Raw genomic sequence first — 60,948 nt, forward strand, 5'->3', positions numbered from 1 at the left:
TAACGTGGCTATATATAAGGAGTAGAACATAACGTGGCTATATACAGGGAGTAGAACATAACATGGCTATATATAGGGAGTAGAACATAACGTGGCTATATACAGGGAGTAGAAAATAACATGGCTATTTACAGGGAGTAGAAAATAGCATGGCTTTATACAGGGAGTAGAAAATAACATGGCTGTATACAGGGAGTAGAAAATAACATGGCTATATACAGGGAGTAGAAAATAACATGGCTATATACAGGGAGTAGAAAATAACATGGCTATTTACAGGGAGTAGAAAATAGCATGGCTTTATACAGGGAGTAGAAAATAACATGGCTGTATACAGGGAGTAGAAAATAACATGGCTATATACAGGGAGTAGAAAATAACATGGCTATATACAGGGAGTAGAAAATAACATGGCTATTTACAGGGAGTAGAAAATAACATGGCTATATACAGGAGTAGAAAATAACATGGCTATATACAGGGAGTAGAAAATAACATGGCTATTTACAGGAGTAGAAAATAGCATGGCTTTATACAGGAGTAGAAAATAACATGGCTGTATACAGGGAGTAGAAAATAACATGGCTATATACAGGAGTAGAAAATAACATGGCTATATACAGGAGTAGAAAATAACATGGCTATTTACAGGGAGTAGAAAATAACATGGCTATATACAGGGAGTATAAAATAACATGGCTATTTACAGGAGTAGAAAATAACAAGGTTATTTACAGGAGTATAAAATAACATGGCTGTATACAGGGAGTATAAAATAACATGGCTTTATACAGGGAGTATAAAATAACATGGCTTTATACAGGGAGTAGAAAATAACATGGCTATTTACAGGGAGTGGAAAATAACAAGGTTATTTACAGGGAGTAGAAAACAACATGGCTTTATACAGAGAGTAGAAAATAACATGGCTATATACAGGGAGTAGAAAACAACATGGCTTTATACAGGGAGTAGAAAATAACATGGCTATATATAAGGAGTAGAACATAACATGGCTATATACAGGGAGTAGAACATAACATGGCTATATACAGGGAGTGGAACATAACATGGCTATATATAAGGAGTAGAACATAACATGGCTATATACAGGAGTAGAACATAACATGGCTATATATAAGAGTAGAACATAACATGGCTATATACAGGGAGTAGAAAATAACATGGTTATATACAGGAGTAGAAAACAACATGGCTTTATACAGGGAGTAGAACATAACATGGCTATATACAGGGAGTAGAAAATAACATGGTTATATACAGGGAGTAGAAAACAACATGGCTTTATACAGGGAGTAGAAAATAACATGGCTATATACAGGAGTAGAAAATAGCATGGCTTTATACAGGAGTAGAAAATAACATGGTTATATACAGGAGTAGAAAACAACATGGCTTTATACAGGGAGTAGAAAATAACATGGCTATATACAGGAGTAGAAAATAACATGGCTATATACAGGAGTAGAAAATAACATGGCTATTTACAGGGAGTAGAAAATAGCATGGCTTTATACAGGAGTAGAAAATAACATGGCTGTATACAGGGAGTAGAAAATAACATGGCTATATACAGGAGTAGAAAATAACATGGCTATATACAGGGAGTAGAAAATAACATGGCTATTTACAGGGAGTAGAAAATAACATGGCTATATACAGGGAGTATAAAATAACATGGCTATTTACAGGAGTAGAAAATAACAAGGTTATTTACAGGGAGTATAAAATAACATGGCTGTATACAGGAGTATAAAATAACATGGCTTTATACAGGAGTATAAAATAACATGGCTTTATACAGGGAGTAGAAAATAACATGGCTATTTACAGGGAGTGGAAAATAACAAGGTTATTTACAGGGAGTAGAAAACAACATGGCTTTATACAGAGAGTAGAAAATAACATGGCTATATACAGGGAGTAGAAAACAACATGGCTTTATACAGGGAGTAGAAAATAACATGGCTATATATAAGGAGTAGAACATAACATGGCTATATACGGGGAGTAGAACATAACATGGCTATATACAGGGAGTGGAACATAACATGGCTATATATAAGGAGTAGAACATAACATGGCTATATACAGGGAGTAGAACATAACATGGCTATATATAAGGAGTAGAACATAACATGGCTATATACAGGAGTAGAACATAACATGGCTATATACAGGAGTGGAACATAACATGGCTATATATAAGGAGTAGAACATAACATGGCTATATACAGGGAGTAGAACATAACATGGCTATATATAAGGAGTAGAACATAACATGGCTATATATAAGGAGTAGAACATAACATGGCTATATACAGGGAGTAGAACATAACATGGCTATATATATGAGTAGAACATAACATGGCTATATATAGGAGTAGAACATAACATGGCTATTTACAGGAGTAGAACATAACATGGCTATATACAGGGAGTAGAAAATAACATGGCTTTATACAGGGAGTAGAAAATAACATGGCTGTATACAAGGAGTAGAAAATAACAAGGCTATATACATGGAGTAGAAAATAACATGGCTATATACAGGGAGTATAAAATAACATGGCTATATACAGGAGTAGAAAATAACATGGCTTTATACAGGAGTATAAAATAACATGGCTTTATACAGGGAGTAGAAAATAACATGGCTTTATACAGGGAGTAGAAAATAACATGGCTATTTACAGGGAGTGGAAAATAACAAGGTTATTTACAGGGAGTATAAAATAACATGGCTGTATACAGGGAGTATAAAATAACATGGCTTTATACAGGGAGTATAAAATAACATGGCTTTATACAGGGAGTAGAAAATAACATGGCTATTTACAGGGAGTGGAAAATAACAAGGTTATTTACAGGGAGTAGAAAACAACATGGCTTTATACAGGGAGTAGAAAATAACATGGCTATATACAGGGAGTAGAAAACAACATGGCTTTATACAGGGAGTAGAAAATAACATGGCTTTATACAGGGAGTAGAACATAACATGGCTATATACAGGGAGTAGAAAATAACATGGCTTTATACAGGGAGTAGAACATAACATGGCTATATATAAGGAGTATAACATAACGTGGCTATATATAAGGAGTAGAACATAACATGGCTATATACAGGGAGTGGAACATAACATGGCTATATATAAGGAGTAGAACATAACATGGCTATATATAGGGAGTAGAACATAACATGGCTATATATAAGGAGTAGAACATAACATGGCTATATATAGGGAGTAGAACATAACATGGCTATATACAGGGAGTGGAACATAACATGGCTATATATAAGGAGTAGAACATAACATGGCTATATACAGGGAGTAGAACATAACATGGCTATATATAAGGAGTAGAACATAACATGGCTATATACAGGAGTAGAACATAACATGGCTATATACAGGGAGTGGAACATAACATGGCTATATATAAGGAGTAGAACATAACATGGCTATATACAGGGAGTAGAACATAACATGGCTATATATAAGGAGTAGAACATAACATGGCTATATACAGGGAGTAGAACATAACATGGCTATATATAAGGAGTAGAACATAACATGGCTATATACAGGGAGTAGAACATAACATGGCTATATACAGGGAGTGGAACATAACATGGCTATATATAAGGAGTAGAACATAACATGGCTATATACAGGGAGTAGAACATAACATGGCTATATATAAGGAGTAGAACATAACGTGGCTATATATAGGGAGTAGAACATAACATGGCTATATACAGGGAGTAGAACATAACGTGGCTATATACAGGGAGTAGAACATAACATGGCTATATACAGGGAGTAGAACATAACATGGCTATATATAAGGAGTAGAACATAACATGGCTATATATAGGGAGTAGAACATAACGTGGCTATATATAGAGAGTAGAACATAACATGGCTATATACAGGGAGTAGAACATAACATGGCTATTTACAGGGAGTAGAACATAACATGGCTATATACAGGGAGTAGAACATAACATGGCTATATATAGAGAGTAGAACATAACATGGCTATTTACAGGAGTATAAAATAACATGGCTGTATACAGGGAGTAGAACATAACGTGGCTATATACAGGAGTAGAACATAACATGGCTATATATATGAGTAGAACATAACATGGCTATATACAGGGAGTAGAACATAACATGTCTATATACAGGGAGTAGAACATAACATGGCTATATATAAGGAGTAGAACATAACATGGCTATATATAGGGAGTAGAACATAACGTGGCTATATATAGGGAGTAGAACATAACATGGCTATATACAGGGAGTAGAACATAACGTGGCTATATACAGGAGTAGAACATAACATGGCTATATATAGGGAGTAGAACATAACGTGGCTATATATAGGGAGTAGAACATAACATGGCTATATACAGGAGTAGAACATAACGTGGCTATATATAAGGAGTAGAACATAACGTGGCTATATACAGGAGTAGAACATAACATGGCTATATATAGGCATAACGTGGCTATATACAGGGAGAGAACATAACATGGCTATATACAGGGAGTAAACATAACGTGGCTATATATAGGGAGTAGAACATAACGTGGCTATATACAGGAGTAGAACATAACATGGCTATATATAGGAGTAGAACATAACGTGGCTATATATAGGGAGTAGAACATAACATGGCTATATACAGGAGTAGAACATAACGTGGCTATATATAAGGAGTAGAACATAACATGGCTATATATAAGGAGTAGAACATAACATGGCTATATACAGGGAGTAGAACATAACGTGGCTATATATATGGGAGTAGAACATAACATGGCTATATACAGGGAGTAGAACATAACATGGCTATATACAGGAGTAGAACATAACATGGCTATATACAGGAGTAGAACATAACATGGCTATATACAGGGAGTGGAACATAACATGGCTATATATAAGAGTAGAACATAACATGGCTATATACAGGAGTAGAACATAACATGGCTATATATATGAGTAGAACATAACGTGGCTATATATAGGAGTAGAACATAACATGGCTATATACAGGGAGTAGAACATAACGTGGCTATATACAGGAGTAGAACATAACGTGGCTATATATAGGAGTAGAACATAACGTGGCTATATACAGGAGTAGAACATAACATGGCTATATATAGGGAGTAGAACATAACGTATATATAGGGAGTAGAACATAACATGGCTATATACAGGAGTAGAACATAACGTGGCTATATATAAGGAGTAGAACATAACATGGCTATATATAAGGAGTAGAACATAACATGGCTATATACAGGAGTAGAACATAACGTGGCTATATATAAGGAGTAGAACATAACATGGCTATATACAGGGAGTAGAACATAACATGGCTATATACAGGGAGTAGAACATAACATGGCTATATACAGGGAGTAGAACATAACATGGCTATATACAGGGAGTGGAACATAACATGGCTATATATAAGAGTAGAACATAACATGGCTATATACAGGGAGTAGAACATAACATGGCTATATATAGGAGTAGAACATAACGTGGCTATATATAGGGAGTAGAACATAACATGGCTATATACAGGGAGTAGAACATAACGTGGCTATATACAGGGAGTAGAACATAACATGGCTATATACAGGGAGTAGAACATAACATGGCTATATATAAGGAGTAGAACATAACATGGCTATATATAGGGAGTAGAACATAACGTGGCTATATATAGAGAGTAGAACATAACATGGCTATATACAGGAGTAGAACATAACATGGCTATTTACAGGAGTAGAACATAACATGGCTATATACAGGGAGTAGAACATAACATGGCTATATATAGAGAGTAGAACATAACATGGCTATTTACAGGAGTATAAAATAACATGGCTGTATACAGGGAGTAGAACATAACGTGGCTATATACAGGAGTAGAACATAACATGGCTATATATAAGGAGTAGAACATAACATGGCTATATACAGGGAGTAGAACATAACATGTCTATATACAGGGAGTAGAACATAACATGGCTATATATAAGGAGTAGAACATAACATGGCTATATATAGGGAGTAGAACATAACGTGGCTATATATAGGAGTAGAACATAACATGGCTATATACAGGAGTAGAACATAACGTGGCTATATACAGGGAGTAGAACATAACATGGCTATATATAGGGAGTAGAACATAACGTGGCTATATATAGGGAGTAGAACATAACATGGCTATATACAGGGAGTAGAACATAACGTGGCTATATATAAGGAGTAGAACATAACGTGGCTATATACAGGGAGTAGAACATAACATGGCTATATATAGGGAGTAGAACATAACGTGGCTATATACAGGGAGTAGAACATAACATGGCTATATACAGGGAGTAGAACATAACGTGGCTATATATAGGGAGTAGAACATAACGTGGCTATATACAGGGAGTAGAACATAACATGGCTATATATAGGGAGTAGAACATAACGTGGCTATATATAGGGAGTAGAACATAACATGGCTATATACAGGGAGTAGAACATAACGTGGCTATATATAAGGAGTAGAACATAACATGGCTATATATAAGGAGTAGAACATAACATGGCTATATACAGGGAGTAGAACATAACGTGGCTATATATAAGGAGTAGAACATAACATGGCTATATACAGGGAGTAGAACATAACATGGCTATATACAGGGAGTAGAACATAACATGGCTATATATAAGGAGTAGAACATAACATGGCTATATATAGGGAGTAGAACATAACATGGCTATATATAAGGAGTAGAACATAACATGGCTATATACAGGGAGTAGAACATAACATGGCTATATATAAGGAGTAGAACATAACATGGCTATATATAGGGAGTAGAACATAACATGGCTATATATAAGGAGTAGAACATAACATGGCTATATATAGGGAGTAGAACATAACATGGCTATATATAAGAGTAGAACATAACATGGCTATATACAGGAGTAGAACATAACGTGGCTATATATAAGGAGTAGAACATAACATGGCTATATACAGGGAGTAGAACATAACATGGCTATATATAAGGAGTAGAACATAACATGGCTATATATAAGGAGTAGAACATAACGTGGCTATATATAAGGAGTAGAACATAACGTGGCTATATACAGGGAGTAGAACATAACGTGGCTATATATAGGAGTAGAACATAACGTGGCTATATATAAGGAGTAGAACATAACGTGGCTATATACAGGGAGTAGAACATAACATGGCTATATATAAGCATAACATGGCTATATATAAGGAGTAGAACATAACATGGCTATATACAGGAGTAGAAAATAACGTGGCTATATATAAGGAGTAGAACATAACATGGCTATATACAGGGAGTGAACATAACATGGCTATATATAGGAGTAGAACATAACATGGCTATATATAGGGAGTAGAACATAACATGGCTATATATAGGGAGTAGAACATAACATGGCTATATATAGGCATAACATGGCTATATATAGGGAGAACAGAACATGGCTATATATAAAAGTAGAACATAACATGGCTATATATAGGGAGTAGAACATAACATGGCTATATACAGGGAGTAGAACATAACGTGGCTATATATAGGAGTAGAACATAACATGGCTATATATAGGAGTAGAACATAACATGGCTATATATAGGGAGTAGAACATAACATGGCTATATATAGAACATAACATGGCTATATATAAGAGAACATAACATGGCTATATACAGGGAGTAGAACATAACGTGGCTATATATAGGGAGTAGAACATAACATGGCTATATATAAGGAGTAGAACATAACATGGCTATATATAAGGAGTAGAACATAACATGGCTATATACAGGGAGTAGAACATAACGTGGCTATATATAAGGAGTAGAACATAACGTGGCTATATATAAGGAGTAGAACATAACGTGGCTATATACAGGGAGTAGAACATAACATGGCTATATACAGGGAGTACCTGTACAGTGTCGAGGTGCAGGGGTACAAAGGTTATTGAGGTAGCTATGTAATGCATATACAGGTAGGCGTAAAGTGACTAGGCAACAGGATAGATAGTAGCATCAGCATATGTGGTGAGTGTGAAAGTGTATGTGTGTGTGTGTGTGTATGTGGTGTCAGTATGCATGTATGTGCATGTTATGTGTGTGTGGGAGTATGTAGTGAGTGTGTGTGTGTGTGTCTGTATGTGTATGTAATATTATTTTTGAGAGGTTAACTGGCAACCTGCCATCATAGAGTTCAACATCAGAAAACTATTTTTCCACTGAACCATAGAACCGCAGGGATCACCCCAAATCTGACGGGGTCACAAATGACCAGTAACAATCCCCAACCTCTGGAGGCACCCTTTTCCTTCTCTTTTACACCAAACAGTGACTGTATGTCCTGCCCTGGCCTTAGTATTCTGTGTTTTCTTTATTATTTTGGTTAGGCCAGGGTGTGACATGGGTGATTTATTGTGTTTCGTCTTGTCTAGGGGTTTATTCGAATTATGGGGTTGTGTTCAGTGTAGTTGTCTAGGTAAGTCTATGGTTGCCTAGAGTGGTTCTCAATCAGAGGCAGGTGTTTATCGTTGTCTCTGATTAGGAACCATATTTAGGCAGCCATATTCTTTGGGTGTTTTGTGGGTGGTTGTTTCTGTCTCTGTGTTTTGCACCAGTTAGGACTGGGTTTTTTTCCCCCACGTTTTCTTATTTTGTATAGTGTTTACGTTTTCATCTTTCATTAAAGATGTTTATAAATAACAACGCTGCATTTTGGTCCTCCTCTCCTTCCCAGGAAGAAAACCGTTACACTGTAGTGGGTCCTAAAACAACAATGTTCTGGGCTATGTGTGATTAAAGCACCCCACCCAGTACAGTATGTTATGGGAACACAGGAAATGCACTGGATTATGTAACTGGCCTGTTATAATGGTTTCTGTCAGCCTCTGAGGCAGAATCAAATCTATTGATCATACCTGGGCTCTATTGTCTAAACCTCTAATGTGTGTAGAATAAAAGCACAGTTGTGAAAAAGCTTTCTGCTTTTTGGAACTCTCCTGTTGTTGAACAGCTGCTGTGTGGCGTATGTGTTCGAAACAGTGGAGTTAGCAGCCAGCTAGCTGCCCATTGAGACCGAGGAGAGCTTCACGTGTAGCCGACATTACACTACACTGACACATGCAAGTGCACACCAGGAGAGAAAGATGTAGACCTGGACACTCTGGCTGCTGCTGTCTCTTCTTTGTGAATAGAACTGTCATGACAGCGGCAGCTGATCATGACGTGCAAACATGCCTTTAATTAGTTAAGGTTATTGTAGAATTCTGGAATCATGGGAGCCAATCACAACAGCTTCATGACTCAACAACAAGGGTATATTATGAATGAAAATATGACTCAGTTTGTTTGTACAGTATTGCATTTGTAAAACACCTTGGATTTATTTTATCCCAACGCCATGTCTTTGTGCTGTGTATATGTGCATGTATCTTTGCAAGTGCATGTGTGTGTTACGTGTGTGTGACGTGTGCATATGTGTGTTACGTGTGTGTGTGACGTGTGCCTGTGTGTGTAAGTGTTAAGAAATACAGCATGTCTCCGACAAACCGACACAGCTGCGCTCATGGCTATTCCCACGACGTGCCGTTCCAATCCTCTGACCGGCGCTCTGGTGCACAGCTCACCACACAGAATATTAACACTGTCTTATTATCAAGGAACTGCAGCACCAGACACCTCCCCTCCCTGTGGAAAGGGGGATTATGGATGCTCGAGCCAGCCAGGGGTAGGAACTAAAGAGGGAGAGAGACTGGTGGTGGTGATGATGGTGGTGATACACTGCACAGTCCAGCTATTCCCAATTCATTCCACTCAATAGAGGCTGATGTGTATCAGCCACAGGCTGACCTCCTGTGGCTGCAGAGCCAGGGAGAGGAGAAAGACAATAGGTTTTTAATTATCTCAGTGGAAACCAGCCTTGAACGTTGGGTTTTCTCTCTTGCTGTTTGGAGAAACGTGTATTGTATTCTGAATGGTTCTCTTTCAGCCGACACGTACATCGATGATGCACATCAAAGACACAAGGCAAATGACACTGGCTGTCTTGACAGAAGTTTGGCAGTAACATTTTCTCAGCTAAAGTACTCTCTAAATAATCAGTTGCAAATGTTCAGCAAGTGTGAAATTCAAGTCTGTCTCTGCAGGCTGCTGCTGCCAGAGTACAAAAGATCATGAAATCCTGCATCTCCAAATCTAACCAAGAAGATTTCAAATAAACATGACACATAAAGAGCTCTCAGCTCATCTCCAGCAGAGCAACTGAACAACTCAGTGAGTCAGAAAGACACCTCAATGAACCAGATTTCAGAATATATAATAGACAGGTTCACCTAAGGATTGCACTGACTATGACGCATCTGCAACCAAATATAAACCAGAATTTGAATGCTTTTTGACATGATGACGCACATACATGGATAGTGTGGTATCCAAAACATGGCCTCCATTTAATCAAAGTAGAGGTTTGTGTATTTGAAGTGATGTTCTGCAGTGTGCACAGTGTCCTTCATACAGTATGTTCTAACCACACCACACACTGCCTTGGTGAAGCAGTGTGCAAGTAGCTCCCTACACAGACAACACTACTCCTAATGCAGGAGACCAGATGGGATGAGCCACTCTCTAGTCACAGTAAAAGTCCAAGTTGTTCAGTCTCATCCCTTTAGCAGTGAGGTTCCCCAACCCTCTGACCGTCCTCACCCTCGGGGCAGCTGGCTGAGGTCTTCGTGTTCCCTAGCCTTCAGCCATGCTCTCTGTCCTCACCTCCACTCGCAGGCCAGCACGCCATGCCGCCCTGCTTCCACTCTCTGCCGCCTGACGAATCAAAGCGACAGGATTAAAAGCTGCCTCCTGTCCTTTCTCTTCAAGCTCTTATTTATTTATATCCACAGAGGGAATGCAGCAAATGAAATGTCACTTTGAACTGACTTCAGAGGGCGGTTTTCAAAGTGATCTTCGTTACGCCACAGCCCCATGATTAGATCCTATATCAATCTGAGAATGAGAGCTGAGTCCATTAGACTGAGCTGTTCTCTGTGACTCTTCACTGCTGAAGGGTTAGCTACAGTGCATCTCCTCATTTGAGGAAATTGATAAAAGATTGTGATTTAATGCAGTTATAGTTTTGAAATCCCATTAAATGATCAGATGATGTCATCCATATGAAACGTCTATGTACATTGTCCATATTTGCATTGTGTAATCATAACGGGACTGGTATTTGCAAATGTGGCATTTTCCTTTGTCTATAAATAACTGAAAATACACAGTGCCAAGTTGTTCTCAGTGATCAGACAGCATATTTGCTGTTGGATAGTACCACAGGAGTAATCTGAGGATTGGAAAAGGAACAAATAGATTTCCACCAGTCTCATAGGCCCTACAGGGATTAAATCTGACTGTTATTTGTATTTTATTTTATTTATTTAACCCCACAGTAGATCCTCACCTTTTGATTCAGTGGGATATAGCCCCTGGTGGCCTCGGATGTGAGAGTGCTACCCTCTTGCATTGTGTATCTTTATGCCAGCCTGTGTGTGACTGAACTGAAGAGGACATGAGCAGCACGTCACCTCTCCATCACACTCTTCCCAATCCTCCTCTCTCTCTGATCTTCTTTTTTTGCTCTGCCAAGTCCCACTGTGAAGCTACAATAGTTGAAGTATACAACACATTAAGAACACCTGCTCTTTTCATGACATAGACTGACCAGGGGAATCCAGGTGAAAGCTATGATCCCTTATTGATGTCATTTGTTGAATCCTCTTCAATCAGTGTAGATGACGGGGAGGAGACAGGTTAAAGAAGGATTTTTAAGCCTTGAGACATGGATTGTGTATGTGTGCCATTCAGAGGATGAATGGGAAAGACCAAAGGTTTCAGTCCCTTTTAACTGGGTATGGTAGTAGGTGCCAGGCACGCCGGTTTGTGTCAAGAACTGCAACGCTGCTGGATTTTTCACCCTAAACAGTTTCCTGTGTGTATCAAGAACGGTCCACCACCCAAACGTCATCCTGCCAACTTGACACAACTGTGGGAAGCAATGGAGTCAACATGGGCCAGCATCCCTCCTTGTAGAGTCTATGCCCTTATTAACTCAGGCTGTTCTGAGGGCACAAGTGGGAATATAAGGAAGATGTATTTAATGTTTGATATACTCAGTGTACAACAACAAACCAGTCACCAGCCACCACCAGGACACAGCCAGTCACCAGCCACCACCAGGACACAGCCAGTCACCAGCCACCACCAGGACACAGCCAGTCACCAGCCATCACCAGGACACAGCCAGTCACCAGCCACCACCAGGACACAGCCAGTCACCAGCCATCACCAGGACACAGCCAGTCACCAGCCATCACCAGGACACAGCCAGTCACCAGCCACCACCAGGACACAGCCAGTCACCAGCAACCATCAGGACACAGCCAGTCACCAGCAACCACCAGGACACAGCCAGTCACCAGCCATCACCAGGACACAGCCAGTCACCAGCCACCACCAGGACACAGCCAGTCACCAGCCATCACCAGGACACAGCCAGTCACCAGCCATCACCAGGACACAGCCAGTCACCAGCCATCACCAGGACACAGCCAGTCACCAGCAACCATCAGGACACAGCCAGTCACCAGAGACTGACTGAACTCAGAAACACAGTACGGCATCATAATGCATCACAGGACAAGATATACAGCAATTAGTCTCACTGTCAAAAGAAGCACTTCCCTTTTGTCTGGAGTTTGTTGTGCACTGCACTGCAGGCTAGAATTGACGTACAAAAACAATGCTCTTGAACAATATCGCAGACACTCATTGCACATTTATACTGCATGAGGATCATATTTGCATTAATTACATACAATACATAATGGACCAAGGATAGTCTAGCAGGGGCATTAGTCTAGACAGTCTTTAGTCAGGCGCATTTTGGAATGAAAGATTAGTCATAATCCTGGATAGCAATGGCTTGTGGGAGGCTGCCTGTGCTTATTCTCCAGTCTCATAGACACTCTGTGTAATATTCTCCTTCTAAAGCTGTGTTACATCAACTTCAATGATGCCTCCCTGAAAATAGGCATTGGATATATCCCTTTGATTTCTACTGCTGTTGGCCCCACAGTTGGTGATGAATTGATTTATGGTTTGTGGCTTAGTCAGGGCTCCTGAACATGCTGTGCTCAAGAGAGTTTTGGCTGACTATATTTTTGACTGATGTTCAAAAGCAATGACCTGCTGAGGTTCACTGTTCTCAGCGAGGCACTGGGTGTTATTGGCAAGTGAATTGGCACTGCCCTGCTGCTCACTAATCAAAATGGCTTTGTGTCAAAATCAAAATGACAGCTATGGTTGAGTGGTTATTACAGACAATAAATGTCATTATAAATTAACCAAAACAACCAAAACTGAACTAAAAGTTAGACTAAGATGATGACCTGGAAACATTGAGGAGAAACCCAGACAGAGATGAGCAGATGCTCCGTCATCCAAGTCTGGTGATAAGGTGCCCACCGCCAGCTGGGATGAGGAGGTGGAGGAATGAGAAGTTGCCTGTCAACCAGCTGGGAAGAGGAGATGGAGGAATGAGAAGTTACCTGCCAACCAGCTGGGATGAGGAGGTGGAGGAATGAGAAGTTGCCTGTCAACCAGCTGGGAAGAGGAGATGGAGGAATGAGAAGTTACCTGCCAACCAGCTGGGATGAGGAGGTGGAGGAATGAGAAGTTGCCTGTCAACCAACTGGGCAGAGGAGATGGAGGAATGAGAAGTTACCTGCCAACCAGCTGGGATGAGGAGGTGGAGGAATGAGAAGTTGCCTGTCAACCAGCTGGGAAGAGGAGATGGAGGAATGAGAAGTTACCTGCCAACCAGCTGGGATGAGGAGGTGGAGGAATGAGAAGTTGCCTGCCAACCAGCTGGGATGAGGAGGTGGAGGAATGAGAAGTTGCCTGCCAACCAGCTGGGAAGAGGAGATGGAGGAATGAGAAGTTACCCGCCAGGCTGCTCTTCAGTCCAGCCACGCAGCGGTAGGCAGTGCTAGGGCATCACAGGGCAGTGCAGTGTACAGGAACACCCACTGAGCTCATGCTGGCCTGGAAGTAACGCTACACTGAGGATCCCAACAGAACAGAGACAGAGTGTAGGGGTGGAATACCAACTAGTTCCACAGTGGTGGCGAGTATTGAACTTTACGTAACAAAACAAACACGGTCTAGTACTTTGGTCTGTTCTGTTTCCACAGTTTCCTCTGCCAAATAGATTATTCCCAAATAACCTTTTAGAGGTTGAAGAGTTTCAGGCTGAAGTCAGGTGGATAAGAGAGCTCAACACAGATTGGTGGCACCTTAATTTGGGATGACAAACTTGTGGTTATGGATGGAGCGGAATTAGTGGAATGGTATTAGTGGAATGGTAATACATTAAACATGTGGTTTCCATGTGTATAATGCCATTCCATTTGCTCCGTTCCAGCCATTATTATGAGTCGTCCTCCCCTCAGCAACTTCCTGTGGAGCTCAATGTATGTATGGTATCACATCTGTTGGCCCCTATTGGATGTTTCTCTCACTTCAGTCTAGTTGGCAGACTCAGCCCATCCTTAGATTGCTTTTTCTTCAGTCCCACTGCCACAGTGTCTCAGATGCAGCCTACCTTCAGTGTCTACAATGTCCTGCAGCCTGCCTTCAGTGTCTACAATGTCCTGCAGCCTGCCTTCAGTGTCTACAATGTCCTGCAGCCTGCCTTCAGTGTCTACAATGTCCTGCAGCCTGCCTTCAGTGTCTACAATGTCCTGCAGCCTGCCTTCAGTGTCTACAATGTCCTGCAGCCTGCCTTCAGTGTCTACAATGTCCTGCAGCCTGCGTACAAAAGAATACACCCGTGCCATTAATAGAGAAGCGTGTTTCTTAAATCCCTTCACATGGAACCAGAGGCAGAGCTGCTGCTATGCTTGAGCCCTCCACCGCTACAGCTGACAGTACCTTAGCTCAGAATGGACATTGATGCAAGGGAGTAATCTGACAGTGTGTCTCGTCTCATGTTCCTGACATGCAGGGATCTGTGAACTTCTCCTGTCACCAAGAATGACAAAATCCCTAAGATCCTATTTATGTCAGCTGGATGCCTTTAACAGGAGCCAGTCATTCTGTGATGACATAAAACAGAGAATACATGGTCTCTTAAAACAGCCCTGTGGATAAAGAACAGGGTATCACAGTTTAGGATCATTATAATGTAACTAGCAGTTGATGAAAATGCTGACATCTAGTGGTAAAGAGATGAATAAACGATATGAACAAGATTGAATGTTCATTATTATTTGACTAATCTTAATAACACTGGCTTCAAATCAAATATGTTTCACTAACGTTCATAACAAGTCAACAAATAAATTATAGCACAAGTATACTATAGGCAGCCATGAAAAATGTATGAACTATATACTCGTGAATCTACTATCACCTAATATCACTTACACAGACTCCGACTCCTTTTTGGCTTTGTGCAGAAACCTTTTAATGGTCATGCTTGTCACCTCCCTTGGCAACGCGTCAACATGGTGCCTTAGGATAATGCATGAAGAAATTATGCCGAAAAAACATGAGGCCTCCAAAACGTAAAAATAAGTAAGTAGCTTGTGACTTTTGTTATAAGAACAACTTTGAAAACACCTGTTATATTTCTCGGGCAACGGCACAACCGCCAGCCTAAAATAATTAATGGAGCTGCATTGAAAATATGGTGGAATATTCGAAGTTCAACACTTCAGAAAAAAAAATGTTTTTATGCATTGTCAACAATGCTAAACCAATGGATACATTTAATTTCACAAGACAACCTTGTAACAATACACCTTGACAGTGAAATCACAGTAGGCCTACTTTACTTCCAACAGGGGGCGTTGTAACACAATATGTTGCTATACACTGAGTATTCAAAACAGAACAGCTGATCTTTCCATGACATAGACTGACCAGGTGAAAGCTATGATCCCTTACTGATGTCACTTGTTAAATTCACTTCAATCAGTGTAGATGAGGGGGAGGAGACAGGTTAAAGAATCATTTTTAAGCCTTGACACAATTGAGACATGGATTGTGTATGTGTGCCATTCAGTGTGAATAGGCAAGACAAAAGATTTAAGTGTCTTTGAACGGGTATGGTAGTAGGTGCCAGATGCATCAGTTTGTGTCAAGAACTGCAACGCTGCTGTTTTTTTTGCACTTAACAGTTTCCTGTGTGTATCAAGAATGGTCCACCGCCCAAAGGACATCCAGCCAACTTGACACAACTGTGTCAAGCATTGGAGTCAAGAAGCATTGGAGCCAAGAAGCATTGGAGTCAAGATGGGCCAGCATCCCTGTGAAATGCTTTCGACACCTTGTAGAGTCCATGCCCCGACAAATTGAGGCTGTTCTTAGGGCAAAAGGGGGTATTCGAGGGGCCTCTCAAATAATGGAAATGCTTGTCCTCAACGATGGTAGGCAGGCGAGATCAGGTGGGAACATTCTAGCCAATGAGAGGGCAAATACACGTGTGAAGAATTTCCCTATGATTGTGTGCTTGAGTTTATATATTTTTTTTCATTTTAAATTTAAACCAGATACACTTGAGGGTATACTGGTATATCAGTCTGGGTAATAAAATATGTGTTATGTAATTCACTACTGATGCTGTGTGTTGGTGCCCTGACATTTTGTCTTCATACCAGAATGACTGAGACAAGGCTTTTTCATGGTGGCCTAAGTGGTTTCATTTGTTGATTCTCTTGTGTTGATGTTTCTCTTTTATCAGTAATCAGATCAGGTCATGTTTTTCTTCCTCTAAACCAGATTAAGTAAATGTAGGGGGGGGGGGGGTAGTCATCAAGCCAGAGAGAAACTCCAGGGAGGGGTAATCCTTTGGCTCCACTGTGAAACGAACACAAAGAATATGTTTCCGTTTTCTCAGACGACAGGTGTTTGTTTGAAAGGGGAAACATGTCAATAATTGGATACTTTGATGATCTCAGACTATCTTTTTATCATGACATAATATTAGACAGTATGCTTTATATATTATAAATTGTCATACATTGGGGTAAAAAGTTCCATAGGTTATGAGGCAATGTTTTTATGGAGGACTGGTAAAAATGTTAGGTCCTGACCATTCAGTATGTAGTATAAGAAGCAATCTTTTAGTCTATGAACATCTGTATGGCTGTTGGCATCCACTGGTGCTTTACTTTTGATCAGTTTCCAGACTGGACACTGCAATGCAGGGCTAACTCATGTAGTTCAAAGTTATTAGTCTTCTACCTGCTGTTGCTCACCACCACCACCCCCACTCCATGCACCCCTCATACCCCCCACAGTCTGTGGGACTCATAGGTGCCCTCTGCACTCCGGCCCGGTATGGATATCTGCTGGGAGGGTTAGGTCTACAGTGAGCTGCACCCCAGTCCCAGAGCTGACGTGTCCCCCTGAGGAGCTCTACACCAGGCTCCCCAGTCTCCAGATGGAATTTCCTGTGTCGAGGGGGGGGGGGGGCATAGCTCTTTTCTCAGGGAAAGGACTGAAAGGAAACCTGGGAGAGCAGTAACCAGCACACTCTGGCGCTTGGTGTTTAACTAGTCACCACTATGTTGTTTCCTGCCCTCATTGTTATAGATAGGGAGGAAGGATGAGACATCGCAAACCCTGGTTTGCCCTTTGTCAGTGTTCACTTCCCATTACGTCAGTCTTCATTTGCCATTCTATTTTGGTCAATGTCGAGTCTGTATCTAAATGAAAAGGTTTGTTGAATCACAACTCAAACATTGTACTATTAAAAGGAAATGGAAAAATAAACATATTTTGGAACCACCATAACTCATTTCTCTTTGTCTTCAGAGCCCAGAGTGAGACACTGAAGACCAGCACTGAGGCCATCACAGATCCAAACATAGACCCCAGTACTGTCTCATACCCTGGAACACCTATCAACCAGGACATAGTGAAGGAGAAGAAAAGGAAGAGGGCTATTATACTGACCAAAGATGAGAAGAACATGTTATGGTGCAACACATAATACTCAAATTTACACTACCCGTCAAAAGTTTTAGAACACCTACTCATTCAAGGGTTTTTCATTATTTTTACTATTTTCTACATAGTAGAATAACAGTGAAGACATCAAAACTATGAAATAACACTAATGGAATCATGTAGTAACCAAAAAAGTGTTAAACAAATCAAAATATATTTTATATTTGAGATTCTTCAAATATCCGCCCTTTGCCTTGATGACAGCTTTGCACACTCTTGGCATTCTCTCAACCAGCTTCACCTGAGATGCTTTTCCAACAGTCTTGAATAAGTTCCCACATATGCTGAGCACATATGCTGCTTTTCCTTTACTCTGCGGTCAAACTCATCCCAAACCATCTCAATTTGGTTGAGGTCGGGGGAATGTGGAGGCCAGGTGATCTGATGCAGCACTCCATCAATCTCCTTAGCCCTTACAGGGCCTGGAGGTATGTTGGGTCATTGTCCTGTTGAAAAACAAATGATGGTCCAACTAAGCCCAAACCAGATGGGATGGCGTATCGCTGCAGAATGCTGTGGTAGCCATGCTGGTTAAGTGTGCCTTGAATTCTAAATAAATCACTGACAATATCACCAGCAAAGCACCCCCACACCATAACACCTCCTCCTCCATGCTTTAGGGTGGGAGATACACATGTGGAGATCATCCGTTCACCCACACAGCGTCTCACAAAGACACGGCGGCTGGAACCAAAAATCTGTAATTTGGACTCCAGACCAAAGGACAAATTTCCACCGGTCTAATATCCATTGCTCGTGTTTCTTGGCCCAAGCAAGTCTCTTTGAGGTTGAGATGTGTCTATTACTTGAACTCTGTGAAGCATTTATTTAGGCTGCAATTTCTGAGGCTGGTAACTCACATGAACTTGTCCTCTGCAGCTCTGGGTCTTCCAATCCTGTGGCGGTCCTCATGAGAGCCAGTTTCATCATAGCGCTTGATGGTTTTTGTGACTGCACATGAAGAAACTTTCAAAGTTCTTGAAATGTTCCATGTTGACTGATCTTCATGTCTTAAAGTAAAGATGGACTGTCGTTTCTCATTGCTTATTTGAGCTGTTCTTGCCATAATATGGACTTGGTCTTTTACCAAATAGGGCTATCTTCTGTATACCACCCCTACTTTGTCACAACACAACTGATTGGCTCAAACACATTAAGAAGGAAAAAAAATCCACAAGTTAACTTTTAAGAAGGCACACCTGTTAATTGAAATGCATTCCAGGTGACTAACTGACTAGGTATCCCCCTTTCCCTTTTACCGTATGAAGATGGTTGAGAGAATGCCAAGAGTGTGCAAAGCTGTCATCAAGGCAAAGGGTGGATACTTTGAAGAATATCAAATATCAAATATATTTTGATTTGTTTAACACTTTTTTGGTTACTACATGATTCCATGTTCTAAAACGTTTGACCAGAAGTGTACATCAGGAGCCTTATACGTAGTGCGTAGTAGCAATGTGAGGACTCTCAAATGCACCTTGTGAGAACCTAGCCTGAAAGTGATTTATGCAACAGGGCACTGTGAGAATGGTTGTGTTTCATCCCGTAAGGCCGCCTTAGAGAAAACCTGCCAGGCCTTTAGGTCCGACCAGACGGAGTATGAGCGGTTTCTGGATCACATGACTCTCTGGCTCCAGGAGCACCAGGAACAGGCAGTGGAGCTGTTCAGCCTGTGTGATACAGACAGCACTGGTGCCCCGAGGACTTTGAGCAGGGTAATCCATCCCTCTTCTGGTCTGTTACACCCTCATTCCCAGCCAAATGACCCAATATCTGCTGGAAATTCTATCTCAACGCTTTCATCTGGGGCTCATGGCTGCAATTAAGGTATGTCAAAGGATTACCTCATAATGAGTCCAAATACTATTTTCAATGCTAGTAGTTCACTCTAGCATGTTTCAGTGAGTTCCATTTGGAAATGTTGTGATGATTCTTTCCACTGTAGACCCCTTGAAAAGTAAGGTCAAATGTAACTGGCTGTTCTCAGCTCCTTTAAATGTAACATAAAGAAAACCACTGTGGCAAGCGATTACAAACCGTTTTATGAGACTCCTGAGTCAGTCCTATTTGAATGCCACTGACTGTGTGGGCTTTTATTGAAGATATATAAGTGCTTATGGTCAGTGTTCTGATTCAGACTGCTTAGAATGCAAGCACTTGTTCATTTCTTGGAGAGCTTGTAAGTGGCCCTCTCACCCCCCACAGATAACAGCTCATCCTGGGAAACAAAAACAGAACAATGTTCCTTTTGTCCTTCAGGCCCCAGACATTGAGTTTACTGTAAGTTTCTTCAGAAGAAAACATTAATCCTTCAGAAAGTTGGAGCCAAGGAGAACCAAGGAGCACAGTCAGCCTTATATTCAACATATTCAACACTCTTTTATTTATTTATTTACATTTTATTGAACCTTTATTTAACTCTTGGCTAATGCCTCTGTGGATAGAGCCATTCAATGGCTGATTCACCAGAGAGATAGCATCATCATTGATATAAGAATCACTATCTAGGGGATTAGCACTTTATAATTGACATATAAAAGCCACAATGTCTGTAGATTGTCTCTGGTATAAAAAGCAAAAGGTTCAAATTGTAAATCCCTTACATCCTTAGGTATGACAGATTTGGGGATTCCATGTCTGCAATTTCAGCTGGATCTGCTGCCTCAGCTACTGAGGAGAGGCAACGACGGGGAGATTGATTACAGGGACATGAGCAACCAATTACAGAGAGTAATGTAAAGCAAAATCAGCATTTTATACTATTCAAATCAAATCAAATTGTATTTGTCACATGCACCAAATACAACAGGGGTAGACATTACAGTGAAATGCGTACTTACAAGACCTAACCAACAATGCAGTTAAATAAAAGTAACAAATAATTAAAGAGCAGCAGTAAAATAACAATAGCGAGGCTATGTACAGGGGTGCCGGTACAGAGTGTGGGGGCACCGTTTAGTCAGTGTAATTGAGGTAATATGTACATGTAGGTAGAGTTATTAATGTGACTATACATAGATACGTAATAACAGAGAGTAGCAGCAGTGTAAAAGGGGGGCAATGCAAATAGTCTGGGTAGCCATTTGATTAGATGTTCAGGAGTCTTATGGCTTGGAGGTAGAAGCTGTTTAGAAGCTTTTTGGACCTAGACTTGGCAGTCCAGTACAGCTTGCCATGCGGTAGCAGAGAGAACAGTGTATGACTAGGGTGGCTGGAGTCTTTGACCATTTTTAGGGCCTTCCTCTGACATCGCCTGGTATGGAGGTCCTGGATGGCAGGAAGCTTGGCCCCAGTGATGTACTGGGCCGTACACACTACCCTCTGTAGTGCCTTGCGGTTGGAGTCTGAGCAGTTGCCATACCAGGCAGTGATGCGACCCGTCAGGAAGTCCAGGATCCAGTTGCAGAGGGAGGTGTTCAGTCCCAGGGTCCTTGGCTTAGTGATAAGCTTCGAGGGAACTATGGTGTTGAACTCTGAGCTGTAGTCAATGAATAGCATTCTCACATAGGTGTTCCTTTTGTCCAGGTGGGAAAGGGCAGTGTGGAGTGCATCACCTGCATTGTTTGCTGTTTGATTTTAGCTGGGTTTCTGTTTGAGATATCAGCTGATGGATTTGATTTGATTTGGGATCGGGATTTGCAAATTGCAAATTGGAGTGGGGTCTGAAGTGTCTGGTATAATGGTGTTGATGTGAGCCATGACCAGCCTTTCAAAGCACTTCATGGCTACAGATGTGAGTGCTACGGGTCGGTAGTCATTTAGGCAGGTTACCTTAGTGTTCTTTGGCACAGGGACTATGGTGGTCTGGTTAACACATGTTGGTATTACAGACTCAGACAGGGAGAGGTTGAAAATGCCAGTTGGTCAGCACATGCTCGGTGTAAACGTCCTGGTAATCAGTCTGGCCCTGCGGCCTTGTGAATGTTGACCTGCTTAAAGGTCTTATTCACATCGGCTGCGGAGAGTGTGATCCGGTATAGCTGATGCTCTCATGCGTGTTTCAGTGCTAGCAAACAAGTCCTGTAGCTTAGCATCTGCTTCATCCGACCACTTTTTTATTGACTGAGTCACTGGTGCATCCTGCTTTATTTTTTGCTTGTAAGCAGGAATCAGGAGGATAGAATTATGGTCAGATTTGCCAAATGAAGGGCGAGGGAGTGCTTTGTACACGTGTGTGGAGTACAGGTGGTCTAGAGATTTTTCTCCCCCCTTTTCCCCCCTGCACATTTAACATGCTGGTGGAAATTTGGTAAAACAGATTTAAGTTTCCCTGCATTAAAGTCTCCGGCCACTAGGAGCGCCGCCTCTGGATGAGCATTTTCCTGTTTGCTTATGGCAGTATACAGCTCATTGTGTGTGGTCTTAGTGCCGGTATCAGTCTGTGGTGGTATGTAGACAGCTATGAAAAATACAAATGAAAACTCTCTCCGTAGATAGTGTGGTCTACAGCCCATCATGAGATACTCTACCTCAGGCAAACAAAACCTCGAGACTTCCTTAGATATCGTGCACCAGCTGTTGTTTACAAATATACATAGACCACCACCCCTTATCTTACCAGAGGCTGCTGTTCTATTCTGTTCCCTGCTGTTCTAATGCTGTTCCCTGCTGTTTAGAGATCACTAGAGAGAAGCTACAGCCCAGTCCTAACTGTCAGCTGGGATTGTGGAGCCCGCCACCTCCTGAGACAAACAGGCAAGACATTCACATACACTACATACTGCACAAACAAGCACTCAGACATACAGTATCTATACACACAGAAATAATCATGCTACAGTACATCACCCAGACAGGTCCACTTAAAATGAACTCCCATTGAAAATACACGTCAGCCATTTATGTTTACGCGGAGGTTCGAAGTCGCCTGTGTAAAATGAGGCAAAGCTAAAGGCCAACAATTTTTTGTTTCACAAATTGAAATTGAATGAATTGTTTCACAAATGCTTGTGGTTCAATTGGAACAAACAAGCAGCACTGATGAACAGTAAATATGTAGGATCTGCCCACAAATTGCTGCTATACCAAAACAGCCGGTCTGTGAGGTTAACTATGACAACCAACCCTCTCAGGACAAAGCTATTTCTGACCTTGTAACTCTGTGATCAGCACTAAATCACTTTGGGACACATCTCATAAAGACCTTGTATTGCACAGTAAGGAGTATAAAATAGCATAGCTGATCATAAGAGACAGTATATTTATCATCCACCTACTCTATTTCCAAACATGTTCCAGGTTCATTCTTCTGAGTATCAGACTTATACCATTAGACTACGGAGGAGCCCATCCAGGGAGCTTTGAGGTGGTTTCTTCCCAGGAGCACCAGGGTGTCCAGCCTGTTCAGGGTGATCGAGGAGCGGGTTGGGATCAAGACCACCAGCCTGCAGGTGTTCAGAACCAGAGTTCCCTCCCAGGAGACCTTCCTACCGCCAGACAGCTCTCTGGGGGAGTGTGGCTTCACTGGAGGCCCTGAGGACTCACCCAGACAGGCAACACTGTTCTATGACTACAGGCTGGAGTTCACTGACTGCCCCATCCTCAACTGTGACCACTACTTTGGTTCTAAGTGACCTCAGATTGGGGAGGACTACTTTGGTTCTAAGCGACCTCAGATTGGGGAGGACTACTTTGCAACAAGGCTGTCTAGGTGACCTGTATAACTTATAGTATCAGCTGTGTAACTTACTATATCAGCACTTTTTTGATGTACAGATTTCTCTTTGTGTGACTAGCACCACGAAGCAATTACAGTTGATAATTGGCTTTGTTTAGTTAATTATTAAATCTGATAGTTAAAAGTACATTCATGTCAGCGTTATACCAGGGGAGAAAATGGATGACTTGGGCAGAATACTCCTCACAATCAGCAGCTTCTGACATCGTTTTGTGTTTACCTGCAAGCATGAAGTATGCAAAGTGTCAGATTGCCTTTTTAATGCCAAAACAACCATTTTCCTCAGGGCCTCAGAGCACAGTGGAGAACCCTGGGTTGTGTCAAATTGAGTGGTGTAGTGGAAAGTGCTGCTCTAGTGGAAACCAAAGGGCACTATAAATGGCGGCTCTTGTGGTGGCCCCTGTGTGAGACACACCCTTGGTTCCCTGCTACCTCCCCCCGTTTAAAAGCACTTGGTCAACAGCTGGAGTCCTTATTCCCCCCAAAGTGTGCCGTTGCTTTATTTGGCCTTGTTAGGTCCCACGTCGTAGAGTTCAACCATCTGGGGATGCAGGTTGTACCATCTGTGAGGCAACAACCTCTATGGGTAGAAGGCAATGTAGGGATTGGGGAATAACTCAGGAATTTTGGAGCTCTCATTTTGTTTTAAAATCTAAATAACATTTATTTAATATGTTCAAAAATACTGGACAATATAAGTATAAAAAATGGAATACTTTTATTTGTCATCAATACAATTGAAGACTTAACACTGTTGAGAGAGATAGTTGACTTAAAACTGTCAGAGTCATTTGTTTATAAACATTTCATAAACAGTCATAAGTTCCACTGTCACCACATGGGAAAAGTCTGATGTTTAGCAGTGAGCTTGTGATACCTCCAGAAATCTATATTAGATTATCACTGAGATCCACTGAAATGCCTTATAGATAACCATAGAGCCCATGACAACCTTTCGTTATACTGTAGTGCTTCAGAAAGTATTTCACTAATAGCACTTCAGTAAATATTCAAAGTATACAGCCACTACGACATAAGGATGAGTCATTGTTTTTACTCAAAAAATACATTATAATTTACAGTTCTATAAAAATGTTATATTTGCATAAGTTCTTATGGGTTTTGGCATTTGTAAAGCTGAGCAATCTTCAGACAGAATGCTGTGCACTAGCCATTTGTCAGTAGATAGTGTCCTTGAAGACACTGAAATAACTCAACCCTGCTCACAACAACGGCCTTAACCACTGTTCTCTTCTACTCTCCCAAACCCAGTGTTTTCTGGGTACGAAGGACAGCTCACCATGCAGATTTAAAGACTTCTGCAAAGCTGTCTGGACCATTATGTTGATACACATGTCGTGTTTGCGTTTGAATTTGCACTCATTCAAAATGGGTGCTTCAGAGAAGACTTGAGCAATAGTGGATTCAGTCTAGTGGTTTCATCCTCATTTCAGTGTCCTCCTGTTCATTCTATGTACAGTAAAGCTTCATTACAAATACTCAGTGAGTAGTGATTATTCACCAAAACAAAATAAACAGTCAAGTGTCTTTTATCCTTTGGTTGAGGAACACATCTCGTAAAGTACTGACAGACAACTAAGGTCCTTAGTTGGATAAAGAGAGAAGATTAACCTCCCTTCCGAGGGTCAAAGGTCACGTGGGGAAGCCTCCAATGAAACCTTCCTTCCACTCAGCACGTGATCACTGAGCACTTCCCCGTTGATTTGGACTCATTTTTGGCCACCAGCAATCTGAGGGCATCTCCAGATGAACGAATGAGCTCTCTACCACTGTGACGGAGAGAACGAGAGAGAACGTCAGAGGGTGTGTTAAACAGAGGGAGGGAACGACACTACTTTATGTTGTGTTTTATAACTCGTATTACCTAAATAATATCCAGTACTCTATTACAACTTCTTAATCAGCACAGGGTGGTAAAGACCCGTCTCCATCTTACACTACTTACATGTGGTATTCCATGCCCACCAGACTGATGCCGTTCACAGCCAGGATACGATCTCCCAACCTCAGCTTCTGGCACTGGGCGGCTGGGGACTCTGGTACCACTGACTTAATATAGATCCCAGTCATCTTCAGAGGTGTTTTCTACACAGGACACAAGAGGATGCAGGAAGCGTTTGAGGTTGGGCCTGAAGACATGCTGTACCTGCACTATAGCATCATTACAGGAACATCTCCGCTGTTTCATCTCTATCCTACAGGGGGCACCACATGCTATAGAATCCTCCACAGCACTACACCTGCATGCATATACATGAGTAGAGGCTTTCACAGGAAGCATTGAGGTTGGGACTGAGGACATGCTGTACCTGCACTATAGTATCATTACAGGAACATCTCCGCTGTTTCATCTCTATCCTACAGGGGGCACCACATGCTATAGAATCCTCCACAGCACTACACCTGCATGAATATACATGAGTAGAGGCTTTCACAGGAAGCATTGAGGTTGGGACTGAGGACATGCTGTACCTGCACTATAGTATCATTACAGGAACATCTCCGCTGTTTCATCTCTATCCTACAGGGGGCACCACATGCTATAGAATCCTCCACAGCACTACACCTGCATGAATATACATGAGTAGAGGCTTTCACAGACCAGGCACGTTTCTGTTATGAATTAAATGATGAAAACAGCAATTTAGTAGAATTTGAAGCCAAAGGCAGACCTTGGAATGAGGGTAATAATAACCATTGCAGCTGCCTATTGTGCAATAGAGGAGTCTACCGGTTCTTATAAATTAGCTTAGTGTTCTCAATGTGGTTCATGGCTGACTTCAAAAGGAGGTCAACACATTTACCACATGTTGTACACCTGTTAGTAAACCCAAGCTTAAGCCCACACCCACATACCATAACCAACCACACACACACACGAAGTCCCATATAGCAAGAAGAGTTGTTGAGCCTCTCTGTAGTTGAGATCTACGTCACAGTTCAACTCATCATTCATTTAAAGCTAGATTTCCCTGCCTTTGATGCATGATGATGTAACACAGTTAATCATGGGAAATATGTAACCTTTAACTAATTCATTTGCAACTATGAGGTTTGAACAGCCACGCAAGGCCTTATATTAGGATGTCATAAATCACATGACCAAATAAGAGCCACACGCCCCTCGCATCGACAAGGCTGTCACTTTGTACAACCAGGCAGACAGAATGTTAGAGCTTTTCAAGTTTCATTGATTTCCCCATGCAGAGAGGTGACAAATAAGGGAGGTAGAGAAACAAAAAGGAAGATGAGACTTGGGTGAAGGAGATGAACAAAGGAGGAGGTGGAGGAATAAAGACAAGGATTTCACCCACCATTCCATCCACCAGTGCCAGGCCTAGACCATGAGGTCCTCTGTGTAGCTCCACAGTAAACACTTCATCCCCCTCTTTCTCCTCCTCTTCCTCCACATTCCCATTCCTTCTCTCAGAACATTCCCTTGGGCAGCTTCCTGCTGAGGAGACACACACAAGAACACCCCACATTAGACACAGTATCCAATCCCATCTTAACTCTGTTTAAAGTCCTACTTTTCCTGTTATTGTGGTCCTTTTAATTAAATTATGAAGAAATCATATCACTGTGGCAAATTGAGACAGGGTTTACTGCTGGTGAAAACATGAAGGTAGTGTCTGGTCTGGTCTGGTGTCTGTTTGTTCATATGAAAGAGAAGTTCACAATACTGGGCTTGTTTTGAAGTCCGGAGGCATTAGTGTTATAAGGATGATTATTTCTACCAATAGGAATATATATGGATCAAAGACTGGAGGTTCATCTGAGCTGCTCCAGAGGGACACGCAGTTGGTTTGACCTCCTCAACATACATATAACTACCACTGATATTGAACACAGATGTTGCATTTGGACTCCATATAAAAATCATGTCAAGTCTGAGTGCTATAAAACTGTAGGGAGTCCACTAAATACATAGACGTTGTAATGAGAACCATACAGAACCCCACTGAGAACAAACTCTAAAGCTTTGGTCCCTTGGGAAAGCTCTTCCTCAGGTTGGTTCGGTGCTCTGTGGTGTATTTATCCTGTCACAACAACCTGCCACCTGCAACAGTATCACCAGCATGCCCTACACTTTCACCTCGCCCCTGGTCTCCCACTGCTCTTCCCTGCTCTCCTTCGGCTCTCCCCTGGTCTCCCCCTGCTCTCCTTCGGCTCTCCCTCTGGTCTCCCTCTGGTCTCCCTCTGGTCTCCCTCTGGTCTCCCTCTGGTCTCCCTCTGGTCTCCCTCTGGTCTCCCTCTGGTCTCCCTCTGGTCTCCCTCTGGTCTCCCTCTGGTCTCCCTCTGCTCTCCCCTGGTCTCCCCCTGGTCTCCCTCTGCTCTCCCCTGGTCTCCCCTGCTCTCCCCTGGTCTCCCCTGGTCTCCCCTGGTCTCCCTCCCTCTGCTCTCCCCTGGTCTCACTCTGCTCTCCCCCTGGTCTCCCTCTGCTCTCCCCCTGGTCTCCCTGCTCTCCCCTGGTCTCCCCTGCTCTCCCCTGGTCTCCCCTGCTCTCCCCTGCCTCCCCCAGCCCGAGCCCATCTGCCCCCCATGCAGGACCTGCTCTGGACAATGCCTGTCCCGATTAAGATTCCACGCACCAACCCAACTGTAAATTCCCATGACGGGTCAGCCATGTGATCTTTTCTCTCCTGACATCACCACCTCTCTGTAATTCTTGGTACAGATTAAAGGATTAGCAATGCTACCAAAATAGCAGTAAGTTACCGTTAGCGCCCAAAACCATGAGGTTGAGCAGAGAGCAGGAGCACTCTATGGGACTGGGAGGCCACAGTAATACATGGTGGGAAGCTATGGCCAATGTCATAACCAGGGATATGACATGATTAGAGAATATTTCTGTGAAAGTTGGTAATGTTCAATAGTACATCCTTTTCATAACAATATCTTAGGTTTATGACAAACTATTAAACCATAGAGCCCGTATAAAGACAAGGGCCATTGATCGTAATGAGTTCTGATTATGATCAACAAAATGGAAGCTTTAGTAAAACCCTATTTACACACAACCACACAGGGGGTCAGGAAGCTTTAAGCAGGTGGTAAGCACTTACACACAACCACACAGGGGGTCAGGAAGCTTTAAGCAGGCGGTACGCACTTACACACAACCACACAGGGGGTCAGGAAGCTTTAAGCAGGCGGTAAGCACTTACACACAACCACACAGGGGGCCAGGAAGCTTTAAGCAGGCTGTAAGCACTTACACACAACCACACAGGGGGCCAGGGAGCTTTAAGCAGGCGGTAAGCACTTACACACAACCACACAGGGGGTCAGGAAGCTTTAAGCAGGCGGTAAGCACTTATACACAACCACACAGGGGGCCAGGAAGCTTTAAGCAGGCGGTAAGCACTTACACACAACCACACAGGGGGCCAGGGAGCTTTAAGCAGGCGGTAAGCACTTACACACAACCACACAGGGGGCCAGGAAGCTTTAAGCAGGCGGTAAGCACTTACACACAACCACACAGGGGGTCAGGAAGCTTTAAGCAGGCTGTAAGCACTTACACACAACCACACAGGGAGTCAGGAAGCTTTAAGCAGGCGGTAAGCACTTACACACAACCACACAGGGGGCCAGGAAGCTTTAAGCAGGCGGTAAGCACTTACACACAACCACACAGGGGGTCAGGAAGCTTTAAGCAGGTGGTAAGCACTTACACACAACCACACAGGGGGTCAGGAAGCTTTAAGCAGGTGGTAAGCACTTACACACAACCACACAGGGGGTCAGGAAGCTTTAAGCAGGTGGTAAGCACTTACACACAACCACACAGGGGGCCAGGAAGCTTTAAGCAGGCGGTAAGCACTTATACACAATCAAATGTTACACAGAGCGTTTGTCTCTGATTTAGAGTTGAGGGAATTATCTGGTGTTAATCAACAGGAAAGGCCATGGACTGCTATAAGATTGTACTGGACTAACAGGCTTTTATTATCTAACCTGTTGTTTGGATATGACCTGGGACTGTGGTATCTGAAATCAGAAACATTCAGGATTCTCACAATGTTTTAGATAAAGTGGCATCAAACTTATAGACTCACTCTCTTTTTCTAGGTGTTTGACTCAACGATTGTATCCCTTGAGAAAAGGTCAATGTACTGTATAGGACAGGCGCACTAGACTACTATTTGAGAATGTCCGGGGGTCACACACATTTCCTAGGTGGCAAAGGTCCGGATAGGTATTGTCATTTATCGGCGTAGTAACAAACCCCCACCTCCCAACCCATGCGACCTCAAACTGTTTAAATTGTACACAGCCATATTGCTGGCGGAGAGAAAATGTTGTCAGTTTAAACCTCGTTTCCTGCAATTCTACGCATTTTGACGTTTTAAAGCTAATTTCTTGATATTCTACACATTTTGACATTTCTGTGTGTTCATATGATACCTGAGTAACTGAACAAAATCAATGCGGGCCGCTGGTGTTGAGGCCCCTGGGCACGTAATCTGGCCATGATAACTACAGGATTTAGATAGCTGGTTAGTCTAATTTACCCATCTAGCTCACATGGGCTAGTAGTAATCCACTGAACATTTCTGACAGGTTATAAATAGCTCTCTAAGGTCCGTCAGTGAAGGACATAACAAGAGGGAAACTGTCCATGCGCTACCAAATTTCGAAATTGCACTTCTGCATTCTACAATTAGAACTCTCAACAGCAGTAAGTTGAACGCCCAGCTGAGTTCCTAAATACAATTACACATACAATTAAAATGTCATTTCTGTCGGGACCCACGGTCCGTATTGACCCCGTTCTGAGTCTCGATTGGGACCGCGGTCCGCCTGTTGAGTATGGCTGGTATAGGACTTATATAAAAGTGTTCGAATCTTATACATTGTTTGAGACATCGCCAGAGAAAGCTGACCTGCTTTAGGAAGGGGGACGTCATTGTTATCCCTGGAAGTTAACCCTGGAAGTGTCCCTCCCAGTTACGGAATAAGCTGTTTAGTCCTTTCCTCCCCATTCTCAGCTCAACTCCTCCACCACAGAATAAATCATAACCAGAGAGCAGTCTGCTACAGATGACCTCATGAGCAGAGCTTCAAAAAACAATAGGCCTGAGGAGAAAATGGCCTTTCCTCTACACATGGAATCCACCCTACAGGGAGAACACAACCTTTACACAGCCAGAACAGCTCTTTATTCCTCCAATGACCTGTAGTTTCTGTCCAAAGTCAATAGAGTCGAAGAGATGAAGGGAGGATGAGAGCTCTCCTCCTCCTGTCATATCAAGCACCTTGTGTCAACCTGGAGCCACTGGGGACAAATATGCACCAGGGACTCCCGGGTCAAGCAGACAAATTCTTCCTTTAATGGAGCCTGTCAATCATTGGTGGGTTGATATTACGAGGGAGGCACTAGCGACCTAACTCCAGGGGTTAGGTACATGAGCCACAGTGTGAGCTGAGGTGGCTGTATTTGCTGTGACAGGAGTTTTACATCACTTTAATCAAAACCCGCAGAGGGAGGGAAAGGCCATGAAGGGATCCTCTGTTATTCTTTGTCTTTGTAATTCATCCAAGGGGATTGAGACAGGATCAGTTTCTTTTAGGATTACAATGTACAGTATGTGCCCCCCACTGTTACAGCATCATCAATCCTCTGTTATGATTGGTCAATAACACACTTCAGCTGACACATGGCTTTTTATGCTCCTTTTCTATCAATCAGAGCTGTTTGTATTGCAACTGGATGCTCTGTATGTAGCCTGACTGTATGACATAGCCCTCTGTGTTACCTTTCCTGTGCTGCCGTGCTGCTCCCTCCTGCAGGTCTGCCTCCAGCTCAGACTGAGACAGCTCCATGCCCTGGGGGGTGTTGGGGGGCGTCAGCAGGCAGGAGGGGTCCAGAGCCAGGCTCTTGTGGCATCCCAGGTCAGCCTGGCTACTCCTAGGTAGGGTGTTCTGCAGCTCCAGACTCTTCAGCTTGTGGGTCAACTCTGCCTCTGCCAGGCTGCAGCTTAGGTCACCATGAGACCCCCGGGCCTGAGGGGGCGCCGCAGGGCTCAGAGAGTCCACCTCTGCCCTGAGCGAGGGGCAGGGAACTGGGTCAGGGACCACCACTGTGACAGAGGGCGAGGAGCGCGAGGTCGCAGACTTGGCGTCTGTAGCTGTCCCACTGAGTGCCTGAAGGGAGGGAGAAGTCAATAAAACAGAGATGGGAAAAACATCAAGGTTAAAATGTCTCATTTACTGAGCACCACCAGCCCAGGGTGGCCACTGGCCTCTCATTAGATTGTATATTTGTAAAATCTGGGTACACAGAGTCAGAAGGTCAGATAGGTGGTTACCTGCTGTGTTGTTTGACTGGTGGGGAGACTACGGATAAAGTCCTGCAGATGGCCTAGCTGCTCAAACAGAGCGGGCTCCGTGATTGGTTTACCCAACTCCAGGTGGAAGGTGTTGCTAGGCAGGATAAGGGGAGGGTGGTTGTCGAAACTCTCCAGGATGTCAGCTAGAGGAGGAGGAAAATACAGGACATCATTAAAGACAGAAGACGTGACTCAGAAAAGATTACAACAGAAGCTCTGGAAGAGCTTTCTCATGGTGTACACTACATTATTTATACTTGTTATTTCCTTTTACTTCATTAACTTAATTACATCTGATTTGTAGGTTAATCCTTTAGATTCTCCAGTTAAAGAAAGACAGTCATGGCCTCTAGGATAAGATAAAGTTCCCCCCAGGGGGTGCCAGCGGGAGTTGGGCCATTCACACAGAAGAGGTGAGGTGACAGAGGACAGAGAGGGGAGACAGGTGCCAAGACCTATATTGAGAGGGGTGGATTTGAGAGTTAACTCTGTGGTGAGATTGATTGGGCTGGACAGGGTTCTCCTCTCTAACCTACCCACTGTACCCATGCTCCAATTTAGAGTTAGACTGGGACAGGCAGACAGGATTACTCTGGGGAACACACTCAGCCACTCCCAGACACTGGGAATAGGCCTCTAGTTACTAATACCCTGACTACACCGCTCGCGTCGCGTTGCAAAATACATTTCGAAATCTCTGTTATTCAATTATTGCACCCACACTGCTCGCGCGCGTAAACAAGCGTCTGCATTGCCAAGGGCTAAAATAGAACTCCTTTCTATTTCTGACGATGAAAAGGCCTGGAAAGAGGTTAGATGACTAGAAACGATTCAGTTGACCATTTTACGTGTGGATTAATTGTCGGAGTAGAGGACCTTGTGCATTTCAGGTAAAATAACAACTCAATGTTTATATCCCAGGACAAATTAAATAGGAGAAATTAGCTAGCAAGTGCAAGCTAACTAGCTAAATTGCTATAAATGTTTAATGCTTTTCGACCTGTCCCCAAATGAATGTAATTGGTCTGTTTTTATATTTTAACCTGCGTGTTGTGATCGCGTTTGGTGTAGGGGGACAAAATATATTTATGCACGATGGCGCACGCGTGCAGCCGGTTTGGGTTCCATGTAACCCTGTCAGGGCGACAGTCTGATCTGATTGAGTCTTGGCAGAGTGAGAGTGTGTACACAAGCGTACAGACTACATAGGCTATGTGAATTTGTTTGTCCAAGAAACACGTGTGTTTGTTTCAAAATTTGGTTTATACACGTGAACGTGTCTGTGTGGCTAACCGCCATGACTCTGCTGTATCTGTGTTCCACTCACTGGTCCTGAGGGCAGCCTCTGCCTCGTCTGGCGAGGGGTTCCAGTCTGCAGGACAGGCCCTGCCTGGGTTATACTCCCTCAGCATGTGGTGCAGTTGGGCTGGGTTCAGAGGCATGAACTCAGTCCTCAGAGAGCTCCATGATGCCTGAAACACACACACATATGTACACTCACACGTTACAAGAATATCAAAGTACAGGCACAAGGACCATGATACAAGGAATATGATTGCATATTTCACAAAAGAGTAAACATGGCATCATTTAAATGCAAGAGCTGGCAGAGCTGTTTGATGTCATTGTTGTTAGTGAAACTATAAATGACAGGGTAGCATTTCCTCAGTGGGGTTATTTCAACACAAAGCTATTCGTGTAAAACAAATATTTCAAACCACAAATCTGTCCAAGTACTGTAATTGCATATTTGTGTCATTCCTATGACAGATTATGTGGCGATGAATTCATTAGGAAAATACATCTAGGACTGTAAGTAATACTTGTCATGCCAACCTGTCACTGTCTGTAGTAATAATAAAATCAACACACACACACACACACACACACACACACACACACACACACACACACACACACAATGGAGAAATGTTGAAATGCTTGATTGTGGAAGTCAATGTTCCTGAATGTCACATTTTCCATCTATTTGACTAAACATTGATGAGTCATAAACGTCAAGCGTCAGATGTCATCAGAAGATGTGCTAATTACAGAGTCTAGATTCCTGGATGTGTTATATGACTATGAACAATCAGGTGTTTTTTATCCTCTCAGTTTATCTCTCTCTGGTTAGTGGGAATAAACACACAAGAGACTTAACCTTCAACTATTTCCTCATTCACTCAGACACACCTTGGAGAGCTGAGGTGTTTTAATGACTCAGTAACTAACCAGAAAGACATAGGTGAATCATTTCAAGATGACATCATTGGCATAGAGGTGTTATTGGTATGCTGACAGGCATTGTGTAGAATATATCAGACCATATTTACCCCAGCCTTGTATCCCTTCATTACTCCAATGAGCACACCCTCTTTGTCGCATGACAGCACAGAGGCTGGCCAGAAGGAGGAGTTATGGGAATGTTTATAAGCAATAGAGACTTATTTTTACATTATTTTAAGTCTATATGTTCTATATCTACTATTTGACTTGGTGTATCCCAGTCATAAGTGGCATAACATTATGGCATCAATGACACAATCTTCCTAACTTTATATCATCAGTAATTACTGGAGACAGAGAGCTCAGCCATAACAAAACCATGCCACATCACTGGTCATTTACTATGTCCCTCACTCCCTCGAGCCCAGAACTCCAGATGGAAAACAAAGAAAATCACAAGGGTGTGTGCTCCATTTTACCAACCACAACATCTGACCCCGTGCCATGGGAGTGATCCATAAACAAAACCACCAGCCTCCTAGCAACCATCCCCACGAATAGAGGAGAGAGGCAGCCTTTGACTGAGGGGAGACTGGTTCTACTACTGGGGAGCTGTTTTGGGGCTGTTACCATGGCTGCCTTCTGGTTAGATATTGAGAACATGTGCTGTCTCATACTGTATTAGCCCCTAATGGCTGTGGATGGAAGAGTGAAATGCTGCCCTGTCAGTCTTGTTGCACTGAGTCTCAGCAGGCTCCTTTCTCCATTCCTGGTGAATGAGTTCCATCTAAATAAAATCAGATCAAGAAACTATAAACTCTGGATCTAAATTAAATATGAGGGCAGCTGCAGGAGAAAATACAACTTTCTGACTGAATTTGATGCTTTAAGGCTGTGCAAACTGTGGTTTTAAGATAAAACCCACAACTATCCACAACAACAGTGCTGTAATTGGGATGAGTAGGAGGTGATTCTCTCATGTACTAACCCGGGAGAACATTACAAGACCATGACGTGTCCACAACAACAGTGCTGTAATTGGGATGAGTAGGAGGTGATTCTCTCATGTACTAACCCGGTCCACAACAACAGTGCTGTAGAACATTACAAGACCATGACGTGTCCACAACAACAGTGCTGTAATTGGGATGAGTAGGAGGTGATTCTCTCATGTACTAACCCGGGAGAACATTACAAGACCATGACGTGTCCACAACAACAGTGCTGTAATTGGGATGAGTAGGGAGGTGATTCTCTCATGTACTAACCCGGGAGAACATTACAAGACCATGACGTGTCCACAACAACAGTGCTGTAATTGGGATGAGTAGGGAGGTGATTCTCTCATGTACTAACCCGGGAGAACATTACAAGACCATGACGTGTCCACAAACAACAGGCTGTAATTGAACACAACAACAGTGCTGTAATTGGGATGAGTAGGAGGTGATTCTCTCATGTACTAACCCGGGAGAACATTACAAGACCATGACGTGTCCACAACAACAGTGCTGTAATTGGGATGAGTAGGAGGTGATTCTCTCATGTACTAACCAACAGGCTGTAGAACATTACAAGACCATGACGTGTCCACAACAACAGTGCTGTAATTGGGATGAGTAGGAGGTGATTCTCTCATGTACTAACCCGGGAGAACATTACAAGACCATGACGTGTCCACAACAACAGTGCTGTAATTGGGATGAGTAGGAGGTGATTCTCTCATGTACTAACCCGGGAGAACATTACAAGACCATGACGTGTCCACAACAACAGTGCTGTAATTGGGATGAGTAGGAGGTGATTCTCTCATGTACTAACCCGGGAGAACATTACAAGACCATGACGTGTCCACAACAACAGTGCTGTAATTGGGATGAGTAGGAGGTGATTCTCTCATGTACTAACCCGGGGATGAGTAGGGAGGTGATTCTCTCATGAGAACATTACAAGACCATGACGTGTCCACAACAACAGTGCTGTAATTGGGATGAGTAGGAGGTGATTCTCTCATGTACTAACCCGGGAGAACATTACAAGACCATGACGTGTCCACAACAACAGTGCTGTAATTGGGATGAGTAGGCTGTAGGGATGTGATTCTCTCATGTACTAACCCGGGAGAACATTACAAGACCATGACGTGTCCACAACAACAGTGCTGTAATTGGGATGAGTAGGAGGTGATTCTCTCATGTACTAACCCGGGAGAACATTACAAGACCATGACGTGTCCACAACAACAGTGCTGTAATTGGGATGAGTAGGAGGTGATTCTCTCATGTACTAACCCGGAGAACATTACAAGACCATGACGTGTCCACAACAACAGTGCTGTAATTGGGATGAGTAGGAGGTGATTCTCTCATGTACTAACCCGGGAGAACATTACAAGACCATGACGTGTCCACAACAACAGTGCTGTAATTGGGATGAGTAGGGAGGTGATTCTCTCATGTACTAACCCGGGAGAACATTACAAGACCATGACGTGTCCACAACAACAGTGCTGTAATTGGGATGAGTAGGAGGTGATTCTCTCATGTACTAACCCGGGAGAACATTACAAGACCATGACGTGTCCACAACAACAGTGCTGTAATTGGGATGAGTAGGAGGTGATTCTCTCATGTACTAACCCGGGAGAACATTACAAGACCATGACGTGTCCACAACAACAGTGCTGTAATTGGGATGAGTAGGAGGTGATTCTCTCATGTACTTAACCCAACAACAGTGCTGTAATTGGGAGAACATTACAAGACCATGACGTGTCCACAACAACAGTGCTGTAATTGGGATGAGTAGGAGGTGATTCTCTCATGTACTAACCCGGGAGAACATTACAAGACCATGACGTGTCCACAACAACAGTGCTGTAATTGGGATGAGTAGGAGGTGATTCTCTCATGTACTAACCCGGGAGAACATTACAAGACCATGGCGTGTCCACAACAAGTGCTGTAATTGGGATGAGTAGGAGGTGATTCTCTCATGTACTAACCCGGGAGAACATTACAAGACCATGACGTGTCCACAACAACAGTGCTGTAATTGGGATGAGTAGGAGGTGATTCTCTCATGTACTAACCCGGGAGAACATTACAAGACCATGACGTGTCCACAACAACAGTGCTGTAATTGGGATGAGTAGGAGGTGATTCTCTCATGTACTAACCCGGGAGAACATTACAAGACCATGACGTGTCCACAGCCTTCCTGCAGCCCCTGGACATTCATAGGATGAGACATACAGTAGGGTGGGCCTGTCACGGCAGAGGTCACTCTTTTCTTTGAAGGTGACAGGGCTAAAGCTAGCCTTGTGTCACACACAGACTGACAACAGGTTTTCCCTATCTTCCTTATCTTTTCAGGTGTCATAAACATGACCAGAAACAGGATATGTGTGTGTGTGTGTGTGTGTGTTAACATTTGTTCCTCCACTTATTTTTTTACATATTTAAAAAAAAACTTTATTTAACTAGGCAAGTCAGTTAAGAACAAATTCTTATTTACATTGACGGCCTACACCGGCCACACCCGGACGACGCTGGGCCAATTGTGCGCCGCCCTATGGGACTCCCAATCATGGCCGGATGTGATACAGCCTGGAATCGAACCAGGGACTGTAGTGATGCCTCTTGCACTGAGATGCAGTGCCTTGGACTGCTGCGCCACACGGGAGCCCCTTAGCTGGGTTATTCTATATGGTGGTCTCTGTCTTTATGTCTCTAACTAGCCCACAGTGTTAACTAACCCAACCACCACCAGATATGTTACGGCTCAACTTCCCCCCAGTAAACATGATCCTCCTTTCAGTGGATTACAGAGAGAATGGCATGCTTAAGGAAGTATTAACTACTCCGTGGCACACAGTTTAAAGCCACAGGCATCAACAACATGGGATTTAAACATACAGTGCCTTGCAAAAGTATTCTGCCCCCTTGAACTTTGCGACCTTTTGCCACATTTCAGGCTTCAAACAAAGATATAAAACTGTATTTTTTTGTGAAGAATCAACAACAAGTGGGACACAATCATGAAGTGGAACGACATTTATTGGATATTTCAAACTTTTTTAACAAATCAAAAACTGAAAAATTGGGCGTGCAAAATTATTCAGCCCCTTTACTTTCAGTGCAGCAAACTCTCTCCAGAAGTTCAGTGAGGATCTCTGAATGATCCAATGTTGACCTAAATGACTAATGATGATAAATACAATCCACTTGTGTGTAATCAAATCTCAGTATAAATGCACCTGCACTGTGATAGTCTCAGAGGTCCGTTAAAAGCGCAGAGAGCATCATGAAGAACAAGGAACACACCAGGCAGGTCCGAGATACTGTTGTGAAGAAGTTTAAAGCCGGATTTGGATACAAAAAGATTTCCCAAGCTTTAAACATCCCAAGGAGCACTGTGCAAGCGATAATATTGAAATGGAAGGAGTATCAGACCACTGCAAATCTACCAAGACCTGGCCGTCCCTCTAAACTTTCAGCTCATACAAGGAGAAGACTGATCAGAGATGCAGCCAAGAGGCCCATGATCACTCTGGATGAACTGCAGAGATCTACAGCTGAGGTGGGAGACTCTGTCCATAGGACAACAATCAGTCGTATATTGCACAAATCTGGCCTTTGTGGAAGAGTGGCAAGAAGAAAGCCATTTCTTAAAGATATCCATAAAAAGTGTTGTTTAAAGTGTGGAAGAAGGTGCTCTGGTCAGATGAAACCAAAATTGAACTTTTTGGCAACAATGCAAAACGTTATGTTTGGCGTAAAAACAACACAGCTCATCACCCTGAACACACCATCCCCACTGTCAAACATGGTGGTGGCAGCATCATGGTTTGGGCCTGCTTTTCTTCAGCAGGGACAGGGAAGATGGTTAAAATTGATGGGAAGATGGATGGAGCCAAATACAGGACGATTCTGGAAGAAAACCTGATGGAGTCTGCAAAAGACCTGAGACTGGGACGGAGATTTGTCTTCCAACAAGACAATGATCCAAAACAAAGCAAAATCTACAATGGAATGGTTCAAAAATAAACATATCCAGGTGTTAGAATGGCTAAGTCAAAGTCCAGACCTGAATCCAATCGAGAATCTGTGGAAAGAACTGAAAACTGCTGTTCACAAATGCTCTCCATCCAACCTCACTGAGCTCGAGCTGTTTTGCAAGGAGGAATGGGAAAAAATGTCTCTCGATGTGCAAAACTGATAGAGACATACCCCAAGGGACTTACAGCTGTAATCGCAGCAAAAGGTGGCGCTACAAAGTATTAACTTAAGGGGGCTGAATAATTTTACACGCCCAATTTTTCAGTTTTTGATTTGTTAAAAAAGTTTGAAATATCCAATAAATGTCATTCCACTTCATGATTGTGTCCCACTTGTTGTTGATTTTTCACAAAAAAATACAGTTTTATATCTTTATGTTTGAAGCCTGAAATGTTGCAAAAGGTCGCAAAGTTCATGGGGGCCAAATACTTTCGCAAGGCACTGTACATACAGTGAAACTGGCCATGACCCCACTCTCCGAGGATGTCTAAGGGGGAGTTGGGATATGCAAAAAACACATTTCCAATTTCCACACGTGTATAATACGCACTTGTACATGTGTGAAACAGGATAAATTAATTAATTATAATTATGAATTATTATTATGTCTATTTGTTTAAGTTATTGGTGCAAGGACTGCCTATCTGTCACGTTCTGACCTTTATTTCCTTTGTTTTTATATTTATTTAGTATGGTCAGGGCGTGAGTTGGGGTGGGCAGTCTATGTTTGATTTTCTATGATTTGGGGATTTCTATGTTTCGGCCTAGTATGGTTCTCAATCAGAGGCAGGTGTCATTAGTTGTCTCTGATTGAGAATCATACTTAGGTACCCTGGGTTGCACTGTTTGTTTGTGGGTGATTGTCTATGTTGATTGCTTGTTTTAGTACAGTTCTCATTAGCTTCACGGTTGTTATTTCGGTTATTGTTTTTGTATAGTGTTTCAGTGTTCAGTGTTTTCTTTATTAAAATTAATGATGAACACATACCACGCTGCATTTTGGTCCTCCGATCCTTCTCGCCTCTCCTCTTCAGATGAAGAGGAGGACGACCGTGACACTATCTTGGCAAAATGTGTATTTTCTTCATCAATAGATGAGAAGTCATTGCATAATACGTGATGTAGAGTACAATTTGGTGGGGAAAAAATTCCATTGTTTCCAAGCATTCTTTTCCCTCTCCCACAGCTCTGTCAGGCTTTTTTAATGATGTCATGTGGTGGCGCATGTGAGTTCCAGTCAGGTGACATCAGTCAGTGAAAATAAGCTTACAGCTCTAACATTTTCAATCTGTTCCATACCTTGTAAAACACCTGTGGTCTACAATGGATACATTCAGAATTGCTATAGTGGACAAAAATGTTGTCATTAACACCCCATTGCTTCATTGCTTTACCATTACATCTAGGTGTTGTCATCACACCGATAGTGTTAAGACCAGTCTAACTGTTCTCATAACATCAGAAGTGTGTATCGTACCTGAGGCCTGCAGTATTTTTCCAGATCTGATAACTGGCCAGGGCAGGGGAATGTTTAGTAAGGTGCTATAGAGATATAAAACCAACAGTCTGTGTACACACACCTTCTCCCACAACTAGTGTGGCAGTGAACAAACAATATCTCTCACCCCACAATGGCCCATTCAAACTGCTATCACAATGTTATGATCTTATAACTACTTCAACAGTATCACCTCTATCAAAGACAACATGCATTTCTAAGAGTAAAACCTAGTTAGCAATGAAATGTAGGGAAACAGAGTTTCAGTGATGATTCATGAATGTTTTCAATGTTTTGTCAGATTTTTCTAAATACTTCCCAAAGGTTTCCCACTCGAGGCATGTTCGGTATGCCAATAATCTCCCGTGGGCAGATTCTGCATTTAGACCCAAGAATCTGCCGGGACTTAATGGGATCCCTGTGATAACGAACTGCAGTAGTTTCAGTCTTTGGGTTTTCGACACTGGTTATATGGACGTATCAGGATTGAACGAAGGCGGGGCTTAAACTGCTTGGCTACAAGTGATTCACACGTGGCCCACACAGATCGGAAGGGGGGAGGGGGCTTTGGATAAGAGTTTCTTTTTGCGAGTGTGGAGACTTTGCAAACTGCCGGAACTCACAATTCCTTACACATATAGACCCAGAAGTAAATCACACAGTTGACCAAATGAATAATGATTTTACTTTTGGGTTAACAGAGATTAGTGTACCAATAATGAGCTGAGACACTTGGTGATGTACAGTCTAATACACTATATATTCAGACTGCTTTGGACATCTTGGCTGCAGTGTTATTTAGTGCTCTCCAAACCAAAACAGGAAGTGAAAATAAAGGAAGTGCCCTCTGACCTGTAGTAGGTTCTCCTTGGGCGTTGCCAGCAGATTGACAGCAGCAGAGAGCTTCTGGAAGAACTCCACAGCCAGGTCTCCTAGGCCCATCCCCTGTATCCAGTCCATCAGCAGGTCCAGGTTGGCCCTGATCTGGACCCCTCTAGACCACTGGTAGAACCCACCTCCAGAGCCTGCAGAACAAAACACCACTCAGACATGCTCATGTAATTTCGATCATAGCTATTGAGTATAATGAAACTTCTATAAGATGCAGCATGCTAGCAGATACCCATAGACTTCCAGTTATTGCACTAACACTAGTTAGCATTGGCTCATGAAACTACCTCTAACATTCTCCATAGTGGACACAGAAACATAACAATGATATCCACAAGTTCATCTTACTCTGGGGAAAGTCCAAATCCTGAAGTATCCCATTAACACATACATTATGTATTTTATGAGGATACTTGTGATAGGACTTTGAGGATATTAAGATTTGATCCTACAAAACCCCATGGATGAGAAACAGAGCATGTTGAAGGTCTCACCTCTCTCCATGAGTGCGTTGAAGAGGGATGCGTTGGTGAAGAAGAAGAGGTAGGCGCAGAGCTGTGAGCTGATGTCAGAGTGCACCTGGAAGGCGTTGAGCAGAGACAGCGCCTCCTTCAGGACATCCAGGATGCCACTCACGCCCTCGGGCACCCGCAGCTGCCCGCTCTCCGAGAACGGGTTCCCATCCAGCAGGCCTGGCAGTGCCGAGTACATACTCTGAGGACAGAGAGAGGCATGCTAGAGGCGTTAGTCACAGCTACATGACTTTACCTCACTGTACCATAGTCTAGCACAGCACCTCTCTGAGGAGAGAGAGGGAGATAAGAAACCTTAGTCACAGCTACATGACTTTACCTCACTGTACCATAGTCTAGCACAGCACCTCTCTGAGGAGAGAGAAGGAGATAAGAAACCTTAGTCACAGCTACTGTACCCAGTACCACTAATACAGAAAGTATACTGCATTATATATTGATCTTTAAAAGGGACGTTTTGGCAGCGATTCTCACTTTATCAGCCATACTCTCTATAAAATAAACCTTCAACATGCAAACATTTGTTGACAGATTCAGTAAAACTGCAGTGGAATCAGTGACTTAATCAACAGGGCTATGCCCACTGACCCTGAGCTTCCTGAGCCAATCAGAAAACAGTCAGGGCCCAAGGAAGAGGGGTTACAGAAAGACAGACAGGAACAGACACACTTCCCCTCCAAAGGGGGATTGCCAGGGGCCTGATAGCCAGGGGCCTGATAGCCAGGGGCCTGATAGCCAGGGGCCTGATGCTGTCCAGTCTTGACACTCACCATTGTTAACAGTGTACCATACACAGTCCTGGGAATCCCATTGATAACACAGGTGCCACTGCCATTCCTGACAGAAACACAAATGTTTCCCAGTGACTCAGCCCCGCTCTGCCCCCTCCAGCCTCCTAATTCCCATAATAAATACATGCCAATAATCATAAACTAGCTGATAATAGCCCATGCTGTTGACTACTAAGGAATGGTAATGCCAGTGAGTAATAGGCATGAGAATTAACTTCTCCTACAACTTCTCCTGGAGTGTTTTGTCTCATGGTTGGTTATTCCACCAATTAGGTGTCTTTTGAGTAGTGTAACTTGTTGGGAAAAACAAAAATGTTATATTTCACCTACTTTTAGCAGTATTTCACCTACTGTCATAAACAGTACATGTTCTAAAAAAAAACTTTTTTTCCAACTCAAGAGGTAAAAAAAAAAAGGACTATAGTAAGTGCCTATTAAGTGCCAAATAAGGTAACAGGGTTGACCGTAACAGGGTTGACCGTAACAGGGTTGACGACTTCATCTTAAATCATCCATAAATCCCCTTGTGACAGGGGGAATCAAAGCTTGTTTCATGCAACAGGGAGGGGCAATTGAATGCAAGCTTCACTAAAAAAATATATTTAAAATATATCTACCCTGTCTATGCTCGACCCGCTCAGCTTTCCACTACAAAACACCAGAAAAGACTACAACCACCTGCTTTTACACTATGATTTGACTGTTAGTTTCTTTTTATTTGCACTTTGAAAACTGAAGTTTCACCATCTTTAAATGAGAGTTCAGTTCATGTAACAGGGTTGACCTTAAAAGGATACTGGCAATGAGGCCCTTTATCTACTCCCCTAGAGTCAGATGAACTTGTGGATACCATTTTTATGTCTCTGTGTCCAAAACGAAGGAAGTTTGTGGAAGTTTCGCGAGCCAATGCCAGCTAGCTTTAGCGTAATGACTGGAAGTCTGAGGGGTTTCTACTTGCATGCTTAAAATGAATCACTAATCACATGAAGGGGCTGAGTCACTGGCTTACTGGTGCTCTTTCATGCCGTCCCTAGGAGGGGTGCGTCACTTGAGTGGGTTGAGTCACTGATGTGATCTTCCTGTCTGGGTTGGCGCCCCCCCTTGGGTTGTGCCGTGGCGGAGATCTTTGTGGGCTATACTCAGCCTTGTCTCAGGATGGTAAGTTGGTGGTTGAAGATATCCCTCTAGTGGTGTGGGGGCTGTGCTTTGGCAAAGTGGGTGGGGTTATATCCTTCCTGTTTGGCCCTGTCCAGGGGTATCATCGGATGGGGCCACAGTGTCTCCTGACCCCTCCTGTCTCAGCCTCCAGTATTTATGCTGCAGTAGTTTATGTGTCGGGGGGCTAGGGTCAGTTTGTTATATCTGGAGTACTTCTCCGGTCTTATCCGGTGTCCTGTGTGAATTGAAATATGCTCTCTCTAATTGTCTCTTTCTTTCTTTCTCTTTCTCGGAGGACCTGAGCCCTAGGACCATGCCTCAGGACTACCTGGCATGATGACTCCTTGCTATCCCCAGTCCACCTGGCCGTGCTGCTGCTCCAGTTTCAACTGTTCTGCCTGCGGCTATGGAATCCTGACCTGTTCACCGGATATGCTTCCTGTCCCAGACCTATTATTTGACCATGCTGGTCATTTATGAACATTTGAACATCTTGGCCATGTTCTGTTATAATCTCCACCTGGCACAGCCAGAAGAGGACTGGCCACTTCTCATAGCCTAGTTCCTCTCTAGGTTTTGGCCTTTCTAGGGAGTTTTTCCTAGCCAACGTGCTTCAACACCTGCATTGCTTGCTGTTTGGGGTTTTAGGCTGGGTTTCTGTACAGCACTTTGAGATATCAGCTGATGTACGAAGGGCTATATAAATGCATTTGATTTGATTTGTTTGATTTGATGAAGGCCAAAAAGATCATTAAAAAATAAAATAGCCATCACTAGCACATTAGAGGCTGCTGCCTATATGCATAGACTTGAAATCACTGGCCACTTTAATAAATGGAACACTAGTCACGTTAATAATGTTTACATATCTTGCATTACTCATCTCATATGTACAGTATATACTGTATTCTATCTATCTATCTTTAGTCTATGCTGCTCTGACATTGCTTGTCCATATATTTATATATTCTTAATTCCAATTCTTTTTTTTGTTAGATATTACTGCACTGTCGGAGCTAAAAACACAAGCATTTCGCTACACCCGCAATGACATCTGCTAAAGATGTGTATGTAACCAATACAAATTGATTTGATGATCTTCAGCAAATATAACTAAGCGTTTACAAAGATGGTGAAAACTTTGATAAATGTTGATGTTCAGATCTTCCTAGAAGTCACAGAGGGACATGTCAAAATGCAGATTTCTTTATTCATATTGAAAATCAGATTTATTGAATTTTCCATGTGTTCTATACTAAAGGGACATTCATTTAATGTAATTTTTGTGTAAAATTCCCACTTTAAATAGCAACGGGATACAAAAGTCACTCACTTCGTGGAACGACCCACATACCGGTCAAGGTAGAGGAAGGCGTTAGCAGAGCAGGAAAACAAGCAGGAAAACCTGTTTCCCAACAACAGTTCAGTGCCCAACAGTTAGTGGTTGTCTGATAGAATGCAACCTGTTTGAAAAGTTGTGCTGGAGTTATTACCCTGACGTCATTGCTCATTTCGTGCATGGGCGGGTGGCGGGAGGGATTTGAAAATTCAAGCTAGATCTATCTGACTTTGAGTCACAGTGCAGAGATCCTGGCCTCCTCCTTCCTTCTCCCGCTCTTCCCCCTTCCCCTTTCTCCACCCCCCCCCCCACCCTCCTCCTTCCTCTGACACAGCTCTCTGCCATTGTTTTAGTCCATGACATCACCCCTCAGGCAGCCAGGTTAGCAAGCACGTATCATGACTAAGACAGACACTTCAGAGGCTCTGAAAGATCATAAAGCCCTGCCTGTTAAATCCCAATCACCATACATACATTCCTTCAACCACAGGTCACTAGATAGATTAGAGACCAGTTCTGCAGAGCTACAGGTGCTGGTTAGTTATTAAGCTGAGATTGGCCGAATGAAGGGAACTGGGGATCATAATCTCCAGTACAGCATTAAAAGTCCAACTGTTTTAGAATATAAACCAAGTTAAAATGTTGGTAGCATGTCTGAGAAAACATACATGGCTGTGGGTGTGAGCTTGAGTAGTTTGTTGACAGAAATTGTGTCATACTGGCACAAAAAGTGTCACAATTCATCTAAGGTATGTGGCCTGCGTTTCTCACTTGACCCCAGAACGTGCCCATCCCTCCTTGTGGTGTGTCTATGTGGAGACTGCCCCTCTGTTCCTGAGCAGGAAACAGACTTTTGGAAAAGGCCACTACTCTGCCCTGCTTCTCCACCGGACTACAGCTGCTTCCCTGACCACTGCACATCCAACCACCACCAAAACAAAGCCTGCTTTCCCCTGAGCTCCAGCGGTGACTGTCTAACTAGAGCCTGTAACTATTGGGGGGGGAAATGACCTTCCCCTCACCATGTAAAAATGTAAATGTACCTGTCAACAGGGAAAATCAACAGGGAAAGTTGACAGGCATGTGTAAGCTTTCTTTTATCAATGGTTTCTGTCATGAAACGGAAATCTAGAGACAGGAAGAGGTGGTCTCGGAGCATTCAAAACAGCAGCAGCACATACAATCCTGTTCCCTGTTCCCACCCATGCCGGTGCTCCCTCCCATCCTGGAACAGTCATCGCCAGGCATTGGGTGTCTATTGCTGGTCTCTGGGTTACTGTGGCAGTGATGGTGCTCTGTTAATGCCATAGAGTTAGTTATAGGGCCCAAACATAGGAAACTCCAGTAAACCCTGCCTGGGAGTGTCTTCCTGGGGCTCACTGTTGAACAGGATAGACCTGTTGTTGCTCTCTATAAACATTTCAAAAGACTTTGGAAATACCCTCAAAGTGTATTTACAGAATATTAAAAAGATGATAAGTAGTCCTTTATTCCACTGGAAAATATGACACTAATCTGACACGCCTATCCTTACTGAGAGAGCCAGAGAGAGTGTGCATGTTTCCCCTGGCTTATTATGGCTTATTGTCTGGCATGCTACCAGCAAACGGAGAATGGTGTTCATAAGGTCTCTAGTCCTGCTTCCCGTAGTCCACAGGCAAAGGATGGCTTTCTATTTGGGCTGTGCAAGGTTTTCTGGAGCAAATAGTCAAGGATGTTATTATTTGTGTACATGTGCGGTGTGTGTGCGAGGCACGTGTCTATGTTTGTGTGCATGTTGCATGCATGTAATCTATTGGTGAGTGTATCAGTGGAGGCTGGTGAGGGGAGGACGGCTCATAATGATGGCTGGAACGGAGCAAATGGAATGCCATCTACAATGTATGATTATAGTATGTGTGACTATGCACTAACCTTGGTGAGGTAATAGACAGACTGCTGGAAGGTGAACATGATGACCTCCTCCAGGACCGTCATGGCCTCCTCACTGGCAGTCCTAGTGGACCACATCTCTGACTCCGGCTCTGAGCCCTCCTCCTCCTCCTCTTCCTCCTGCCTCCAGGGCAGCAGCTGGGGAACGTCATGCTGGATGAAGTGCAGCAGCTCGATGGAGTTGGCCATCCACAGCACCAGCGGCCGCAGGCCTGGGATCAGCTCCTCTATGCTCAGCAGCTGCACATCCTCTGGCTCCTGATGGACATCACTGAAGCTCCTGCAAGGGGAGACATATAGACAGGTCTGAGTTCAGTCCAACAGCCAACAAATACCCTGTACTGGGTGAATGGCACTAAAAGTGGCTTGCGAGTGATTCATATTTTACAGCATGTCTCTATCCTTTGGAATGAATGCTAATTTAAACCATTACATTTGATTTCCATGTACAATTGAGTGAAATATGAAATGAAACATTCATTCTTAAAAATCCTTCCTCCTGTCTCAGCAGGCAGCCAAAGCACAGCTTTGGAATACAGTGCCCTGCAATAATGTTCCATAACATTAAATCATCATGAGCTATCATTTTGACTTCATACACTTCAATGGGCGGCAGATAGAGAAGTATGAACATCAAGAGACCATGACTCATTCTCAGCTTCTTATTCTGTAAAGAAGTCACTGGGACATGTGACAATGAGAGAATACTATATCTGTGTACTATACATCCCTCCCAGAAATTCAAGTAGAATTGTTGTTGGAAGGCAGTAGCATCATATTCTAAGACTCCTAGCTCTACATACAGTCTGTATATGACTCATAGCAAACACTAAAGTTGAAAGGGGTGTTAGTGTCAGAGGCAGCAGGTTGCCACTGTTCTGCAACCTGTTGTCATCTTTGCTGTTCATTGTTAGCATTTCTGGGGCAGGCTGAGTGATTGAGGTTGGAGAGGCGGCTACTCACCTTTCTGGTTGGATCACAGCAAGCTCCTTTGTCTTCTCCTGCAAGAGGACAGAGATAAACACAACATTGATTTCAAACCAGCAGCAAGCCTATCTAAGTGATATTCCATCCTGATGACACCTTTGATTACATTTCTTTCTTTACAGTACCCTTGAGACACACAGTATGTTGAATTCATAACCATTCAAGGTTTATTTGTGGCGTGATGATATAAAAGGTCAATCGTTTGACTGGAGAGAGTGCATTGTTTTTGTGCATAGTGGAGGTGCATAGTTTTACTCACCCACATGGTGAGCTGGATCTGACTGGCTATGCGGAGCAGCAACCTTCGGAAGTGTGTCAGCTGGAACGTGGTGGCTGAGTGTTGGATGGACAGGCTCAGCAGGAAGGCAGGGGTCAGTTTGGCCTCGTCCCCATTGGGGTTCACCATAACCAGGACCTCCTGCAGGACCCTGTCCTCCTGCTCCAACTCATAGCTCAGAGATACCTCTCCACCCTCTGGGTCCTTCCACCGAGGAGGAGCCGGCTTCCTCTGGACCCTAGGGCATTTCATGGGAAGGGCGGAGCCACATGATTGACAGGAGGATGACACTCCCACTCCTCCGTCATGGGCGGGGCAGAGTTGTTTCATCCAGAGAGGGGTCTGTGGGGCCCCTGGGGCAGCGGTGGGGTCTTTAAACATGAACAGGTAGTGTCGGCCCAGACCCACCAGGTCCCCAGGGGTCAGCTCCACCTCCTCCTTCAGGAGGAAACCATTCCGGGTGACGGGGGCGCCGTGGAGGGGCTTCAGCAGGGTCAGAGTCCGCTTGGTGTCCCCCGGGAAGGAGTTGGTAGAGTCCAGGCGCCTCACACAGCAGTGTTGGGGAAGAATGTCTGGGGCAAAGAGGAGGATGTCCACCTTGAGCCTTTCCTCGTCCTCTCCGTTACAGTGCTCCCTGCAGCAGCCGAAGATGGTGGTGGTGCCGCTCATCAAGTAGATGACAAAGTCCTGCAGCGTAGAGGGGCAATGGAAGGTCAACCAGCAGAATCCATGAGAATGACTGGCACAATAATTAATGTACTGGTTTCAGTTTGCAATATGCTGATTTTGCAGAGAGCCACATCAATTTCCAGAAATACTCTGAATAAACATTGATAAAAGATACAAGTGTTATTCACAGAATTAAAGATAGACTTCTCCTTAATGCAACCGCGGTGTCAGATTTTTTAAAAACTTTACGGAAAAAGCACACCATGCAATAATCTGAGTACGGCGCTCAGAGACCAAACCAGCCAAAGAAATATCCGCCATGTTGGAGTCAACATTAGTCAGAAATAGCATTATAAATATTCACTTACCTTTGATGATCTTCATCAGAATGCACTCCCAGGAATCCCAGTTCCACAATAAATGTTTGATTTGTTCGATAAAGTTCATCATTTATGTCCAAATTCCTCCTTGTTGTTAGCGCGTACAGCCCAGTAATGCATCTTCATGAGGCGCGAGCACTAGGTCCAGACAAAGTCCAAAAGTTCCGTTACAGTCCGTAGAAACATGTCAAACGATGTATAGAATCATTCTTTAGGGTGTTTTTAACTTAAATCTTCATTCATGTTCCAACTGGAGAATTCCTTTGTCTGTAGAAAAGCAATGGAACGAGAGCTACCTCTCACGTGAACGAGTGTCACGAGTTTGTGGCACTCTGCCAGACCACTGACTCAAAGAGCCCTTATGAGCCCCTCCTTTACAGTAGAGGCATCAAACAAGTTTCTAAAGACGGTTGCCATCCAGTGGAAGGGACTGAGTAGCAGGCAGTTTACTCTGGGCACGCTTTTTATCCAAACGTGAAAATGCTGGATTGTGTATGTGTGCCATTCAGAGGGTGAATGGGCAAGACAAAATATTTAAGTGCCTTGAACGGGATATGCTAGTAGGTGCCAGGCACACCAGTTTGTGGCAAGAACTGCAGCGCTGCTAGGTCTTTCACGCTCAAAGGTTTCCTGTGTGTATCAAGAATGGTCCACCACCCAAAGGACATCCAACCAACTTAACACAACTGTGGGAAGCATTGGAGTCAAGATGTGCCAGAATCCCTGCGGAACGCTTTCGACACCGATGGGGTGCCAACAAATTAAGGTTTTGATGTCTTCACTATTATACATACAATGTAGAAGCTAGTAAAGATAAATAAAAACCCTTGAATGAGTAGGTGTGTCCAAACGTTTGACTGGTACTGTATATATGTACCATTTCAGGTCCCCGGTGATGTGCACACTGAGGAAGCTGAAGCTTTTGATCTTCTCAACTGCAGCCCTGTTTATGTGGATGGGGGCGGGCTCTCTCTGCTGTCTCCTGTACACCACAATCAGCTCCTTCCTTTAGTTGACGCTGAGGGAGAGGTTATTTTCCTGGCACCACTCCGCCAGGGCCGTTACCTCCTCCCTGTAGGCTGTCTCGTTGTTGTTGGTAATCAGGCCTACCACTGTTGTGTCATCAGAAAACTTGATGATTGAGTTTGAGAAGTGTGTGGCCACGCAGTCATGGGTGAACAGGGAGTGCAGGAGTGGGCTGAGCACCCCTGTGGGGACCCTCTGTTGAGGATCAGTGTGGGGGAGGTCATGACCTTCTAAGACCACCCGTCGCTCGGTCATCCGTCCCAAGACTATTAAAGCCAATTTATGGTTGATCTGAAAATGTAGTCGGAGGCTCCATGACACTGTGTGTCACAATTGCTGAGCCTCCGGAGGCATGCAGAGGCCAAATCAAGCTCCGTACCGCATCGCACCTCTCAAATGTTTTAATAATGTGAAGGGCTCCTTATAGCTCCGCATTGACATGATTTGTTGATGTTAGGTGGGGGTGGTACGTCATGTATAAACACAAACTCACTTCCTTGACAACTTCCTTAACTATAACACTGCTCTGCTCCACTAAGATCAAGCATGAAAGCCCTGACGTCTTCGGAGGCTACATCGCAGTAAATGCTGTACAGCCACTTCAGACATCTGATTGACCATGCAGAGCCTTTCAGGCAGGTCATGATACTGTATCATCCCAGCTAGCATGGAAGCCAATCAGCCACTGAGCAGTGTGTGCGAGCACATACACTTAAGTAACTAAATGGTTCGAGTCCCTGGCTCCATATGGACTATTCAAAGCAATATTCAAAACAACCTTTATTTATTTTCCTGCACATGATGTCTGGCAGAATAGATCAAACTGTCTAGGAAGGGAGTTAATAGCTGTGAGTCAATGTGAATTGTGACTACACTGACCTGCACTTGAACAACAACACTTACAAGGAAATCAAATCCACTACAGCTCTCATGGTTCACAGGTGATTAAGTTCAGGAAAATCCGGTCTGGAAACACAAAGACACTTACGAAAATAACTAGTCAAGCCTGAGAAAAACTATTTCATTTATGGAGCTGGAACATTTCTATTCCACAGGACTGATATATGAGTGACTTATCGTTGTCGAGTGGCCAGACCAGGGGCGGGCTCAGTACTTCCCTCAGTATCTGGCACACCCCACCCAGTGTCCTGCACACTCAGCAGTCTCCACAATGAGGAACAAACAACAAAGAGCAGCAGCATTTATTTTTTCTAGGAATGGGCCTGGCCCTCTGGCCCTCTGGCCCTCTGGCCCTCTGGCCCTCTGGCCCTCTGGCCCTCTGGCCCTCTGGCCCTCTGGCCCTCTGGCCCTCTGGCCCTCTGGCCCTCTGGCCCTCTGGCCCTCTGGCTCTTTGCATTGAAATATCCAGAATGTTTTGTAAAGGCATAAAAGTGCAGAAAAAATATGTCACCCACAGAAATCTCTTTTTGAGAAGAATATTATCATTTTTTGTTGAATGTGCAGCTTTTGTGCCTAAATGTGCATGTGTGTTCTGGCATGCACGAGCCTGTGTGCAAATGTCTAGGCTAGGCATGTGTATGTGTGTTCTGGCATGCACGAGCCTGTGTGCAAATGTCTAGGCTAGGCATGTGCATGTGTGTTCTGGCATGCACGAGCCTGTGTGCAAATGTCTAGGCTAGGCATGTGTATGTGTGTTCTGGCATGCACGAGCCTGTGTGCAAATGTCTAGGCTAGGCATGTGTATGTGTGTTCTGGCATGCACGAGCCTGTGTGCAAATGTCTAGGCTAGGCATGTGCATGTGTGTTCTGGCATGCACGAGCCTGTGTGCAAATGTCTAGGCTAGGCATGTGTATGTGTGTTCTGGCATGCACGAGCCTGTGTGCAAATGTCTAGGCTAGGCATGTGTATGTGTGTTCTGGCATGCACGAGCCTGTGTGCAAATGTCAGGCTAGGCATGTGTATGTGTGTTCTGGCATGCACGAGCCTGTGTGCAAATGTCTAGGCTAGGCATGTGCATGTGTGTTCTGGCATGCACGAGCCTGTGTGCAAATGTCTAGGCTAGGCATGTGTATGTGTGTTCTGGCATGCACGAGCCTGTGTGCAAATGTCTAGGCTAGGCATGTGTATGTGTGTTCTGGCATGCACGAGCCTGTGTGCAAATGTCTAGGCTAGGCATGTGTATGTGTGTTCTGGCATGCACGAGCCTGTGTGCAAATGTCTAGGCTAGGCATGTGCATGTGTGTTCTGGCATGCACGAGCCTGTGTGCAAATGTCTAGGCTAGGCATGTGTATGTGTGTTCTGGCATGCACGAGCCTGTGTGCAAATGTCTAGGCTAGGCATGTGCATGTGTGTTCTGGCATGCACGAGCCTGTGTGCAAATGTCTAGGCTAGGCATGTGTATGTGTGTTCTGGCATGCACGAGCCTGTGTGCAAATGTCTAGGCTAGGCATGTGTATGTGTGTTCTGGCATGCACGAGCCTGTGTGCAAATGTCTAGGCTAGGCATGTGTATGTGTGTTCTGGCATGCACGAGCCTGTGTGCAAATGTCTAGGCTAGGCATGTGTATGTGTGTTCTGGCATGCACGAGCCTGTGTGCAAATGTCTAGGCTAGGCATGTGTATGTGTGTTCTGGCATGCAAAATGTCTAGGCTAGGCATGTGCATGTGTGTTCTGGCATGCACGAGCCTGTGTGCAAATGTCTAGGCTAGGCATGTGTATGTGTGTTCTGGCATGCACGAGCCTGTGTGCAAATGTGTAAGCTAGGCATGTGTATGTGTGTTCTGGCATGCACGAGCCTGTGTGCAAATGTGTAAGCTAGGCATGTGTATGTGTGTTCTGGCATGCACGAGCCTGTGTGCAAATGTCTAGGCTAGGCATGTGTATGTGTGTTCTGGCATGCACGAGCCTGTGTGCAAATGTCTAGGCTAGGCATGTGTATGTGTGTTCTGGCATGCACGAGCCTGTGTGCAAATGGCTAGGCTAGGCATGTGTATGTGTGTTCTGGCATGCACGAGCCTGTGTGCAAATGTGTAAGCTAGGCATGTGTATGTGTGTTCTGGCATGCACGAGCCTGTGTGCAAATGTGTAAGCTAGGCATGTGTATGTGTGTTCTGGCATGCACGAGCCTGTGTGCAAATGTCTAGGCTAGGCATGTGTATGTGTGTTCTGGCATGCACGAGCCTGTGTGCAAATGTCTAGGCTAGGCATGTGTATGTGTGTTCTGGCATGCATAAGCCTGTGTGCAAATGGCTAGGCTAGGCATGTGTATGTGTGTTCTGGCATGCACGAGCCTGTGTGCAAATGTGTAAGCTAGGCATGTGTATGTGTGTTCTGGCATGCACGAGCCTGTGTGCAAATGTGTAAGCTAGGCATGTGTATGTGTGTTCTGGCATGCACGAGCCTGTGTGCAAATGTGTAAGCTAGGCATGTGTATGTGTGTTCTGGCATGCACGAGCCTGTGTGCAAATGTCTAGGCTAGGCATGTGTATGTGACCATCCACTGAGTTTGTTTAGACATTACAGTGTTCCTTCTGCTCTATTCTCTAATACTATGTACCTTTAATGAGGCCTATTGCCACCTCCACTGTAGAGCCAGCAGGGCTGAGCTGAACTGTGATTGTGAACAGTGTTCCTTATCTATTCAACGAGCCCTGACAACAGACAACACATCCCAGTGTGGGATCTCTACTGCTGGGCCAGGGCCAGCTCCGTCTTCCCGCCTCTCCAGTACATGACCCAGGCTGGCCCACTCAGTGTGTGGACACGAGGATCACCTGTCCACAACATGCCGGTCTACTCCGACTCTGCTTGAGCTCGTGGCTCTGAGTCCAATACTCTGAGCCCATTGTAATCCAGCAGCAAGACTCAGTCTCTCGCTGTCCCTGTTATAGCATCCTCACTGCAGCTAAAGCCCTCTGCTCTCTGCTCGTCTCTCTCCCTGTCTCTCTCTGTTTCTGGGGATTTTAACCCCAGGTCTTAACCTAAGAGGTTCAGTGGGAGCCTCTATAGTGTAGCGGAGTACACTTGTTTACGCCTCAGTGTCTCTGATAAGCCTTTTGTCAGTGTTTCTGCCACCCTGCCAAGAGACACTTGAGAACCTTGAAAGGTTTTCAATGGAGCAGCCACCCGGCTCAACCAATTAAAGCTGCTGCTATCTGGCTGCCCAGGCCCTCTGAAGGATTTCAGCATGACATCTCTCTGTCGCAGCCGGACACATTCTCCAACCATACAAGCCTATTCTGAGCCTAACTATTCAAGGACAGACTGACTCTAATCTAACAAATTGACTCCAGCTGTGTAAACTGAAGCCAAGCCTTTCATTAAAGTTACTCATAATTTAAGTGAATCAATAATCCGATAGACAAACAAATCCATCTGGGTTTAATGTATAACAGTGGCAACAGCTTCACTTTCCAGTTTTCCTACCTGTCTGTAGCTGTATCCCTGCAGCAGCAGGAAGTAGGGGAAGTCAAAGGGCGGGTGGATGGAGTACTGGGTGGTGTTGTCGTCACTGCTCTCCGTCTCCTCCTTCTCCATGCCCAGACGCAGGGCCTCCTTGTCGGCCTCGGCCTCCGGGTCCTCCCTGATGAGCTGGGCCTTCTGCTGGGCCCGCACGGCCTCCTTCTCCATGGCAGACAGGTCCATCTCACTGAGACTCCTCCACATCCCCAGGCCCTCCACATCCTCACCACTGCCGTCCATGAACAGAGAGGTGACCCGCGAACGGCCCTTCTGGAGCTTACGAGCCTGGGCGTTGATACCTGGGGCAGAGAGGAGCACGGGAGAGAGGGAGGATGAGACTAGATGCAGAGAAGTGATTATTAAATCGTGTTTTCATAGTTTATTACAAAATCATTGATTGTGTCCTGATATAGTCACAATAACATAAACTTAATCATCTATGCATAAACTGAAACTTCACAGTATGCTAAACACTCAATAAACTATTAGTGGAGATCTTCCATCAAATCATTCCAGTCCATCACACACCACCATATCATAATGTTTTACTGAGTTGGCTCTCAGTCAAACCAAACATAGAAGGGGAAGGAGAGGAAATCTGGAGGTGTAGTGAGAGGTGTTGTCCTCTATCTGATATCAACAGGCGTTCCTGGCTGTTGGGCTGATGTACCGCAACATAAACACTATTCAGCTCATTTGGAGCCATTAAGCACCATGGAATGTCCAGAGAGCTCAGCTTCACACCCAGCTAACAGCTCCTGCTCCCAGGCCTTATCAGCTGTGGAAGTGGGCGTTCTTCCACATTGTTCTGCCACACTGTGTCAGGGGGGCTGGTCAGGCCTGCAGAGGGGGCAACTTCCCCCAGCTTCCCCCAATCAGAATGGAGCAAAGAGAGTAGAGGGTGAGGTGGGGTTGTGGGGTTTGATGAAAACTGAGACAAACGCACTGAGACAAACGCACTAAGACAAACGCACTAAGACAAACGCACTAAGACAAACGCACGCCAAAGTCAACAAGACCACACAGTGTCCAGTGTGCAGGAAGCAAGCTCTGATGGAAAGAATAACATGTGGAACGGTGGACACATTCAGGCCCCAGCAGAAAAAGCTTATCCAGCCACAGCCAGTTCCCTGCCCTGGGGGCTTCAGAGGGACCTGTTGGGACCCTGTCGTCAATCCCAGATAAGAGAGCTGACCTTGTCTACCCCTCACTGCAGCTTCTGTTTTTCTCTGACCTCTCACTTGCCTGCCATCTCCCCTGCCCCGTCTCATGATAAGCTGGACAATGGATTATGTTACCAAAAACTTAGTGACAGAGATAGGAGATCAAAGGCCACCCCAACAGAGACAGAATGATGACCTGGGCTTTAGGTTGTTGTTAGTGGGGTCATTGAGCTGCACCTGTGTGGTTGACGTACCTGCAGTGACGGTGTCGGTCTCTTTAGCAGTCTGTTCCTCTACGTTCACTCTCTTCTGGATCTCAAAGCGTCTGGAGAAGCCTTCTTTGGGTTTCCATAGCGACTGCAGCATGAGGGGCTTCTCGTGGTCACCCACGACCCGAAAGCACTCTGTCTTCCATTGGTGGTCTGCTCCGGTCTGGCCAATCACGTCGCACAGCACATATCGACTGGGATCCTCCTTCTCCAGACAGTATCTAATCAACGATAAAAGAGATTCAGTCAGAATACCATGATAAGATCTAATTCTCCCTGAAATAAAATGGCTTTGAGATCATTTGGGTAAAATATCCATATCACCAGCTTTAAGTGATTTGCAATGGTTCCCACTATATTAGGATGAGCAGTATTGCAGTCCATGCCATTCAGCCTTGAGGAATGTTCCCTTTCTGCTTGCCTGTTAGCACTAAAGCTAATCAATCACATTATGCCAGTGGGCATCCCTAACCCCTCACCTCTCCAGGGCCTCTTTGACAAGTTCCTTGGCACTGGAGCGAGTCATGGCCAGCACGCTCTTGTAGTTGGTTCCCTGGCAAATGTCGCTGCCAAAGATCTTTAGGATACCTGGGGCAGACATCTGACTGGACAGCTCAGCAGGGTCATCTGCAGCCTGCAGGTCCCCCGCCATGCTCCTGCCACCTGGGACATGCCCCTGTCCACTGTCGCCCCGCAGGAGGGGGCTCCGGTCGAACACCTTCGACAGTCTGTTGTTGTGGCGGCGGATTTTGTTCTTGGCCGGCTGCCTCACGCCTGTACTCTCTGCTGAATGGGTGGTGCCATCCGAGGTGTTGGACCTGAGAGAGGGAGAAATGGATGGATAGATGAAAGAGAGAGAGAGAGACATAAATAAGAGACAGAGACATAGATAGTGACAGAGTGAAACAGAGAGAGCAAGGCAAAGATGTAAATGAAAGTGAGAGTTGAAGAGAGGAAGCAAAATTAATGAGTAATTAATAAGAGGACAGTATTTCGGGCACCTCTCTACAAATAACTTATATTTATATTGAAGGCCATAAGGCCATTTGAATATAGAAAATCCCAGGCAGCTGCATGTAACAAAACTGAAATCCAATTCTGCAAAATAAGGGCACCCCATTTTAAATACCCCACAAAGTAGACACTGGATATAAATAATAGGACTTACTGCAGGGATCCATTGCTTGGCTTCCTCCCCAGCTTTGCCAGGCTCTTCTTCGGCGAGCGGATCAATAGGCCCACTGGGAAGTTGAGGGCTTGCTTGGATACATGACTACTTCGTTCCTCCGAAATCATCACGACTTTGTTCAGATGTAGGCTATATTATAGGTCAAAGTGCTCCCTAGAAATCACGGTAAGGCAGGCACTATTCTCAAAATAAACTATTTGTGACAAATATACTCAGTCCATCGTGGTATTTGACACTGGAATCAACACTTTCTCATGGTGATGAAGCCAACTAAGAATTGGTCAGTTCAGACAGTTTGTTAACTAACTCTGACAGGTTTTCGTAAAGAAGCACGTCGTGGAGAAAAGTTATTCTCGTCCAGTGGCATTAGACATCAGGCAACTTCCAAAATACACTCGCTTTCAAATTACAGTTATATTCCGAATTTCCAACTCAACAATATCGACTGTAGTCCGTTCGATACAATTGTTGCTGAATTGTTTCCATGAACAGAAGTTATTTGGTCAGAATCATATACAATATATCCACGTTCGGGACAGACATTCGAGCGCTAGTTTTAAAAAGCTTTTATCTTATAAAAATAAATAAATGCATCCAATGTGAATTGCTTCTAATAAATGATCCATTTCAGATACTTAACTGGACTATTTGTTATTCGAAGCACCTTGCGAATCTTGACCTGTCTGCTCCATGCCATCTCTCCTTATGCCGTTAGGCGCATTCAACAGTTCAGTGCCCAACACATACTGGTTGTCTGGTAGAATGCAACGTGTTTGAAAAGTTGTGCTGGAGTTACTATCAACGTCATTGCTCATTTCGCGCATGGGAGGGTTGTTGGGAGGGATTTGAAAATGCGATGTACTGAGTGAAGGAGCACACATAGAGCTAGATATAGGACTCATCTTTGTATCTGTGCCATTATAGTGTCGGTGACAGCATGGGCAGCTCAATTGAGGCTATTTCCATTTTAATTTAGTAAATGTTTTGTTCTTCTTCATTGGCTGATTCCTCCCAACTCATAGGAATACCTACCCAGTTGACTACTTTAAAATGGTGGAAGCCCTCAACGGCAATGTCCATGTTAAAATGGGTTATATCCATGAGGAGTCATCTATCTTTCTGGATGGGCACACCCATATGGAAAGTATCAAACACATTAAACATGTGTAAACCACATGTTTGACCTGTTCCATATATTCCATTCCAGCCAGTACAATGAGCCTGTTCTCCTATAGCTCATCCCACCAGCCTCCTCTGCCGTACATGTACCGCATCAACTCAGATGATCAACTTTCTTGCTCTATGCTAAGGGCCCCATCTAGTGGCAAAAATATTTTCATGCCCAGAAAGTGTCTGACACTGGTGTCACACACACACAATCACACATGCACGCGTGCACACACACACACACAATCACACATGCACGCGCACACACACACACACACACACACACACACACACACACACACACATACGCCGCTGGTTGGTCACAAACGGATGTGAGTGAGTGTGGAACCTGCAGCTGTAGATGAGGAGGTTTGCCTGGTTTGCTGACATAGTTAGGCTGGGGATTCAGGCCAAACAGTTTTGAGTCTATTGCAAAATCCCAATGAAATCTTCCTCCTTGTAAGAACCTTCCAACCTTCCACGCTCACATACTGTATGTACGTAGGTGGATATATCCTTTATGGATCACTACCTAAGAAACACGTTATTGAATATTTGACTGATTATGATTCATCCGACTCTAATTCATTGGATAGCTCACCTCCCCCTAACCACCACCTCTTCTTTATAACGGATATGCAGCAATTTATTTCCTAATGAATCAGTCAAATATTAAATTATGCTTTTCTTGGGTCATGATCCATAAAGGATATATCCACTAATGTAAAGTATTCAGTGATGGAAAAAGTACCCAATTGTCATACTTGAGTAAAGGTAAAGATACAAACAAAAAAACACTTAAGTAGTACATTAAAGTATTTTTACTTAATTAAGTACTTCACACCACTGAAAGTTTGTGAGCGTGATGATGGAAGGTTCTTACAAAGAGGCAGCTTTAATAGGAATTTTGCAATAGACTCAACACTGTTTGGCCTTAAAAGCTTTTAAATAGTAAAAGCAGGCTAAGCATTCATTTAAAGTATGTTCGTATTTTAAATCATTTTTTGGTTTCCTTTTTTGTTCCCTTTTTGTTCCCTTTTTGGCATTTCCGTAGAATGCTGTAGATTTTGTTCAAGTAAGAAAATGTATTTTCAGTACAAACATAAACATTTTTTGAAGAAAATATTACATTGCCCATATAATGGATATATTGCTCATCATAGAAGCTTTAGACGAACCTGCAGGGACCATAGTGAAATTATGATGTTACTGCAGAGTGATACATTTTTTATCATAAACTGGGTGGTTCGAGCCCTGAATGCTGATTGGCTGACAACCGTGGTATATCACGGGTATGGCAAAACATTTATTTTTACTGCTCTAATTACGTTGGTAACCAGTTAATAATAGCAATAAGGCACCTGGGGGGTTTGTGGTATATGGCCAATATACCATAGCTAAGGGCTGTATCCAGGCACTCTGCATTGCGTCGTGCTTAAGAACAGCCCTTAGCAGTGGTTCCAACTGGAGAATTCCTTTGTCTGTAGAAAAGCAATGGAACGAGAGCTACCTCTCACGTGAACGAGTGTCACGAGTTTGTGGCACTCTGCCAGACCACTGACTCAAAGAGCCCTTATTGGCCATATACAACAACCCCTCGGGCCTTATTGCTTAAATATAAACCAAAAGCTCTGTAAATAAATGGGAGAGTATTCCCTTCTCCATAAATCTACTGTAGGCCTACATGTTTTGTTCAGCTGGATGTTTTCATCAAATCCATTA

The 60,948-nt window shown here is 43.8% G+C and overlaps 1 protein-coding gene across 2 annotated transcripts; it reads right to left on the reverse strand.

Moving 5' to 3' along the window:
* Nucleotides 1–24,589: 24,589 nt before the first annotated feature.
* On the reverse strand, nucleotides 24,590–58,875 carry LOC115104316 (ras-associating and dilute domain-containing protein-like). 2 transcript variants are annotated; one of them, XM_065006665.1, is made up of 15 exons: nucleotides 58,039–58,875; nucleotides 57,350–57,688; nucleotides 56,856–57,091; nucleotides 55,403–55,737; nucleotides 48,922–49,626; nucleotides 48,639–48,676; nucleotides 47,658–47,955; nucleotides 42,417–42,636; nucleotides 41,884–42,056; nucleotides 33,575–33,719; nucleotides 32,227–32,390; nucleotides 31,675–32,062; nucleotides 27,226–27,362; nucleotides 25,857–25,996; nucleotides 24,590–25,680 (listed from the first exon to the last, which is right to left on the reverse strand). In XM_065006665.1, exons 1-15 carry the CDS (start codon nucleotides 58,164–58,166, stop codon nucleotides 25,581–25,583), a joined length of 3,546 nt encoding a protein of 1,181 aa, XP_064862737.1. In that variant the 5' UTR covers nucleotides 58,167–58,875; the 3' UTR covers nucleotides 24,590–25,580. The 2 variants fall into 2 exon arrangements, with proteins under 2 accessions (XP_064862737.1, XP_064862736.1); XM_065006664.1 differs by having other exon boundaries at nucleotides 27,226–27,365.
* Nucleotides 58,876–60,948: the final 2,073 nt, after the last annotated feature.

The sequence above is a fragment of the Oncorhynchus nerka genome, linkage group LG21, assembly GCF_034236695.1.
Source record: "Oncorhynchus nerka isolate Pitt River linkage group LG21, Oner_Uvic_2.0, whole genome shotgun sequence".
In the NCBI taxonomy this organism is placed as follows: Eukaryota; Metazoa; Chordata; class Actinopteri; order Salmoniformes; family Salmonidae; genus Oncorhynchus; species Oncorhynchus nerka.

Coding starts and splice junctions, on each gene's coding strand:
- LOC115104316 (XM_065006664.1), bottom strand. CDS start 58,166: ATGATTTCGGAGGAACGAAGTAGTCATGTATCCAAGCAAGCCCTCAAC. Junction 55,738..56,855: donor GACCGACACCGTCACTGCAG/GTACGTCAACCA, acceptor TCTCTGCCCCAG/GTATCAACGCCCAGGCTCGT. Junction 49,627..55,402: donor AGGGATACAGCTACAGACAG/GTAGGAAAACTG, acceptor TCTACGCTGCAG/GACTTTGTCATCTACTTGAT.